The 72,089-nt window shown below is 35.9% G+C and overlaps 4 protein-coding genes and 1 pseudogene across 6 annotated transcripts; 3 read left to right on the forward strand and 2 right to left on the reverse strand.

The window, feature by feature from the left end:
- The first annotated feature begins 22,985 nt into the window (after nt 1-22,985).
- On the forward strand, nt 22,986-26,258 carry LOC136219503 (probable metal-nicotianamine transporter YSL6). The gene is made up of 2 exons (XM_066006923.1): nt 22,986-23,123; nt 24,111-26,258. Exon 2 carries the CDS (start codon nt 24,137-24,139, stop codon nt 26,123-26,125), a length of 1,989 nt encoding a protein of 662 aa, XP_065862995.1. The 5' UTR covers nt 22,986-23,123; nt 24,111-24,136; the 3' UTR covers nt 26,126-26,258.
- A 3,957-nt stretch (nt 26,259-30,215) lies between these two features.
- LOC136219504 (actin-related protein 2/3 complex subunit 2B) lies at nt 30,216-35,112 on the reverse strand. 2 transcript variants are annotated; one of them, XM_066006924.1, is made up of 10 exons: nt 34,980-35,111; nt 33,992-34,058; nt 33,602-33,809; nt 32,476-32,645; nt 31,945-32,022; nt 31,718-31,850; nt 31,341-31,432; nt 31,186-31,242; nt 30,857-30,908; nt 30,216-30,523 (listed from the first exon to the last, which is right to left on the reverse strand). In XM_066006924.1, exons 1-10 carry the CDS (start codon nt 35,057-35,059, stop codon nt 30,324-30,326), a joined length of 1,137 nt encoding a protein of 378 aa, XP_065862996.1. In that variant the 5' UTR covers nt 35,060-35,111; the 3' UTR covers nt 30,216-30,323. The 2 variants fall into 2 exon arrangements, with proteins under 2 accessions (XP_065862996.1, XP_065862997.1); XM_066006925.1 differs by lacking the exon at nt 31,186-31,242 and having other exon boundaries at nt 34,980-35,112.
- Nucleotides 35,113-55,574: 20,462 nt separating this feature from the next.
- LOC136219505 (uncharacterized) lies at nt 55,575-59,321 on the forward strand. Its single transcript, XM_066006926.1, has 2 exons — nt 55,575-56,418; nt 58,850-59,321. The coding sequence occupies exons 1-2, from the start codon at nt 56,183-56,185 to the stop codon at nt 58,905-58,907; spliced, it is 294 nt and encodes a 97-aa protein (XP_065862998.1). The 5' UTR covers nt 55,575-56,182; the 3' UTR covers nt 58,908-59,321.
- A 2,500-nt stretch (nt 59,322-61,821) lies between these two features.
- On the reverse strand, nt 61,822-63,404 carry LOC136216498 (uncharacterized). Of its 2 annotated transcripts, none has more exons than XM_066003020.1 (3): nt 63,123-63,404; nt 62,953-63,041; nt 61,822-62,870 (listed from the first exon to the last, which is right to left on the reverse strand). In XM_066003020.1, the coding sequence occupies exons 1-3, from the start codon at nt 63,204-63,206 to the stop codon at nt 62,171-62,173; spliced, it is 873 nt and encodes a 290-aa protein (XP_065859092.1). In that variant the 5' UTR covers nt 63,207-63,404; the 3' UTR covers nt 61,822-62,170. The 2 variants fall into 2 exon arrangements, with proteins under 2 accessions (XP_065859092.1, XP_065859095.1); XM_066003023.1 differs by having other exon boundaries at nt 62,953-63,038; nt 63,123-63,398.
- A 1,357-nt stretch (nt 63,405-64,761) lies between these two features.
- On the forward strand, nt 64,762-65,529 carry LOC136217378 (uncharacterized; annotated as a pseudogene).
- Nucleotides 65,530-72,089: the final 6,560 nt, after the last annotated feature.

Genomic DNA, 72,089 nt, shown 5'->3' on the forward strand with positions numbered 1-72,089 from the left:
GTTCTGTTTAGGAAGCTAGAACTGATTAAGCATGTGGCTGATTAGGCATACTCTTAAGCTTTGAATGTTCATTGTGATTGGCAATACTCCTATAGTTATACTGCTAGAACTGATTGTGTATGTGTATGAAGTATGTTGGCTTGTTTTATGTTCTATTTAGAAAGCTAGAACTAATTGAGTATGTGTATGAATGTTCATTGTTTGTGTATGAATGTTCATTGTTTGGCATATTTTACAGTATACCTTCCACTTGGCATGTTATCTGATTGAAACCATTCAAAATGGTGATGAGTTTTTGATGCTATCAGCATAAGTTAGGAACTTGTGGTTAGAGCATCGCAACCTTCATCACCGTGCTCACTTTTCAACGAGTACAATCCAAGTGGGAGGAACATTGTAAAGGGTTATGTATGTGCATTGCTATTAACTACTTGCTTGAATACCTTAATCATGCATAAAGTGATTGGTATGAATGTGAGTTATATTGCTAGAACTTATTGGTATGTGCATTGCTATACAACTGTTTAGGAAGCTAGAACTCATGGGAATACTCTTATACCTACGAGCTATACTGCTAGAACTGATTGAGTATGTGTATGTGTATGTGTATGAAGTATATGTTGGCTTGTTTTATGTTCTATTTAGAAAGCTAAACTGATTGAGTATGTGTATGAATGTTCATTAGGCATGTAGCATCATTAGGCATAGTCTAACAATATGAATGTTCAGTGTGATATGAGAATACTCTTACGATGTTCCTTTTCACTTGGCTTGTTATCGTAAACAAAAGCATTCAGCATGGTGATAAGTTTATGATGCATTCAGCACAAAGGGAGTCCCTTGTGGTGACAGCATCATAAACCTCATTACCAAGTTCATTGTCCAACGAGTACAATCCAAGTGGGAGGAACATTGTAAAAGGGTCAATGTACATATACATACGAACTGATGTCTTTTGATATGACTTGAATATACATATACATACGAACTGAATAACAAAGCTCTACGTTATATTACAAAAGGGGGGGATGAGTGTTGCCTTTCGGTTGTCATTGAAGGTCCAAAGCTCCTTAACTATTTTGACTAGAGAAAGGAAATTTGGAATTCGAATGAGAACCACATTTGGAGCTCACATTGCCTTTCGATTCTCCTTTCTCTTAGCCAAGATAGTTTAGGAGATTTGGACACCCTCATATCCACCTTGCATACTGCTCAGTCCATCTCTAGGCGAGCACATCATACACTTCCCTATTGCTGAGGTATTGCTCAGCAACTACTTCTTGCCCAGGATATGACGCCTCAATGTGGGGCTGTAGTAGTAGATCATATATGTGCCACAACAGCTACAAAATGCATAGAATAATTAGATCATAAACATAATTAAGTGTTTATCAAATGAAATAGATAAATGGTGGCATATCTAAACCGTGGCAGTGGGAAAGGGAGGGTGAGTAAGGAGACATGGAAGATGAATCATCCCCTGAGGAGCCACGTTAGGATGATAAACCTTATTCCGGAAGCGAAACTGAGAATAAGAAGAGACATTGATTAGTGTATGTGTATACAATGTTATTTAGGTTCATATATCTTAAGGAGATAAGTTAATATTACTGTTGGAGGTCTGTTTAGGAAATCCGGAGGGTAGCTGATTCTGATTTCAAATACACCCCTTTCATATGGGGTGTATTGTGGGCCTTTTACTCTGACTGACCATTTGAAGAAGTTATAATCCAGAGGACCTGTTATCATCCAAGATAAGAAGAATCATTACAAGTAAATAGAAGAAACCAGGAAGAGTTGAAGAACAACATATGGATTGACATACCATCGATGGCCAGAAGCCACCCTGGGCTCTCAATGTACAGTTTCTCCATCTCAGCAATTATCCGTTGTTGAACAATCGCAAGGTGATCCATTGTATAATGTAAGTTTTATGGGTTGAATGGACACTGAACGATTATGATATGATTGTTATTTATAGTGATATGATAGTGGTGGCTAAGTGAAAGGTCGTGAAAGGGGAAGAGTCTTAATTAGTGCGGTTAGGGTTATGTGTAATGATGCTATGTATTAATGACCTGCATTGGGTTTTATAGATATCAAGACTTTGGGATTATAGGCCTAATAATAACTCCAAGATATGGATACATGAATTGATCGATTTGTTTCAGAATTTGGATATGTATTGGTTGTTTTTTTTTAGTTTAAATTCAGGAATGTATATTAAATGTAAACATATTATGAGTATTGATATCCAATAAAATATCAACTATTGTTATACAGAATTCAATGTTCATATTTGAGTGTGTTAATTATTCAGGTAAAAACCAGAAATCCATACGAAGAAGAAGGCAAAAAGTGACATTTTAATTTTAAAAAATGTCATATAAAGAACAATAAAAAGACATTGAAATAAACGAACCTGTCATCTGAAAATAAATCCTTTGACATGATTGATTAAGACCTATGCCATCTAAAACAAGCTACGACGTTAGAAATTATTATAGAAATATTATCGCAAATTGAATATGCCAATTTTCCACACGTAAACTTGACGGTTTTAATTATTAGTATGTCATGTGATGACATTAAAGGTGACAGTAATAATAAATTAGCTGCATCGTAACAAAATTTAATATGACAGTACGCAGATAGGATAATGTCACGTGTTGCACCGTCACATGACAGAACCTAACCATCGTCTGAAGGGTCAACAGACGGCAGCGAGTCCCGTGACAGATTTATATCTAGCGGGACGACGGTTTTTAACCGTCATCTGAAGGGGGTTTTGGCGTAGTGTTTAAACACTTATCGACCAAGTCTCCTTGTGTTCATTCACGAGTAAACAAGAATAATAAGGAAGCAGATTTATACAAATCACCCATAACATAAGGAATTTATACATGTGCCTAATGGTTTATCCACCTTCTAATCCAAGTCTCATTGCAAGTATTTGGTTGTTATATGAAGTGATCGATTTTATACATTTTGGTTCTCCATTAAACTATCTTTTTAAGATATTATGAACTCAAATAACAAGTAAAACAACTTTTAAACCACGTACTACATTAAAGACAAAGAAAAACTTTTAACCCGCCCCACCCATATGATTCGAACCCATGACCTCAAGGATCATAGATAAGCTCTCAACCAACAGGCTAAGAGCTTCACCACAACACTATCTAACATCCTTTATATAGTGCTGGAAAAGCAAAACTAAATATAAAACTAATAATAAAAAGTAATGATGGCTTAACAAGTGGATTGTGCACCACTTTCTAGCTGAACCAATCTACTTAGAGCAACTCTAGTGGTTGGAGGGTTGCACACCCTCCAACCACTACACCTCACCAATTTCTAACAACTCTAGTGGTTAGTCACAATCATTGATCTCACACGTCATATAATATTTAATTTTCTTTACTTTTAATCAATGAACCTATTTTATAATAATAATAAAATTTATTAATGAATTAATATTACTTAAATAAAAATCTATCACTATTTAATATTAATCGAATAAATATTTATAATTTGAATAATTTATTTAATTGGATTTAAAAATTAATAGGTAAATATAATTTATTTTCTCTCAATTTAAATTGATTTCAGTAATTAACTAAAGTGCACAACATTAAGGAAACATACATTTGAAAAAAACGAACAAGGTAAATGCATTAAATTAAAAGCAAAACATGGTTGAAAGAGTAAAAAATTTCGACGTTCAAGTAGTAAGGTCGGTGATTCTGAAGCATTCCCAAATGTGCTCAACTAGATCCAATTTTAGTTGACTGTGCATGTTTCTATCGCAGATTTGAAGATCCCTTGCGAGATAAGCAGCAAAATCCGGAATAGGCCCATGTTGAATGTCACTAGGAACTATGGGATGAGAAAATTCCTCAGTTGGAAAGTTCCTTGAGCAAGTGTGTCTCTCATTTTCAACAATCATGTTATGTAATATTACACAAGCATCCATAATGTCGTGGAGTTTTTTTATGTCAAGTACGTGCTGGTCCACGTACTATTGCAAATAAAGTACCCCGAATGCTCGTTCAACATCTTTCTGTGCGCTCTCATGCCTTTGTTTGTAACATATTAACATGTGGAAACTTTTCACAAAAGCACCCCATTCTGGATAGATACCATCAGTTAGATAATAGCCCATATTATATGACTTGTTGTTAACAGTAAATTGAACCGTCAGTGCTATTCCTTTTAAATTATCTTGGAACAAATTAGATTTGCTCAAAACATTAAGGTCATTATTGGACCCATCAACACCGAAATATGCGTGCCAAATCAAAAGATCTACTGAAGCGACTACTTCAAGGATGATTGTTGGATATCCATAATCTCCTCGGGTATATTGCTCCTTCCATGCAACTAGACAATTCTTCCATGCCCAAAGCATGTAGTCAAGACTGCCAAGAATTCCCAGAGAACCCATGGTGTTCCTCGTGCATCTGAATTAAACGTTGTACATCGGCAGCATTAGGTCTCCTCAGATACACATGCCCATACACCTCGATAATAGCACAACAAAAAATTTCCACACATCCTAACATTGTTTACTCACTAATTTTTATGTATTCAGCAGAAGCATCACCTGGAGATCCATACGCAAGTATGCGCATAGCTACTGTACATTTTTGGAGTGGAGACAAACCACTGATTTCTGCCGCATCGACCCTTTGTTGGAAATATGTTGTGTGATTTCCAAGTTCTTCCACTATACGTTGGAACAAATTTCGACTCATCCGGAACCGTCTGCAAAAAACTTCAGCTGAATAAACTGGTTCAGCAGCAAAGTAGTCATTATACATACATTCTGCAGGAGCTTCTCGATCACGTCTTACATATTTTCTCTTTCGAGGTTCAGAATTGTGGCTGACTTGTTGTTGTACTTGTTAAAGTAGATAAAGATCAAGTTCATCATCCTCTCGAATCATTTCAATCACACTCTATATCATTAGCTCGTATTCTGCACTACTATCAGAAGACATTTTGGTGAGATACTGATGCTATTTTAGATTATGAGTTTATGTGGTGATATTTTAGATGTATATATAGAAAAGTTTGAAGTCATAAGAATAATGATGAGGAGTTTGAAGTCATAATATTAATGATGGGGAGTTTGAAGTCATAATATCAATGATGGAGAGTTTGAAGTCATACTATGATGATGCAAATATTGAATTCCTGGATGTAATAATAACTTATCCTACATCTATAAAGTATGACTCATTCGAAACTTTTACATTTACATTCACTCTAGTGGTTGGAGGGTTGCACACACTCCAACCACTACTCCTCACCAATTTCTAACAACTCTCTCCACAAAACAACTCTAACAAAAAATCATCTGTAGTGGTTAGTCACAATCACGGGTCTCACACGTCATATATATAATATTTAATTTTCTTTACTTTTAATCAATTAACCTATTTTATAATAATAATAAAATTCATTAATAAATTAATATTAATTAAATAAAAATCTATCAATATTTAATATTAATCGAATAAATATTCATAATTTGAATAATTTATTTAATTGGATTTAAAAATTAATAGGTAAATATAATTTATTTTCTCTCAATTTTAATTGATTTCAGTAATTAACAAAAGTGCACTACATTAAGGAAACATACATTTGAAAAAAATGAACAAGGTAAATGCATTAAATTAAAAGCAAAACATGGTTGAAAGAGTAAAATTTTCCGACGTTCAAGTAGTAAGGTCGGTGATTCCGAAGCATTCCCAAATTTGCTCAAGTAGATCCAATTTTAGTTGACCGTGCATGTTTCTATCGCAGATTTGAAAATCCCTTGCGAAATAAGCAGCAAAATCCGGAACAGGCCCATGTTGAATGTCATCAGGAAAAATGGGATGAGAAAATTCCTCAGTTGGAAAGTTTCTTGAGTAAGTGTGTCTCTCATTTTCAACAATCATGTTATGTAATATTATACAAGCATCCATAATGTCGTGGAGTTTTTTTATGTCAAGTACGTGCTGGTCCACGTACTATTGCAAATAAAGTACCCCGAATGCTCGTTCAACATCTTTCTGTGCGCTCTCATGCCTTTGTTTAATATTAGCATGTGGAAAACTTTTCACAAAAGCACCCCATTCGGGATAGATACCATCAGTTAGATAATAGCCCATATTATATGACTTGTTATTAACAGTAAATTGAACCGCCGGTGCTATTCCTTTTAAATTATCTTGGAACAAATTAGATTTGCTCAAAACATTAAGGTCATTATTGGACCCAGCAACACCGAAATATGCGTGCCAAATCAAAAGATCTACTGAAGCGACTACTTCAAGGATGATTGTTGGATATCCATAATCTCCTCGAGGATATTGCTCCTTCCATGCAATTGGACAATTCTTCCATGCCCAAAGCATGCAGTCGAGACTGCCAAGCATCCCAAAGAACCCATGGTGTTCCTCGTGCATCTGAATTAAACGTTGTACATCGGCAACATTAGGTCTCCTCAGATACACATGCCCATACACCTCGATAATAGCACAATAAAAAAATTCCACACATTCTAAGATTGTGTACTCACTAATTTTTATGTATTCAGTAGAAGCAGCACCTGGAGATCCATACGTAAGTATACGCATAGCTGCTGTACATTTTTGGAGTAGAGACAAACCACTGCTTTCTGCCGTATCGACCCTTTGTTGGAAATATGTTGTGTGATTTCCAAGGTCTTCCACTATACGTTGGAACAAATTTCCACTCATCTGGAACCGTCTGCAAAAAACTTCAGCTGAATAAACTGGTTCAGCAGCAAAGTAGTCATTATACATACATTCTGCAGGAGCTTCTCGATCACATCTTACATATTTTCTCTTTCAAGGTTCAGAATTGTGGCCGACTTGTTGTTGTACTTGTTGAAGTAGATAAAGATCAAGTTCATCATCCTCTTGAATCATTTCAATCGCACTCTATATCATTAGCTCGTATTCTGCACTACTATCAGAATACATTTTGGTGAGATACTGATGATATTTTAGATTATGAGTTTATGTGATGATATTTTAGATGTATATATAGAAAAGTTTGAAGTCATAAGAATAATGATGAGGAGTTTGAAGTCATAATATTAATAATGGGGAGTTTGAAGTCATAATATCAATGATGGAGAGTTTGAAGTCATATTATCGATGATGGAGAGTTTGAAGTCATACTATAATGATGCAAATATTGAATTCCTGGATGTAATAATAACTTATCCTACATCTATAAAGTATGACTAATTCGAACCTTTTACATTTACATTCACTCTAGTGGTTGGAGGGTTGCACACACTCTAACCACTACACCTCACAAATTTCTAACAACTCTAACAAAAAATCATTTGTAGTGGTTAGTCACAATCACGGGTCTCACACGTCATATATATATATTATTTAATTTTTTTACTTTTAATCAATTAACCTATTTTATAATAATAATAAAATTCATTAATAAATTAATATTAATTAAATAAAAATCTATCAATATTTAATATTAATCGAATAAATATTCATAATTTGAATAATTTATTTAATTGGATTTAAAAATTAATAGGTAAATATAATTTATTTTCTCTCAATTTTAATTGATTTCAATAATTAACAAAAGTGCACTACATTAAGGAAACATGCATTTGAAAAAAAACGAACAAGGTAAATGCCTTAAATTAAAAGAAAACATGGTTGAAAGAGTAAAATTTTCCGACGTTCAAGTAGTAAGGTCGGTGATTCCGAAGCATTCCCAAATGTGCTCAACTAGATCCAATTTTAGTTGACCGTGCATGTTTCTATTGCATATTTGTAAATCCCTTGCAAGATAAGTAGCAAAATCTGGAACATGCCCATGTTGAATGTCATCATAAACTATGGGATGAGAAAATTCCTCAGTTGGAAAGTTTCTTGAGTAAGTGTGCCTCTCATTTTCAACAATCATGTTATGTAATATTACACAAGCATCCATAATGTCGTGGAGTTTTTTTTATGCCAAGTACGTGCTGGTCCACGTACTATTGCAAATCAGGCTTTAAGTACTCTGAATGCTCGTTCAACATCTTTCTGTGCGCTCTCATACCTTTGTTTATAACATATTAGCATGTGGAAAGCTTTTCATAAAAGCACCTCATTCAGGATAGATACCATCAGTTAGATAATAGCCCATATTATATGACTTGTTGTTAATACTAAATTGAACCGTCGGTGCTGTTCCTTTTAAATTATCTTGGAACAAAATAGATTTGCTCAAAACATTAAGGTCATTATTGGACCCAGCAACACCGAAATATGCGTGCCAAATCCAAAGATCTACTGAAGCGACTACTTCAAGCATGATTGTTGGATGTCCATAATCTCCTCAGGTATATTGGTCCTTCCATGCAACTTGACAATTCTTCCATGCCCACTGCGTCCCAGAGAACCGATGGTGTTCCTCGTGCATTTGAATTAAACGTCGTAGATCGGCAACATTAGGACTCCTAATATACACATGCCCATACACCTCGATAACAGCACAATAACAAATTTCAACACATTCTAACATTATGTACTTACTAATTTTTATGTATTCATCAGAAGCATCACCTGGAGATCTATACGCAAGTATGCACATAGCTGCTGTACATTTTTGGAGTGGAGACAAACCACTTCTTTTTGCCGCATCGACCCTTTGTTGGAAATATGTTGTGTGATTTCCAAGGTCTTCCACTATACGTTGGAACAAATTTCCACTCATCCGGAACCGTCTGCAAAAAACTTCAGCTGAATAAACTGGTTCAGCAGCAAAGTAGTCATTATACATACATTCTGCACGAGCTTCTCGATCACGTCTTACATATTTTCTCTTTCGAGGTTCAGAATTATGGCAGACTTGTTGTTGTACTTGTTAAAGTAGATAAAGATCAAGTTCATCATCCTCTTGAATCATTTCAATCGCACTCTGTATCATTAGCTCGTATTCTGCACTATTATCAGAAGACATTTTGGTGAGATACTGATAATATTCTAGATTATGAGTTTATGTGATGATATTTTAGATGTATACATAGGAAAGTTTGAACTCATAAGAATAATGATGGGGAGTTTGAAGTCATAATATTAATGATTGGGAGTTTGAAGTCATAATATCAACGATGGAGAGTTTGAAGTCATACTATCAATAATGGGGAGTTTGAAGTCATAATATCAATAATATCAATGATGAGGAGTTTGAAGTCATACTCTAATGATGCAAATATTGAATTCCTAGATGTAATAATAACGTTTCATACATCTATAAAGTATGACTCATTCAAAACTCTTACTTCTACATTCACTCTAGTGGTTGGAGGGTTGCACACACTCCAACAACTACACCTCATCAATTTCTAACAACTCTCTCCAAAAAACAACTCTAACAAAAAAATCATCTGTAGTGGTTAGTCACAATCACGAGTCCTACACGTCATATAATATTTATATTTTCTTTACTTTTAATCAATTAACCTATTTTATAATAATAATAAAATTCATTAATGAATTAATATTAATTAAATAAAAATCTATCAATATTTAATATTAATCGAATAAATATTTATAATTTGAATAATTTATTTAATTGGATTTAAAAATTAATAGGTAAATATAATTTATTTTCTCTGAATTTTAATCGATTTCAGTAATTAACAATAGTGCATTACATTAAGGAAACATACATTTGAAAAAAATGAACAAGGTAAATGCATTAAATTAAAAGGAAAACATGGTTGAAAGAGTAAAATTTTCCGCTGTTCAAGTAGTAAGATCGGTGATTCAGAAACATTCCCAAATGTGCTCAACTAGATCCAATTTTAGTTGACCGTGCATGTTTCTATCGCAGATTTGTAAATCCCTTGCGAGATAAGCAGCAAAATCCGGAACAGACCCATGTTGAATGTCATCAGGAACTATGGGCTGAGAAAATTCCTTAGTTGGAAAGTTTCTTGAGCAAGTGTACCTCTCATTTTCAACAATCATGTTATGTAATATTATACAAGCATCCATAATGTCGTGGAGATTTTTTTATGCCAAGTACGTGGTGGTCCACATACTAATGCAAATCGGGCTTGAAGTATCTCGAATGCTCGTTCAACATCTTTTTATGCGCTCGCATGCCTTTGTTTGTAACATATTCATTGAGGGTCATTAGCATGTGGAAAGGTTTTCAAAAAAGCACCCCATTCAGGATAGATACCATCAGTTAGATAATAGCCCATATTATATGTCTTGTTGTTAACAGTAAATTAAACTGTTGGTGCTGTTCCTTTTAAATTATCTTGGAACAAATTAGATCTGCTCAAAACATTAACGTCATTATTGGACACAGCAACACCGAAATATGCGTGCTAAATACAAAGATCTACTAAAGAGACTACTTCAAGCATGGTTGTTGGATATCCATAATCTCCTCGGGTATATTGTCCTTTCCATGCAACTGGACAATTCTTCCATGCCCAATGCATGCAGTCACGACTGCCAAGCATCCTAAGGAACCCATGGTGTTCCTCATGCATCTGAATTAAATGTTGTACATCGGCAACATTAGGCCTCCTCATATACACAGGCTCATACACCTCGATAATAGCACGACAAAAAATTTATGCACATTCTAACGATGTGCACTCACTAATTTTTATGTATTCATCAGAAGCATCAACTGGAGATCTATACGTAACTATGCACATAGCTATTGTACATTTTTGGAGTAGAGACAAACCACTTCTTTTTGCCGCATTGACTCTTTATTGGAAATATGTAGTGTGATTTCCAAGGTCTTCCATTATATGTTGGAACAAATTTCGACTCATCCGAAACCGTTTGCGAAAAACTTCAGCTGAATAAACTGGTTCAGCAGCAAAGTAGTCATTATACAGACGTTCTGCAACAGCTTCTCGATCATGTCTTACATATTTTCTCTTTCGAGTTTCAGAATTGTGGCTGACTTGTTGCTATACTTGTTGAAGTAGATAAAGACCAAGTTCATCATCCTCTCGAATCATTTCAATCGCACTCTATATCATTAGCTCGTATTCTACACTACTATCAGAAGATATTTTGGTGAGATACTGATGGTATTTTAGATTATGAGGTTATGTGATGCTATTTTAGATGTATATATAGGAAAGTTTGAAGTCATAAGAATAATGATGGGGAGTTTGAAGTCATACTATAATGATGCAAATATTGAATTCCTAGATGTAATAATAACTTATCCTACATCTATAAAGTATGACTCATTCGAAACTTTTACTTCTACATTCACTCTAAAGGTTGGAGGGTTGCACACACTCCAACCACTATACCTCACCAATTTCTAACAACTCTCTCCATAAAACAACTCTAACAAAAAATCATCTGTAGTAGTTAGTCACAATCACGGGTCCCACACATCATATAATATTTAATTTTCTTTACTTTTAATCAATTAACCTATTTTATAATAATAATAAAATTCATTAATGAATTAATATTAATTAAATAAAAATCTACCAATATTTAATACTAATCGAATAAATATTTATAATTTTAATAATTTATTTAATTGGATTTAAAAATTAATAGGTAAATATAATTTATTTTTTCTAAATTTTAATTGATTTCAGTAATTAACAAAAGTGCACTACATTAAGGAAACATACATTTGAAAAAAACGAACAAGGTAAATGCATTAAATTAAAAGCAAAACATGGTTGAAAGAGTAAAATTTTCCGATGTTCAAGTATTAAGGTCAGTGATTCTGAAACATTCCCAAATGTGCTCAACTAGATCCAATTTTAGTTGACCGTGCATGTTTCTATCGCAGATTTGTAAATCCCTTGCGAGATAAGCAGCAAAATCTGGAACAAGCCCATGTTGAATGTCATCAGGAACTATGGGATGAGAAAATTCCTCAGTTGGAAAGTTTCTTGGGTAAGTGTGCCTCTCATTTTTAACAATCATGTTATGTAGTATTACACAAGCATCCATAATGTCGTGGAGTTTTTTTATGCCAAGTACGTGCTGGTCCACGTACTATTGCAAATCGGGTTTGAAGTACCATGAATGCTTGTTCAATATCTTTCCATGTGCTCTCATGCCTTTGTTTGTAACATATTCATTGAGGGTCGTTAGCATATGGAAAGCCTTTCACAAAAGCACCCCATTCGGGATAGATACCATAAGTTAGATAATACCTCATATTATATGTTTTGTTGTTTACACTAAATTGAACCGGCGGTGCTGTTCCTTTTCAATTATCTTGGAACAAATTAGATCTGCTCAAAACATTAAGGTCATTATTGGACCTAGCAACACCGAAATATGCATGCCAAATCCAAAGATCTATTGAAGCGACTACTTCAAGCATGATTGTTGGATATTCATAATCTCCTCGAGTATATTGCCCCTTCCATTCAACTGGACAATTCTTCCATGCCCAATGCATGCAGTCAAGACTGCCAAGCATCCCAAGGAACCCATGGTGTTCCTCGTGCATCTGAATTAAACGTTGTACATCGGCAACATTAGGCCTCCTCATATACACAGGCTCATACACCTCGATAATAGCACGATAAAAATTTTGCACACATTCTAACGTTGTGCACTCACTAATTTTTATGTATTCATCAGAAGCATCAGCTAGAGCTCTATACATAAGTATGCACATAGTTGTCGTACATTGTTGGAGTGGAGACAAACCACTTCTTTTTGCCGCATCGACCTTTTATTGGAAATATGTTGTGGCCGACTTGTTGTTGTACTTGTTGAAGTAAATAAAGATCAAGTTCATCATCCTCTTGAATCATTTCAATCGCACTATGTATCCTTAGCTTGTATTCTGCACTACTATTAGAAGACATTTTGGTGAGATACTGATGATATTTTAGATTATGAGTTTATGTGATGATATTTTAGATGTATATATAGGAAAGTTTGTAGTCATAAGAATAATGATGGGGAGTTTAAAGTCAAAAGAGTAATGATGGGGAGTTTAAAGTCATAATATCAATGATGGGGAGTTTGAAGTCATACTATAATGATGCAAATATTGAATTCCTGGATGTAAAAATAACTTATCCTACATCTATAAATTATAACTCATTCGGAACTCTTACTTCTGCATTCAGTTCATTTTCAACTGAAAAATTCGTAAATGGCTGCATCTCACCCTAATGCTAATACAGATGAAAATTTCCCTAATTTCCCCCTGAACAGAGTTTTGTCCAAACCCTCGACGGATGAGCTTGCACTGAACAAAATTTATCTTATCAATATGATGATGTTTGTTTTCATGGAGATACTTTTGTTACTCCAAGCATGTTTCATCCTTTATTCCCATATATGTTTTGTTTTAAGCTTCCGGTCGATGGCTAATTTCTAGTCTGATCTCTTCACATGTTGTGGTTCCTATGTTATATGCATTACATTCCGTTTGAATTTTGCATGCTAGAATGGTGTAACACTTTCATCGGAGGTAATATTCATGTGAATGTTGAGACATTTCTAAAATGGTTTATGCCTATTGATGCATGGAAACTTATGTTCACCAATTTGTTGGGTGGGAAAATAAGGCAATACCGTGCATTGCGTGCGACGAAAAGGAAAATTCATGCCATCTTCTTTCTAAAATTGTCAAAATCTAATTTATTTCATGAGATTTATGAAGCTTATCCATTCTCTGTTTGTGAAAAATGGGATGAACATCGTTCCATATCCAGACAACTAGAAGAAGCTTGTGCACGGAAAAACAACTACCTCATTGGTCAAAATTGGAATGATGGTTCTTGGCGAAATCTTCCAAACGACTATTCAGAAACAATAGAGGAATATAAAGAGATATATCTTGCAGAGGAATCTGGTGGGGTTTATGCTAATTCATCAAACATGGAATATTATGAAGATGATGACGACGATATTGATTATGAATTTATGAATTTGTCGCCAAGCCATGAGCCCATCAATAGAAGGGATTGGTAATTTCAATGTTATTTTTAGTATTTTCAAGCCATGTATTTCCAGTATTTTTAATGTTATTTTTTTGTATTTTTTATGTAATTTTTAGTATTATCAATGTTATTTTTAATATTTTCAATGTATTTTCAGTATTTTTAATGAAGTACTTATTTATTTAAAAAAAAATTAAAAATTAAAGATCATTAAATAAATACACATAACATAAATTAAAATAAATACATATAGATTCGTAACATAGATTAAAGTAAATACACATAACATAAGATTAATTCTAAATACATTAAAATAACATAACATGCATAAAAATAAATACATAACATAATAAAAATAAATACATAACATAACATGCATTAAAATTCATACTTAGCCCTAATATAGTGGCACATTTTACGGTGATCTACCAGAGCTGTTTCATCCATAGTCGATGTATCTTTACCGAGGATTGCGAGATCTTGTAAACGAATTTCCTAAAGACGATTTTTTCCCGTTGCTGAATTGCACGAGCAATAATATCAAGAGATGATTATCGTTTCTCTCTATCCACTTTTAACTCATCCAAATCTAAGACATTAGGTATATTGGCAGTGTTTTTAGCTTTAGCGGCTTTTTTTACCGCCTATTGACCAATTGGACGTTGTTCGATCGCTTCCTGTGTTCCACCTTCAGTTGCCTCCTGAGCCGAGCCTGAAGAAGTGTAGGCACCTGAAGTAGAATTTTTTGATCTTTTTGAAGAACCTTTTCCTTTGTTTTTATCTGAAAACTCATGCCACTTAGGCTGTCCTTTGAAGGTTTCCAAACAATGCATATAAGTAAATTTTTTTATTACATCTCTGAGTAAATAGCTCATTGGCCTTACTAATTACATGTGCTTCATCGTGACCGCTTGGATGGCTATCCCTAATGGTAGTGTATGCTCCATGGAAACCAGATACATTCTTACTAATTTTGTACCAATGACAGGAAGCTATTTGGTCATTCACATCAGGACCTTCCTTCTTCCACTGATTATAGTAACTTGTAATTTTCTTTCAATAATCCCTCTTTGCTTGATCTGTGCCCACAATTGGATCTGTGGTTATTATTAGCCAACTCTGGCATAAATGCACATATTTAGAGCTTCTGATCAGGCGCTTTGTAGCTTCCATTTTGGGGAGGAAAGGCACGGATTTCATTCTCCCCGTGCCCTAACCCTCAATATTCATGAATTTTCCTAATGTTTCACTGTTGGTTAGTATTATTTCAGTCGAATTGGAACTACATTGCACTTAAGCCTTGATTTAGGGTCAATTTTGATGCGCATTTGAGCCGAATCTTACTAGAAAGAAGTTTTATTCTGGTAGGTAGTAAATGGATGGATGTGTCATGCGTATCATATATGCCTACATTAGAAACGCCAGAATTAGTGAGAAATAAGTTAATGGACTATGGATATAGGATTTTGAACCCCCTGTAGGCTGTAACAATCAAAAGAGAATAAATTACCTTGCAAACTTAATGAAAATGAATAAAAGGGGCACTATGGAGTTGAAGTGTAGAGATTGATGTATAGGTTTTGTTGTTTTCTTGATTATGTGTTCAGCTTTAATTCTCTTATCCATGATATTTTTGGATGCTTCTTTTTAAGGCAACTGGCACTTTAAACTTGTCTACTTGAATTCAGGTCATGTATTTTGCTGCATTCACAAGAGGGAAGTAACCATCGGGATTATAGTACATTGGAGGACTCAAAGCATATGGCATATTATGATCATATTAAAAATTACGTGGAATAGGTCGGATTGGAGAACTTTGAGAATTATAAGTATTTAGGGTCAGGTTTTGGGAATTTGGATTCGTTGCCTTTTGAGAATTTAGAACGTAAGAGTAATATTGACTATATTCATTATTGGAATCCATTTCACAAAAATATATTAAGAGTAAAAGAGGGTTTTTAAATTGAATGTGATTTTTATGGGTTAAATGAGATGTTTTATGGTATAAAAAAAATATTACCGTTGGTTTTATCGTTATTGATATGAAATTAAAAAAAAAATTAAAACACTACACAATTATCTCAAATATTACCGTTGTATACCTTTAAGCATAACAAAAAATATTATAATAAAAAATTGGGTTGATTTCAACCAAACTTTAATTTTAAATTGAAAAGAAGTGCTACTTTTCAGCTTGTCAGTCACTGACTTTACTTTTTCAACAAAGTGGCGCCAAATTGCACAATAAACTCCCACAGTCCTCATCTTTTCAAGACAACATATGCGTGTACTTCAATTCCACTCTTTGAAATTTACCATGTGCTGATCCATTTAATTTCCAAACAAGTCGTTTGGTTTTGGGGAGTCTCCAGTTTTCTCTTATACTGGTTGGAGACTCTTTGAAAATATCAAATTGGTCCTTTTAGAGAATATTAGAGTTGCTCTTATAAAGCACATCTAAAACCACCTTAAAACAACCAATAAGGTCTTAACAAAATACAAGATAATATTAAATTATGTTAATATGGTATCACCTTTTCTAAAATTGTTGACTTTAGACCTCTCAGTTTCTTCATTAGCCTGACCACAACTGTTCTGGAGATCAGTTTCAAGCAACTTGAGCACAACTAAAATGTTTTAAAGAACAACCTGCGAGAAAGCTAAATTTAATAAGAAATAAAGCTTAACCAACTAATGTACTCTAGATCATTATAAATCACATATATTAAAAAGTATAAAATATGACGACGTGACAATTTTGGTCCAATAACTGAAAGAGTATTAATATATGCTTATTTTTATTTCCAATAACTGAAAGTATTAATACTTTCTCAAATTTTGATATTAAAATCATTAAACTTTACCGTTTTTTTTTAATAGAATTGCAACTTTATTAGATAGTAGAACTAGCGTCCTCACGAATAACATCTGCTAGCCATATAGGCAAAACACTGAAAAGACTATCGTTAGCATTGGAATAAGCCCGCCTAGCCATAACATGAGCGGCCTTATTCGATGAACGATGAATAAAACACAAATTAAAACCAGAATGCGAGTTGATGATATCCCTGCAATCTTGAACAATCAAACCGAACTCCGAATTATCTTGTGACAATGATGTCAGGACACTTTCCTTATACCCCGTATCCTCAAGAACCATATACGGTTCTTGAAAATATGAGAAGAGACAGTTTCAGATCGTCCACCATGCCAGACGAATCTCCGAACAAGGTTCTGTTGCCAAGTTTGAAGTTCCAATAGTTCGAGAACAAATGCAAACAATCAAAAATCGGTGAAAATGAAGTGGTCCAATGTACATTGTGGCTACTAAACTTCAATTTTTCATTGTATGGTCATTGAACTTTACACTTTGTTACACCGGTGACCAGCCTTTTTCAAACGTTGACTCTCATTTTAATCGATTGTCTCTCTGTTTTCACCCTTCTAAAATGTAAAATTTCCATTTTACCCTTCCTTCCTTTCTCTTTCTCTCTCTTTCTCGTTCATCCCTTTCTTCATCTCTCTTTCTCTCTCCATCTTTTGCCTCAAATTAGAAATCTGTGCTCCTCACTCACTCATTTTCTCAAACACCTTTTCCCCATCCCTCTTAAATTATGTTCCTATGGTGGTGGTGTTAGCGGTCGTGGGTTAGCGGTGCCGGTTCATCTCTCTAAACCCAGTGTCTCAAAATCCTTATACTTCTTACTTCCCATAAATTTGTTCCCGCACACTTCCCTTAATGTAAATCTAACATTGACTGAAAAATCCATAAAGCCATCAATGGCGGTGGATATGCTCATAACTCCCAACTGGGTTCAAATTGCACCGCTTTTGCTTCTCTCATTCTCTTTAATCGTCAACTTCTACCATCTCCCCTCCATTCCTTCCCTCATTTCCGATCTCTCTCCTGTTCTTGTTCTTGTTCAGAATGAGCTAAAATGATTTCATCTCCATTAGTATTGATCGATTTTGAGACAATATATGAAGAGATAGAGGTGTATATTAGAGAAACACATGCAAAAACAAAGTCTACTGAATTTGCAGAGAAAGAGAGATGAGAAAAGAAGAGAGAAGAATGTGTGTAAGAGAGAGAGATTATTATGTGGGTTTTATTAAATAGCTGAGAATGAAGAAAGAGAGAGACATATCCATGGCTTTCCTAGGAATGAGAGAGTGAAAGAAAGAGACGAAGAGAGAACGAAAGGTAAAATGGTAATTTTAGGTTTTAGAAGGGTGAAAGGAGAGACCATCAATTAAAAGGGGAGTCAAGGGTTGAAAAAGGCTGGTCAACGGTCACAGTGACCACCGGTGTAACAAAGTATAAATTTCGATGGTTATACCGTGAAGAATTGAATACAATGTTGAAATGGGTAAAGTTCGATGTCCATGGGTGTAATTTACCCATCTTCTAGGTCATATAAGAGCATCCATGGTGCAAAGTAACAAAATTTGTTAAGTTAACCCTCACATCATCAAAAATAACACTTTAAAATTACATACAACTAGATCACTTTGTTATTTCAATTTTTAGTAGACCCTACTCGTCATAAAACACTCAATATTTACCCAATCAACATACAATTAATAATTTTTACCTTAAAATATAATTAATTCAATACTAATTATTAATGTAAAAAAATATTTAACTAATATAATAATTAATTCAATATGCATTATTATTTTAATAAAATTAATTAAATAAATAATTATTATGAAATAAATTAAAATTATTATGTGATTAATTATTTATTAAATTAGGTACCAAAATAGTCTTATAGTTTTTAGAAAAGTATTAATTTAGGCTCCACGCATAAAATAGCACTAATATATGCTTAACGTTTAAAAAAAGTACCAATTTAAGCCTCAATAACGAAATGTGACACGTCATTCATATTACTCCGTTAAGTTCTGATTTCTCTCTTTATGTATAATTGATAAAATTTAACGGAATAATATGAATAACATGTCATGTTTCGTTATCGAGACCTAAATTGATACCATTTTTTTTAAACGTTAAGCCTATATTAGTGCTATTTTGTACACGGAAACTAAATTGATACTTCCCCAAAACCATAAACTTATTTTGATACCTTATCCATAGATTTAATAAATTAATATCAAATTCACAAAAAAAGAAATAAAATAAATTAATATCAAATACTCTCAACTGTAATAAATTAGAGAGTTTTTACTTTGGAACAAAAAAACTAAAGGTTGAAACAGAAACTAAAATTTTATTGCAGAAAGAGAAAATCGTTTGCTATCAAAATAAGTTACAAACTAAAACTGGTTACATCCTGACTACTGGTTGGTTACATCCTGACTACTGGTTGGTTGCAACCACTTTGTTGAAAGTAACAACAAAAAGATATACTCTAGGGATGCTCTAATATGTTTAGAACATCTTATTGGATGATGATAGGGTAATAACCGATGTTCAAATGAATAGGTTGAATAGATGAATAATATATCTCTATTTTCCCTTATGAATAGCAGCAATGAATCTTGCTTTAAAAACCATCATATTTTTCTATTCAACATTTTCTATACTTATACTTTCGTGTCCTCACAAGCTCTTTCCTTGCAGATCATACCATTTACTGCGACGGTCGAATCACAAGCTACCTTGTGTAATGTCTCTAAGCTTAAAGACAGAGTAAAAAGGTTGAAAAAGAACTAAAATAGGCAAAAAAAAAATTGATACCAACTAAACCTAGAAGGCTAAAGAGGCAGCGGAGAAAGACAAGATGGATGTAGAGATACAACTCCTAGAGTTATAAAAGAACATGACTAAACTCACTATGAATAACAAAGCTCTTGATGAAGAGTATACAGAATTTGATGATTGAAAAGTATAAGGGCAAGTGCACCTTATCATGATAAGTAATAAAGTGTAAGTCAAGTATCTTTCCACGTAGATTTTATTTATAGGTATCATTTTTCATGAACCTGCTATTATCTAACCAAAAAAATTTGAATTGAGTTACCTATGAATTAAGTAAACTAAAAATAAGTAAAATAAACAAAAGCAAACAATTGAATAATATAAACTTCTTGTTATGGAAGACACTAGAAATGGTTTCACCTAATCCCACTTAAAAATAATATCCAAGTTCTTTAAGTTAATTGAGAGACATGTATCTTGGACAGAGAAAGTATGTATTATTAATGAATTAATTAATTTTTAATAAATTATTAAAAAATTAAATTAATTGGATTATTTAAAATTAAAAAATAATAAATTATACAAAAAAAATTAATTACTCCAATAAAATTCAATGTTAAAAAGAAAATACCATATCTGCCCTTACTTTTTTTTTTGTTTCCCGTAACAACTTCAAAGAGATTGTACCAGTTTGAAGTTTAGAAGTTATTTGATGAAGGTTTTTTTTATAGAAATTGGGACGAGACAGACCTTGAGCGGGGAGAGCACCCATGGCCCAAGAACTGTCAAACCCGCCATATATTAATAAAAGAAAAGATGAGTGTTTGAACAAGAGAAGACGAAGGAGAACAAACAAGAAGAAGGGGGAAGGAGAAAAGTTTAGGAAAGGTCAAGAAAAACGCAAATGAAAAAAATTACAGATGTCATCATTGATAAACCTGTGGCAAAAAACAGGAACTGAAGGCCACCAATTGATCACAGAGGAAGAGACTCCAAACTTTGCAACGCGATTTCCTTCCCTAAAGATGTGAGTACAAATAATGTTCATCCTAGAAAAAATGTCGAGACAGTGCAACCATTCTTGACGAATACTTCAAGGAACATCCATGGATCGAAGTCGAAGCAAATTAACTACGTACATGGAGTCTGACTCAACCCAAAGCTGATGCCAATTTTTCTCCCAAGCAAGTTCAATTGCGAAAATAGCGGCTCTCAATTCAGCCATATAAGCAAAAGAAGGAGGGGTAGAAAAAGCAAAGCAACCTTTGGGAAAGTCGCGATAATTATGAAAGATACCGTCCGTTCCCGCCTCGCCAGGAGTACCAAAACCAGAGCCGTCCACATTGACTTTAACCCAACCCGAGGGAGGTTTAAGCCAATGTACCGGAATAATGTTGGGAGCCGGAGGCTGCCTTGGAGAAGCTAGAAGATGGGATAAGATATCAACATCTCTCCTCGAGGAGCAAAAACCTTTAGAAGAGACAAAAGACTCTCGAATCATTCGAAAAAGGAAATATATTATTCAAATTTATAGTGTATCTTCATATCTTATTATTTATATATGTAATACAAAATTATTGTTAAAATATTATCATGTAACCCTATTTATTATTATGTAATGTATTTCATAATTATATTATTTTAATCTTAAATGCATTAATTAAATTATTTATATATTAATAAATATATATATATAAGATTTATCTTAATAAAAAAATCTTGTTGGAATGTCCCACTATCCGCTTCTCTCTTAATCAAAAAACCTATTATCAAAATAAATTGGATATTCTTTTAATATAACAACAACAACAACAACAAAGCCTTAGTCCCGAAATGATTCGGGGTCGGCTAACATGAACCATTATATAAAACCGTGAAAATCAAGTCGTGTCAGCGACACAGATTCGCTCCCTCCACTCCGTCCTATCCACTACCATATTTTCCTCAATTCCCAATAAACTCATATCACTCTCGATCACCCTCCTCCAAGTTTGCTTAGGTCTTCCCCTACCCCTCACCACTACATCCCTTTGCCACTCTTCGGTTCTCCTAACCGGCGCATCAAGCGCTCTACGTCTCACATGGCCAAACCACCTTAGTCGGTTTTCTCTCATTTTATTCTCAATAGATGTAACCCCTACTTTTGTCCTAATTATTTCATTACGCACCCGGTCCTTTCTCGTGTGACCACACATCCATCTCAACATACGCATCTCCGCCACCGACATCTTATGGATGTGGCAGTGTTTCACTGCCCAACACTCCGTACCATATAACAATGCTGGTCTAATTGCCGTCCGGTAGAATTTTCCCTTCAATCTATTAGGCATGCCGGGATCACAAAGGAAACCCGTAGCACTCTTCCACTTCGACCAACCAGCTTTAATCCTATGGGCAACATCTCCATAAATTAAGCAATTTTGCAATCATATTAGTAAGGATGAAGATGCTCTTATGTGTTTAAAATTTTAGAATATAGATATAAAGGAACTCCAAATTTATTATCTCTCTTACAATTTATTTTCTCTTCAATTGATTTGTATCTCTTAGAGATCGACCCTCCTCGTAACATGAAGGCATATTAAGAAGGCATATTAAGAGATTTAAGTGTTGATTAAAGTGATAACTTCGCTAGAAAGCAAGAATCGAACCCTTTGACCTCTTTTAAAGGATACAAGTGCTTGAATCCTCACACCAGTCACTTATAGCATCTCCAATATAAAGTATTTGGATGAATGTTTGATGAAGTGGAGAGTGTTTGTAGTAATGTCATGTATCAAAAAAGATATGGATTTCTTATTTTATGGTGATGCATTTTTTTTACAACATTATCAACTTTTTTTAATAAAATAAATATAATTTTAAACACTAAAGTAATCATTTATGGATTATAATGATAATTTTTAGAGCTACTTAATATATTCTCTATTTTAAAATTATTGTCAAATACAATTCTTTTGAAATTAATGGAATATTAAAATATTTTTTAAAAAATGACAAAACTATAAAATAAAATATTAGTATATTTTAAGATGATTGATTAAGTTCTGGAACTTCTAAATTATTTGAATTGAAGATGCTATTAACCAACCATTTAGCAATTTGAAATTTATACCATTGACAAGAAAGCAAAATAAATATATAAAAATGGGGAATAAAATAATATGGTCGGTCACTTTATTTTCATACTATATAGTTTTATAAACAGTGTACCGATACTTTTTGTATGGCACAGAAAGACAATTAGGAAAATAACAAAAATGTCAATTTTATTAAATTTAAACAGTCAACTACGAAAATATAATCTTAAACAATACAAAAGCACATAACCACTTTTCTATAGTCAACTTGTATAATAACTAGACAATGCTAGATATTGCCAACCATTTTAAGTCAATTTGGGAATCTGTAACCCCGCCGGCGGACAGTCGCCGAAGCAAAGCACCATTAAAACCACCGCCTTTGCTTCTCCGAATCCAACAAAGCACATACCAGGCAAGCTTCTCTTCCCTTTTTCTTTTCTAAAATTAATTAAATTACTGTATAGTTCTACCTATTAATGGATCTTGGCTTATTCTTATAATCATCTTTATTAATTTCCTTAATCTATTTACTGAAAATTTTAACTTTTTTGGAGTTTTTGCCCTTTTCTGCTGGTTTTCCCAGTTATGGCCACTGTCTTTAAAATTAATGGTTCAAGAGTAAATGTCTTTCTGAGGGCGAGTCTTGGCGCAACGGTAAATGTTGTTGTCGTGTGACCAAGCGGTCACGGGTCCGAGTCTTAGGAGCGTCCTCTTTGCCAAATAAATTGGCAGGAGAAGGCTTGCCCCAGTACACTCTTATGGTGGTACCCCTCCCCGGACCCTCGCTTAACGGGGACGCGTAGTGCGACCGGGCCGCCCTTGAAGAGTAAATGTCTTTTTGCGTGTACAAATGATGGTTTATTTTACACGAAACTCTTCGTCACTAGCGTTTCCGCTCTTCCCTGTTTAGGCTTCTTTTCCATTACATTTGTATAGAAACAACTTTTTGCTGACGTTGGTTTTCGTGTCCATTTTTGTTTCGGTTTCTGTGCAACATAGGTGATTGTAAATACGTAATAAATTGATTAATTAATATCAATAAGCTGTAGTTTAATGATTGTGTTGTCATCTCCCAAATAATTGTGAGTGTAACTCATCCCTATATTGCACGGAAATTAGTATCTGTTTTTCAGTTTCCGTTTCAGTTGCTTGTTTTGTGCAACATATTCCATCTAATACCATGTAGATAGGATCCGCATTTGGAACAAATAGCATTCTATTTTGAACCAAAGAATGATTTTAAAATGTGTCATCATGTATTGAAAACTCTCACCATTTTCGATAATTCATGTCCAATGGTCATCCTTTAGGACTGCTCTGTGCTCAGACCTTCCATCCCGACGCCACCTCCTCATAACCGCGTCACTACAATGAGTTTGACACAAATATATATGTGCAGGTTTTGCAGCCTTGAAGTTAAATGAAATGGCAAGTCATGAAGGCACAACTATATCTGATCCATTACTTCCTGTAATAACTCAGGATCCAAACAACTTTAACTCAAAAGTACTCTCAGAAACCATCCCAAAATGGAAGGATCAGATAACAGTTAGAGGTTTAGTTGTGAGTGCTGTATTGGGGACTTTGTTCTGCATCTTAGTGCACAGGTTAAGCCTAGCAACCGGGATGGTTCCCTCTCTGAACATAGCTGCTGCATTGCTCGGCTTTTCGATTACTAAGATGTGGATCTTTTCCTTGTCCAAGTTCGGCTTTTCATCGTCTCCTCTTACCAGACAAGAAACTACTGTCATCCAAACTTGCATTGTTTCTTGCTATGGTCTAGCTACTAGTGGCGGGTTTGGCACATATTTGCTAGCAATGGATGACAAGATATACAAACTCATCGGTGTTGATGATCACTCCGGAAATAGCACAGATGACGACGTTAAGAATCTATCTCTTGGCTGGATGATTAGTTTCTTATTTGTTGTGAGCTTCCTTGGAATTTTCAGTCTAGTCGCGCTCCGAAAGGTAATGATCATAGATTATAGGCTTACTTATCCGAGCGGGACAGCAACAGCAATGTTGATTAATAGTTTTAGTACAAACACAGGATCAGAAGTTGCAGAGAAACAAGTGAGTTATTTGGGGAAATATCTGAGTTTAAGTTTCTTTTGGAGTTTCTTCAAATGGATTTTCAGTGGTGTTGATAATTCTTGTGGATTTGATCATTTTCCAACCTTAGGATTAACACTCTATAAATACTCATTCTATTTTGATTTCAGTCCTAGTTTTGTTGGATGTGGTCTTATATGTCCTCATAATGTAAATTGCTCAATTCTCCTTGGAGCAATCCTATTTAACGGGTTTCTTTTGCCCGCGATTTCCAAACAATCCGGAGCTTGGTATCCATCTAACATCCATGACAGTGATCTCAAAGGTCTTGGAGGCTACAAAGTTCTCATCTCTGTTTCGCTTATTCTAGGCGACGGTCTCTACAGTTTGATTAAGATAATAGCAATCAGTCTCCGTAACTCTACTAAACCGAAACCAAAACCGAATATACAGCACAAGCAGAAAGATGAAATGTTCCTAAAAGATAGAATACCCTCTTGGTTTGCAGCTTCTGGAGTCATACTTGTGGCTATAGTTTCAGCATTCACAATACCTGTAATTTTCCCCCAAGTTAAATGGCACATAGTCCTCATCTCATACATAATCGCGCCAGTTCTCGCATTCTGCAACTCCTACGGCACAGGCCTAACAGACATGAGTATGTTAACCACATACGGAAAGATAGGCATTTTCGTTATAGCATCATTGGTAGGAAAGAACGGGGGTATAATATCCGGTCTAGTAGCTTGCGGTATTATAATAACTAGTGCTTCAGCTGCATCTGATCTTATGCAAGATTTCAGGACAGGATATTTAACATTAACTTCCCCAAGGGCAATGTTTGTAAGCCAGTTAGCAGGAACAGCAATGGGATGTGTCATTGCACCATTAACCTTCTGGCTATATTGGACTGCTTTCGACATTGGTTCGCCTGATGGACCGTATAAAGCTCCATACGCAGTTTTGTTCAGGCAAATGGCTATCCTTGGAATTGAGGGGTTCTCAGAGCTGCCAAAGTATTCACTAGCCATGTTCTGCAGTTTCTTTATGTTAAGTATAGTTATGAACATGGCGAGGGATGTGATTCCCCGAAAATACTCGATGTATGTACCGATTTCAATGGCGATGGCGATCCCGGTTTTCGTAGGAGCGAACTTTGGTATTGACATGTTTGTTGGGACAGTAATATCATATGTTTGGATGAGGAGAAGTAAGAAAGATGCAGAGGATTATGGAGGTGCAGTTGCTTCAGGTTTGATATGTGGGGATGGATTATGGACAATACCATCTGCTATTCTCTCAATTTCAAGGATCAATCCGCCTATTTGTATGAACTTTAGGCCTTCTTTAAGTAGCTGAAGAGGATTTCTAAATTCTAAGCTCCATTTTCCATCCTATGCAGCTTGCTTAATTAGATGTGTATATATCTACAATTTTGGAAATTCTATGTAATATTCTGTAATCAATATATAGTATACAACCTTCTCATTTATTAAAAAGTTTTCAGAAGTTTGATCTAATAGATTTTTTTTTATTTGATTGATTTGTTTAATCAGTCCGGTTTTAATAACCATGTGATATTTCTCGCGTAAAACATTTAATTCAATCTCATTAAAGAATAAATTGATGATTACCGATAAAATTTTATATTTATTTTATTGTTCCATTCAAGTCTCGTTAGACACCCTTTAAGTGGACTCGTTAAAGTTTTTTTTGTGCATAATAGAATCAGTAATGTTCATATGGACTATCAAATGAATTTGATCATCCACCGTTAGATTTAGATTGATTAAAATCATTAATTAGATATTCAAAACATGCTAAGGCTTAGATTCTCAGTAGAACTCAGAATTCGAAATCTCTTTTTTAACGACGGGGAGTCTTCATCAATCAAATCAACAATTAAGTTACATTTTCTAATATATGAGCAGCATATTGATGTTACTAACTTTAATATTATTAACAAATTAGGGTAAAATTTAAATTTGCACTTATCCTAGAAAAGTGTAAACTTATTAAAAAAATTCTCTCAAAAAAGTATATTCAAAATTTCGCTTGAAAATATTAAAAATAAAATTTCCTTATTTCATATATTACCATAAATTTGGACGTTATTCCCTGATAAATAAATAACGGAAGCTGAAACACATAACAGTACGACATTTTTCTGAATCCTATGAACACAAGAATCCTGTTTGGAATTTAACAAAAATGGCAGCAACAATGGCTGCTCATTTCACTGCCACCGTTTTCCTTCTTCCTATAGGGTTGCGACGCCTCTTTTCCTCCTCCTCTCTCTTCCTCAATAGCACATCCAATTTCAGATCCAAAACATGGTATCTCTCTGATCCCAAATGGAAGAATCTTGATTTATATATCCTCACTGTAGCTCTCCCAATCGCTTCTTTCGCCCAAATTTTCCTTTTCTTCTCTCTTTCTGCTCATGCCGGCTACCGTTTCGCCTTCTTAAATCAATCGCTGCTTCTTTTCCTTTACTGGGTGTTGACCGTCTTATTCCTTTTGCGTGATAGCATTGACCCATTAACCCTCAATGATAGTTTCCTGTTTCTATGCGCTGCGATTCTTTTCCTCTTGGAGTATCCGATCATTGGTAAGGGAATATCTGGCCTTGTCGGGGAAGCAGCTTACGATTGGTGTCGCGATTTGACAGTTGCTTGTGGTTGCTGTTGTTTGTTTTTGGCTGTTAGGCCTAGTGCCTTTTTCATGGAGTTTTGTTTGTGTACTGGATTGGTTTTTAAGGGGACTTGGTTTTTGCAAACTGGTTTGAGCTTATATACTAATATTTTTGCCTTTAAAGGGTGTCAGACGATAATGGTTTCCCCTGACAATGAAAATGCTAAAGCTAATGCTGAGGTGAAATGTGATCTTGATGAGGATGGATTTAGGGGGGTGGCATTGATAAATTTGTTGTTTATTGGGCATGCGATTGGAGTCTTGCTTTTAAGTTTTGGGGTTTTTGCATTGTCGTCGAATAATAGGAAACCAAGGGTTGTGGAAACAGGTGGTACACTTCTGGAAGGCCTTCAATCTGAAGCGCAGAGTTCCTGAGTTTGAGCTGGAATGAAGTCTTCTGCTTTTGCCTTTTATCTCCCTTGTATGTATGATACACAATTTTGCATTAATCAAGTAAAGAGAATTTCTTTTTTTACAAGTATTGGCATCCTATCTCTCTGAATAGGTAGGTTTAGACTTTGATCATGGAGTAATTGTTATGCACTTATTTTTATGCTCGAGTTTTTTAAATAGTTTTACTAGTTATTGAATAATGCCAGCAATTTTGCTGGTTATGTCAGGGTTTTGAGGTGGATACGTTTGCTGTCTTATTTATGTCCTTTAACAAGAGGGTAACTTTATGATCAAATAGCAAAGAATGAAGTCTGGTGCAAGAACTAGTTTCTTAAATTTCTTATATTTATTTTGCTCAACATGTTTATAACAACAGGAAGAAAAAGGAAACGTTGTCATCTTTGTTTAGTGATCACTGATAGGAGAAGTACACTTCATTCTAAAATTCGCTTTCTTTTTATCTGATAAAAAGAAAAAATGGTTCGTGTGATAACTACTGTTTCAATATAAAGCCATTGCCAACCACTAGCAAAGAGGAGCATTCAAGATGGCACAAGTTGAATTTGTATTATTTACATCTTGATAATGTTGTTTGGCATCTCGTTAACCACTAACATTCTCAAACACAGTTTTTCTTGGTCTCTTATCCCATGACCACAAGAAGTACTAAATTGTCAAATTGCATGATGTCTGTCAGCAGCATGTAATTTTGTTCATTTCCAAAGGTAAAGTTAAGAATATGCTTGTCTGCTTGTTTATGTATTTAGATCTTCTGGTTGGTTTGAAAACACTAAGCTGAAACTGTGAAAGATTTGAAGAAGATCTCTTATTTTGTTTGTTGACCATATCAGTTTTTTTTTTTTTAACAGTGGAACTCTTTTGGCAGTAAAATGTCCATATTTTTCAAATTTTTCCAGCTGGCTTTTATTTTATTTGTTGTACACGGTAAACGTTGTTGTCGTGTGACCAAGAGGTCACGGGTTCGAGTCTTAGGAGCGGCCTCTTGCCAAATAAATTGGTAGGGGAAGGTTTGCTCCCAGTACACCCTTGTGGTGGGACCCCTCCCCGGACCCTCGCTCAGCGGGGACGCGTAGTGCACCGGGCCGCCCTTTTACACTGTTATGTGCATTGATTCCCTATTCCATAGTTCTCAGGTTGCTGGTTGATTTTAACAAGATATCTGTTCACTGGCTTGTTTCATCATGTAAAAAGAGAAAAACTATGGGGCGCCTGACATTTAGATGATTTAAGAAGAATTTTCATGGCTATGATGTTGAAAAGATTCAGAGGAAATTTCTAAATTTTTTGCTTTTATTTGCTTTTCTCAAACCGCAGAATGAATACACCAATTAATGGTACAGTCAATCAAGAAAAAGTATACGGTACACTATGTAAGATAACTTGGTGTGTGACATAGACCTTGAGATGCATGGGTGTGGAAGCATGCTGACAAGCAGATGGAAAATAATTTCAGTTGAATTTGTTAAACTTGTGCATGTGCATATAAAGAAATAAGTTTGAAATTTGAAGTTGCTTAAAATTTGTATCTAGATACAACAAAACGGATGTTTATTTAGCCACTTTTGACTATTTCGAGATTTGAAACTAGTTGTAATTGAGTTTAGTTGAACATACTTTCAGGGTCAATTTGGTATCATGTATCCGGTAGATTTAATTTTATTTTCATTCATGTATCCTTTTGGAGCCTCGTGCAGTGCAAATGTTTGAGGTTGTTCAGGATGAGATGTAGCTATCTAAGCTTTGAAACGAACTCCTATAAAGCAGAAACATATTGAAACTCAGGAGTCCATTGCAGCACAACTGTTCATTCCTGATAATTGTCGAAGTTAGTTTATTTGATTACAGATGTTTTGCATGCCAAAGAAAGGGTTCATGTTGGCAGGGAGGAGATAGCTGCTGAAGGTTTGTCGAGAAGTCTTTAAGTTTCATGGACATGCGCACAATATGTGTCAATTATCCACTGGCTATTATGGTTACAAGTTTATCATCATACAAGTAACTCTGGAATTAATTTGTTCTCCTTTCTTGCTGTCTTTAAAGGTTTTTGAAGCAATCCAGATTGATGGGGAGTTTGGCTCTCTGTCTTGCATATTCCACTGGTAAGATCGATTTCTGTATGCTAAAATATCATAGCACTAGAAAAGGCGATCTTTTCTATCTTTGTTTTAGATTCCTTTTGTTCAGCAACTGATATTACTTTAAATCTCTCAGTGTCTTGTAGTTGTCAATATCACAAGTTAATAATTTGATACACTGTCTCATGGCTCCTGAATTGGTTTGGCTGGTGTTGCTTCAAGCTCAATGGACTTAAATATTATGCATTTTTGTGTGTACATATTGCTAAGAGAAAAGGCTTGTGTTAAGTATCATGGAAGATAAAGAAGTCCACAACTAGCATGGAAAGCCATACCTTTTTTCCTTATAAAGATATTACAGATGGCATATAAATTTAATCTAGTTTGGCATATCCCACTGGAGAAGAAAAGCTGGGAAGTGTCAACCACCGTCTCCTGAAACGCTGAAATCCATGGATTTTAATCCGAAAACGGATTCGCTTGATCTTTCTGGCAAATTCACGGCATCTTTTCTTGAGCATTCCAGATTTTGGCAATCTGACCAATTTTCTGACATATGTAAACCTTGAATTTTCTGGAATGTGAAGACCGTTAGAATTTTAAAAAATGTATAATAGAAGTTCATTCTAGTTTTTGAAAAAATTGCTACACTTGTTGTAGATTTCAAACCGTGGAGTTGATAAGAAATTAGTTTATTATATAAAATATCTTGTTTCCAAAACTTCTGTGAGCAGCATGTTGACATTGGAAGTACAGTTTGATCGGCTAAGTATATCTCAGCTTTGCATCCATCGAAATGTAGAAACACCCTTTGGTGCCTCAAGCGGAAAATATAATTTGCCATTTTTTCTTCAAGTTATTGTTCAATATCATTGTCTTTATAAATGTAATTTAGCTGAAACCATACCTTTAACCCTTTTATTGTCTTCATTTTCTTCCTGATTGTCCTTGTGCAAGATCTGCAAGTTGCAACAAGAGAGTTAGTCTAGCCATCTTATTGGATCATGCTCTTTTTATAGATTGCTCAGAAGTTATGTCATGTTTGCTTCTTTTCACATTATCAAGTTGCTAGGTTCAGTCTAAACTTTCCATTTAGCATGTAGCTGAAAAGTAAGGAAACAATGTTTTTTAAGTTGTAGGAAAAAAATTCTGTTTATAAAAAGGAATGTATTTGGGTTCATGAATTGGTTCGCATTTAATTATGATGTATTGTTTTTAAGGTTTTGAGTTCAGCACCTCAGCCAAGCTTTCTAAACGCTTCTGCATCCTTCTCTGTATGAAACCTTTAGTGCACTATTCAATAAATCATGTCAGAGAAAGTGGTTAACAACCCACTGCTAAGACATCCTGATCTCCTCAACAAAGTATACACAGGAAAATAGATATATTACCTTTACATGGTTTTTCACACAGGCGTAGAAGTTTAATAGACTCCATATAGTCTTATCTAGTTTTTTACCCTCAACATGATGTGGTGAAATATCTGAAATATAGAAGTAAATTTGTCAAGTCTGATATGCTCAAAACTTTTCTTGCTTATGGAAAATAACAGATAAGTGGAAGAGAACCAAATGCTGCATCTAAATTTCAGATGAAAAGTGTGTAATCAAATAATCCATGCCTATATTTTGTTTGCAACTATATGATTAGGACTCATGTTTTTTTTTTTTCCTTTTTTCATTCACGAATGATATTTTCCCAAGTGAATTGCAATACTGTTTAACCACGCAATGTGTGGTTGTGTGTTCAGGATAGTTAGATGAGGTACCAAAACAAACAAATCCCCCATTGGTGCTTAAATCTTCTAAAGGCTCTCCTCTCAATTCCGGCGGAGGAATGGGTGACCAGCTGCAAGGTGGTGCTTTAGCCCATTTTTCTGAATTTCCCACATCCACGAGTTCCTATTGAAAAATGAAAAGGTAACAAATACCGTTAATCCCAAGACAATGGAAGACTTGAAGAAAAGATATGAAGAATATCTCCTGTGTTACGAACCTGAAAAAATGCTGTGGCAATTATCACATCTGATGGTTCTTTAAAACGCATTGGAAATACTGCAGTGAATTTTCGTGGCTGTCCAACAGTAATTTACTTTAAATTAGACAATCTTGACTCACAGAAGAAATGTCAAACAATCTTTATATAATCCTGGAAGATGAATGAACATCACTGCTGATGATATGAAGAAAGTGAGTAGGATGGTTTTTGGTGGAAAATCTAAATACTAATGTTTCGTGATGCTTTTTGTTAGTTCTGGACTACAGTTTTTGGAGGTTTACATTGCTTCTCTAAGTGGCTGAATTTAGCACACCATTTGATTTTGCTCGAATATGTTCTAATTGCTTGGAGTTGAAATATACTATTTAGGAAGGAACTATAGATTTATGGCATTTTGGACAGAGTCTAAATACCTAGAAAAGTATAATTAACTCTTGGAATGTGGTTAATTATGATATCTTTCCAAAAAAAATTCTAATATGAATTGGGCTTCAACTGAGAGTTAATTCTTCCTTGAGTGAAAAATACCTGTTTTTTTATAACATAAAAAGGCTCTCTTGGATGATATACAAGTTTGAACGGCTTATACGTGCCCTGACATATATCTTGTGCATTGACATTCTCCAACATTTCTTTCAGCTGGGAACTTAGTATTACAGCTTGCACTGCAGCAATTTGTTGAATGATCTTTTCTGGGTCTGGAACAGAAAAATATGCAGAATCATGAGTATGAAAGTCACTGCTTTATATCATCTAAATATGTATGTGCCTATGCTTTTTATATCAATGAACTGGAATATAGTTACATGATTGGTGTTAGTGTTCTTTACTATTTATTCTACAAATGACTACATGTTTGGAGGAAGAAGTTTATCGTTTTTCAATTATTTAAATTCTTGAAATCACTTCTATCATAATTATTTCTTTAGCAAGAGTAGCCAATCCTAATATTTTGACCTGAATGTTTTGTCTTTCCTTAGCATATATAATATTCTTTTCTTTAAGTAACGTGGCCATATGCGCGAATGCCCTCTCTCTGTGTATACATTACATATTATATTATTATCTATGGATCCATCTATATTCTCTAATGCATTCATGGATTGGATCTTAATTACAGCTGAAACCAACAATTGAAGCTTATTGAATCTGAGTTCTTTGACTTTATTTCAGCACCTTTATCATCCAAATCTTTTCAATTTGTTGTATTCAAGTATGTCAGAATCTGCTCTTGAGATAGTTGTTGATTTGATCAAAATAGCAGGTCTAACCATTTACTACAATTTAATTTTTTTGTGTTATATGTTAAGTTTTGCCTTCAGAGCAGCATACTCTGGTTTCTGTTGCTTGATTTAGTTGATGTCTTGCAAAAGTCTCTCCTTTAACCTATACAGGTCATAGTTTTTTTTTTTTGCCACATTTTGCTTTGATTTGAGATCTATCTGCTACTTTTGAGAAAGTATTCTTATCTTTTTTTCAATATAGCATGTACTACAGTTGAAATCATATTTAGGTTTCATAGAGTAGTTAAATGACCTCTGTGATAGAAATTAACAATGCAAAAACATTAGTTGGCATCACTTGTGAATTTTAAGCCATTCTTAAATATTGAAGGAACTGCATATGATGAGGTTAATTAGGAGTAGCAACAAACCTTTTCCACTTCGAATCTTGTCAAAATTTAGTTTTAGGGTGAGCTGGTATCCTTCTCTTGGGGGTTCAACAATTTCGACGGCATTGAAACATAAATCCTTTATCATTCTCATTGTGTATGCTGAGATCCCATAAGGTTGCAGGGCTCCGTGAGACAGCAGTGTAGTTGATATTGACAGGCATTTATAATTTGGATCTGTTGCTGAAGACTGTTAAACTTATCAGATAGTTCTCAAGTATTTTGTTGGAGTTTAGTATTGAAAAGAGAAGAAAGCTATCTTCATAACTATGCATATAAATACACAAGATATGATTTAATATGTTAGCTAAAACAGGTCCAATCAAAACATAAAGGCAAGTCAAATTATTCTCTGAGTGGTGAAAAATTTACCTGAATGTGGTATTCTACTGATCCAAATTCATGCAAGTGATGATCAATTTCGATCGGTCTTTCAGCACTATAAAAAAAAATATACTTCTATTATCATTTACTTTCGTTATAATAAGTACATGCAACTCGACTGTCTAGCAATTTGCTTGCAGGAAAATGTAAAAGAGAAAAGAGAAACTATGAACTTTTATTGCAGAAATGCTTGATACTTGGGTCTCAGACTTTCTGAGCCCAGCTTTTCTCTTTTCTTTATTATTAAATTTCACATCTATTATCTGTAGGTACATAGAGCTTCTCCAATAATCCCTTATCTGGAAGTTATGTTTTAAGAAATTAATTCAGGTTACTGGTTTTAGCTCACAGTGTTTTTTTTTTTTTTTTGTCTTGAGTAAGTTATATATGGGTGATTTCTTTGTTAATTTTGCCTTTTTGGAGATATGATGTGTTTTACTCAGCTGGAAAGCTGAAGGTATTAAATCTGCCTACATTACACCAGCCAATTAACCCATCAGAGGGAAATTTTCTAGTATGGTCAGGGACCATTCAGATGGTGATGTGTCACCATCTAAGTGGTCCCGGACCACTGTAGAACTTCTCCATCAGAAGGATGTTCACACTTCCTTGTTAATGTGAGTGGGAGAGTAGAAAACAGTAAGAATCCAACAATTGCTAATGTAGTGAACTGTTCAGCTTTTCTCCTACCAACTTCTGGTTAATTGCTTACCTACCTGGAATTCACATCGTGTCCGCCATAAGGGGGAATCTGATTATCTACAGGCTACAGCTTCCAATTATTCCTAATTCTGTATTAATTATTAACATTTTTGTCAACATGATGAAAAGGCGAAAACTTCACGTCAAAGATCAATTATGTGCTTTATAATCTGAGTCAGATTAAGCTGTTACTGCGAAACGTTTTCTGATGCAGCAGACTGTTATTATCATAATTCCTATGAAAAATATATTGAAATGTGGTTACGGGCCTTACCGGTACATCTGGAGCAAGATCTCCTTAAGTGCAGGTGAAGCCCTTTGAAAGCATCCCATGGTGAGCTGCTCCCTTTTCATGTTTTTAAGTTTACATGGTGGCAGAGGTAAAAACTTAGATATATATATATAAATATTATTGAGATTCCATGAATGAATGAAATTAAAATAGTGGTTATGAAGATTGAGTAGAAATGAAGTTGAAGTGTTGCAATCATGATTAGCAATCTTGGAAGCAAGTCGTTATTTATATACACACGTACCTACTCTCTGATCTTCTGCTATGGCACTAACATTTGTTTGCATATCAAGTTAAATTGATGGCCTGTCTGCATCACTCTCTCTTGATCCCCATTTTGCATGAGCCTTTCATGCAATTAGATTTAAGTAGTATATCAATGTTTATGTTATAGTTAATGTGATATGGTGATAATAATATTTCTTCTTAATTTATGAGCTTTTTTGAAGTAGATATTTGATTCTTGAAAAATGAAAAATCAAATGGATGATAGCATCATGCTTTTATTCAAGAAAGACATTGTCAATCTTGATGGTAATGTTGTGTTTGATTTTGTAGAGAATATATATTCAACTCTCAGCTCCGCCATTCATCCAGTTAAGGATTGCAAACGGAGCGAGAATTATCCACCTTTAATACGGAGATTGAGAAAAATATTTCTCTAATGATAGGGATGGGATGGCGATCCCTACTTGTACTCTACAAGGATCTCCTTTTCTATTGTACTTGTAACAATTTGATCCAACAGATTGTAGATATTATTCGTTTTGATCCAAATTCAACACTTTTGGATTCACAATTTTAAAATGCATCTACTTGTATTATTGAAATCTGCTTTATTAATAAGTCTCAGTTACTTTTTTTTTTTTCCAGATATGAGATTCAATTCATTTTTGTAAGAGTGTAAGTCTCTGTGTTTGTTATTGATATGAAGTGTCGTATTTATACAGAATACAGTTCACTCTGTAGTGAACAACTATAGTCAACAACTGAACCTATATTCTAGGCTAGAGATAAATAACAGAATATTACAGATAAATAATAACTAAATACATAGTCTAATACACCCCCGTAATCGAAAGGTTCGGAGGGTGAACATTGAGACTATTGCGAAAATCTTCAAATAGTGTTGACGGGAGACCTTTGGTGAAGATGTCAGCGATTTGATAGCGAGATGACATGTGAAGGACATGGACTTCTCATTTTGCAACGCGTTCTCGGACAAAGTGAATATCCATTTCCACATACTTAGTGCGGTGATGCTGAACTGGGTTGCTTGTGAGATACACGGCGCTGACATTGTCACAGTACACTATTGAAGATTTCTGAATCGGACAGCCAAGTTCTAAAAGCAGATTGCAAATCCAGCATGTCTCAGACACGACGTTGGCAACGCCGCGATATTCGGCCTCTGCGCTGGATCGGGACAGTGTTGGCTGTCGTTTTGCTGACCAAGAGATTAGATTGTCCCCTAGGAATACACAGTAGCCTGATGTTGATCGGCGAGTGTCGGGACAGCCTGCCCAATCGGCATCCGTATAGGAGATCAATTGACTGGGAGAAGATGCTAGAAGTGTGAGGCCAAAGTCAAGAGTGCCCTGAACATACCTGAGGATGCGTTTAAGAGCAGCCATGTGTGTAGTTTTTGGGTTGTGCATGAACAAGCATATCTGTTGAACTGCGTATGAGATATCGGGTCGGGTAAGGGTGAGATATTGAAGACCACCAGCCAATCGTCTGTATTCGGTGGGGTCATGGTAAGCGGAACCAGAAGAGATACTGAGCTTTTATTTGGTGTCAACCGGAGTGGTAGCCGAATTGCACGAGCTGAGTCCGGCTTTTGCAATTATTTCAGAAGCATACTTCCGCTGAGATAGGAAGAGAGAGCCAGGAGAGTGAGTTACTGATATGCCCAAAAAATAGTGCAGAGGGCCCAAATCTTTCATTGCAAATTCGGAGCTCAATTGTGACATTACTGAAGCCTGAAGTGTGTCAGAAGAGGTGATTAGCACTATATCGTCGACATACAGAAGGATGTATGCCGTGCCAGAGCCTTGTCTGTAGATAAATAATGAGCTGTCAGAGATGCTATTGGAGAAACCGATTTGAATGACAAAATTAGCAAACCGCTGATACCAGGCCCGAGGTGCCTGCTTGAGACCGTATAATGATTTCTGTAGCAGACAGACATGATCAGGATACCTGGAATCCCGGAACCCCAGTGGCTGATGCATGTAAACGGTTTCAGTAAGATCCCCATGCAGGAAGGCATTTTTTACGTCTAATTGCCGAATTTTCCAATTTTTAGACAGTTCTATGCTGAGGACAGCACGGATAGTGGCTGGTTTAACCACAGGGCTAAATGTTTCACCACAATCAACTCCTGCCAACTGCCCGGAACCATTCCCAACCAATCTTGCTTTATATCGCTCAAAGGAGCCATCCGACTTTGTTTTGTGCCTGAAAATCCACCAACTACGAATAATATTAGCACATTTTGGACGGGGTACAAGTACCCACGTCTTATTTGCAATAAGAGCCTCAAATTCATTAGTCATGGCTTGTATCCAGTTTGGATCACTTAATGCAAGAGCGGGTGTTTTTGGAAGCGGAGAGATGGTAGGTTTTGTTAAGGCGGATAGATTGAGCATTCGACGAGGTTTATGGATGCCATGTTGAGCTTTCGTGGTCATTTTGTGAGTACCAAGAACTTGTAATTGAGGAGAAGAGGCAGTAGTATCAGAAGGAGTTTGTGATGTATTAGAGGAGGAGATGGAAGACGAGACAGGTTTGGAGGAATGCGTTTGCGTTGTGCACGCAGACGAGGAGTCGGACGGACTGCGATTAGATGACGAGACGGGAGACGACTCGAACGATCTGTTTGGACTGGACGGGACAGAAGACGATACAGACGAACTGACACGACTGGAATTGGGGTTAGGCGATGCGGACGACTCGGGTGGACTGGAGGGAATGACGGGTGACGCGAACGGCTACGCAGACGCAACATAAATGGGGGACGCGACAGACTCGGGATGGAAGGAATTGTGACGGGGAGTGTGAGTTCGAAACTGGACAGCAGGTAGGAAGGTGTTGTCCGACTCGGCAGAAGTTTGTGAGGGAGATGCGCGATTAAGAGGTGCGGTTGAAAACGGAAGGGTCGATTCGTAAAAAATGACATGACGGGATATTATGATCTTATTTCTAGACATGTCCAGACATTTATATCCTCTGTGATTAGATGGATAGCCTAAGAAAACACATGGAGAAGAGCGAGACTCGAGCTTATTTCGTGTTTGGGACGAAATTAGAGGGAAGCAAAGGCATCCGAAGACACGCAAGTGGGAATAGGTGGGTTCCTGTTTATACAGAATTTTGGTAGGTGATTGGTATCCTAGAACTTTGTGTGGATATATATTTAGGAGATAAGTTGCTAATTCGAGAGCATGTTGCCAGAATTTAAGAGGAATAGAGGCATGATGCATGACTGTTCTAATCAGATTATTAATGGTGCGAATGGTGCGTTCTGATTTCCCATTTTGAGGTGAGGTATATGGACATGAGAACCGAAATTGCATTCCGTTTGTTTGACAAAATTGTTTAAAGGAATTGTTATTGAATTCACCCCCATTGTCACACTGAAAAACCTTAATTTCTCTTTCAAATTGAGTTCGAACATATGACCGAAAAATAAGAAAAGCGGAATAGACTTGAGATTTGTGGGCTAACGAAAATGTCCAAAGGAAATTGGTGTATGAATCTAAAAACAGTACATAAAACCGATGGCCACCCGAGCTAAGAACGGGTGAAGTCCAAATATCGCTATGAATTAAATCGAAAGGCATACAAGCAAAATTGTTGGAGGACTGAAAAGGTAATTTTACTTGTTTTCCATTAATGCATGAAGAACAAACAGAAGTATCCTTAACTTTAGAAATAGAAATATTATATAAAAATAACCCCATCTATCAATAACCGAGACGGATCTGGTGTATCATAAGGGATTTACCCGGCAAACGACCGGGATCATTCAATACGACGGTGGCTACTTGGAATGGGGTAGGGAATTGGTCAACTGAAGGGCGGGGTTAACTGGCTTATTTTTTTCATTTTCCCTTCTCTTTGACCCGGTACCTGGTAACCAGCCTTTATAGCCTATCCTTGACGATTACAAGAAATCAACTTTTTATTGAGCAGGGCGTTCAAAACAGGAAGCCCTGGATGTCCTAATCTATTATGCCAAACGGCGGAAGACAAAGCAGTAAAGACTGAATGAGACGACGCGGAATTGTGGGAGCTAGAGGTGACGGGATATAGGGCGCCGGAACTTCTACATCTCATGATAATAGTGCCCGTCCGTAAATCCTTCATAGAAAAACCCAAAGGATCAAATTCCACAGAAACATGGTTATCTTTAGTAAATTGACGGACAGAAATGAGATTTTTGATAAGATGAGGTGCATGCAAAACATTGGTTAACTTTAATCGGTGATGACTAGAATCTAGATATGCATTACCAGATCCACAAACAGGCATACAATGACCATTACCAATAATTATATTTTCATTGAGGTTCGAATTGAAATAAGAGGTGAGTGTACCTTTGTCAGTTGTCATGTGTGAAGTAGCTCCTGTGTCCATGTGCCATTGATCAGGAGGTGGAGCAAGTGTCATGGTGTGCATAGCTTCAGCAATATCAGTAGGCACATATGATGGTGATTCCATATGAAGGTGTGCTTACTACACGTGAGGACGAGGTCCTAAAATACCGGATTGTGACGGCTGCCTGCCTGAAGTAGGGTAAGGGCATGGAGGAGTAGCCCATTGTTGCGGTGGTGCCCAAGGGTAGGTATATCCCCAAGGAGGAAGGGCAGCAGGGCGATAGTGCGGTGGCTGAGACGACCGGTAGTGGTGTCGACCGCCTCTGCCGCGATTGGAACGACCACCGTGTGTGCCTCCGCGGTAAGAGGAGGAGCCGCGATAATGCGCGGGTCGCGGTGAGTGGTGCGACGGCGCAACCATAGCTTCAGTGGACGACACAGTCAATGCAACTGGTTCAGATTGAGGAGGATTCTTGCGGGCATGAGCTGTTTCTTCCAGAATCAGCATGGATCGGGCTCTCTGAAAAGATGAAAGTGGATCCCCATGTCTAATTTGAGTACCAACGATATCATAAGCCTCAGTCAGACCGGATATAAGTTGTAGCACCATCTGATCATTGGTAACCGGACAATCCACATTTGACAATTGATCAGACAAAGATTTGAGATGCTGATAATAGGTTGAGATGTCAGAATAGTCACTAAGTTTGGTTTTGGAGAACTCTTGCTGGAGAAAGAGAGCTCGGGAATTCTTGTTGTCTGAAAAGATTTCCTGTAGACAACTCCAAGCCCTGGCGGCTGTGGAGTCAGCTTCAATAATAGTATGGAGAAGGTCGAGGGAGATGGTGCTATAGATCCATTGAAGAACAACGGCATCAATGCGAGACCAGAGATTGGGGTTGGATTGTTGGAGAGTATTGGCGGAAGGGTTTGTGGGTGATGGAGGAAATATATGGTCCAGGACCTGGAATGCTGTGGCATGGAGCTTGAACACAGCCCAAGTAGGATAATGCCCTTTTTCTACGTCGAGGGTTATTTTGATGAAGGTAGATATATTGGAGACGGTGAGGGACGGATGGTGATTAGGGTTTGTGTCTGTGTTGTCCATGTTTGAATTTGTTTTGGGCGGGGTACCGGTTGAGGAGTTTTCTGTGTTGGTACTCATTATGGTCGACGGGAGGAATAAGGGGGGGTTGCGATTTTGTGCTAAATCGGTAAAGGGAAGGTGGCCGGAATGAAGAACGGCGGCGGCGGCCGTGAGGTTAGAGATGGTGTCGCGGCGGCGGCAACAGTGAAGGAGAAAGAGAGGTGAGGGTTAGGGTTAGGGTCTCTGATACCATGTAAGAGTGTAATTCTCTGTGTTTGTTATTGATATGAAGTGTCGTATTTATACAGAATACAGTTCACTCTATAGTGAACAACTATAGTCAACAACTGAATCTATATTCTAGGCTAGAGATAAATAACAGAATATTACATAGTCTAATAATTTTTACTCTTATCATCATCCCTTATAACAAGGGATAGCTCCAGCATTTTAAAGACTCTAAATAGCCTTTAAACGGATTGACACTATTAATTAAGCAAATTGAATATGGGTGAAAAATATAAGACTTAGTTTGATTCGATTAATCTATTACGACATTTATAGTCAACTAAATAGATTATAAAATCTCTGTCTAATTAATCTATTAACAAATTTATCAATAAAGTAAGATAAAATTACTTATAAACTCACGATAATATATGTTTTTTTTTCTTGAAAGACACGATAATATATGTTATTTACATATTTAAGGTTAAATTTGTTAAATGGATAATATATGTTATCTACATATTTAAGGTTAAATTTGTTAAATGAAAGTTGATATGATCTATCAACTCGTAAATATTATAACGAGTTCGCAAGTCAATTTGTGACACAGTTGATTTATATTTTAAAAGTGTTTTCAACCCAACAAGTGTGACTCTAATTCGTTACTTTTGCTTATGCAAATCATGTTGCCGTATGATGATCCAGAACAAGCTAAAAAAGGAGAGATTCTAGAGAATTACTGCTTAATCTTATTTAAAAGTTGCGAAAAAAGACAACCTTTCTAGACAACATATTGTTGTAACTTGTATATCTGCACAATTCTTACATGACATCCCAAGAAGAAGCTAATGTCAACACTCTAATTGAATCATTGATTGTATATTTGTGTCATAAGCAACTGAAAGCTCCAAGCTTAACTGAAAAAAAAAAAAAAAAAATAGGGTTAATTTTTTTTAAAGAAAAAACCTTGTAGTTACAAGGATTTGTAGGTGCTCCTGTGGTTTTTCTTGTCAAACTTATCATTGTTAACAAATCAAAAGATTTTCGCGGAATATTATTAAAAATTAAAAATGCTGATAAGACCAAGGTGCTGTTTGATAAAACTGGAAATCTATATATAATATAAAACAGTAACGATGGAACTGATGTGTCACTTCCTCCTTTTTTACTGATAAAAAATATAATATAATATATAATATATTAGTTTTTATTTTATTATTATATTTATCTATAAAAATATTATTTAAAGTAAATGTAAAAATCAAATAATAATATTTAATTTATATAACACATTTATGTCATTAATTGTAATTATTAGATTGTATTTTTATTAATATTTATATATTAAGATGAATCCGTGCATCGCACGGGCCAAAAACTAGTTAAGTGCTAAAAAAATAAGTGCTTAATTTTAAATACTGAATATTATAAGTGCCGAAAATATTGAGTGATATAATTGTTATAAAAATATTAGTTGATAATTGTTAATTTAATTTATTACATGGTGAAGAAATAATTGTTATCAAACGCACTTAAATTAAATAAGTGCTTAATATTTTAATTTAAATCATTAAGTGACTTATCAAATAAGGCCTAAAAGTATTTTTGTCAATGCAAAAAAAATCTTTTTTTACTTTGTTAACGTGATATATTTAATTATTATCGTTTGCTTTAGAAAAATCTAACCCATTCTAGCATCTCTATCTATTAAAAAAAAAAAAATAAGAATCTTGACTTAAAAAAAATAAAAAGGGAGAAAAAAACATTAGATAACAATGTCTTACGTGTCATTTTTACAGTGTTATGTGAAAATTATTGAAAAGTGAAAATATTATGCTATTAAGTCCTCGGAATGTTTCCTGCCCTTGAACTTGATTTCGTCTTGGTTGAATTTGTCACTGGCGAAACAAATAAATATAAATCAATTAATTGGCAATAAATATTTGAATTCGTCTTAACATTATTAGGCTTCTATGTATTACTACTACTTTAAGGAAAAAGATAAATAAATGATATTTTTATGTATTTGTAAGATAAATATATTATTCATTTTACATTGTAAAATAGGCTATGTATTTTTTTTAGGAAAAATAGACTATGTATTTTAATTTTAATATTTGACATTGTTCCAAACTTCGTTATATACCTTTTTGATGAAGCGTTTCACGATTAAAGTTTGTTGTATGTATTAGAAGATTTTTAGTTTAAACGACTTGATAAGTCAACCTTAAATAATATTACATATTGTCAAATATCAATATAAAATATATGATTGGAACTTAATTATAAACTTAAATTTTTAGTTCAAACTATTTATCATGATTTTAGAGTATTTTGGACCCTCATAAAACACAACCATCTTATTAATATTATACTTTAACTTTGTTAATGTGATATATTTAATTATTGCTTTATGCTTTAGAAAAGTGTAACCCATTCATGCATCTTTATTCCCTTTCAAATTGAATTGCTTATTCCTATATCAAACAAGCTTGCTTATAATGAAGTAGGAGAGAGACCATTGCTATTTAATAAAATATTGACCGTGGATCTCATTTTATTAATTTCTAATAAATACAAGAGTTAATTACAAATAAATGCATGAGGTTTGTAAAATTTATAGATAGATACTTTTATTTTTCGTTGCAAATACAACTATTTGGTTTGTAAAATTTTCATTTTTTTTTTGTTGATTTTGTCAAAAAGAAAATTTTTTGTTGATCATGTGGAAGCAAAGGACTCGGGTAAGCTGGTTACATGAAGGTGACCATAACACCAAGTTTTTCCATTCAAAAGCAAGCTCACGAAGGAAAACAAACCTCATTACCAAACTCCAAGATAAAGAAGGCGTGTGGAAGGAGACTGAAAGGGATGTTGAATTGATCATCGTCGACTACTTCCAAAGCTTATTCTCTACCTCAAACCCTGGGGCTTCGGAAGTGGTCACAAATGCGGTGGATAGGATGCTCTCGGAGGATCAGATAGCAAACCTAACTCGTCCTTTTCATGTTGAAGAAGTTGAAAAGGCCCTTCAGAATATAGACACTTCAAAAGCCCCGGACCTGGACGGGATGTCAGGTATGTTTTTCAAATCCTATTAGGATATTATAGGTTGTGAGGTCACTAAATTAGCACTAGAGATCCTGAATGGTACCCGAACCTTCCCAGAAAAAATGAATCACACCTATATCACCCTAATCCCAAAAACCAAAAATCCGAGCAGCCTAAAAGACTTGCGCCCAATTAGTCTATGTAATGTGGTATATAAACTGGTGTCAAAATCAATAGCCAATCGGATGAAAGAATCACTTGATTCAATCATTTATCCCACCCAAAGTGCTTTTGTACCCGGCTGTCTTATCACAGATAACGCACTAATAGCCTTTGAACTTTTTCATTCCATGAAACATAGAATAACTGGAAAAAAGGGGTTTGTGCCTTGAAACTTGATATGAGTAAAGCCTATGATAGGGTGGAATGGGGTTTCATAAAAGACATGATGATGGCTATGGGGTTCTGATAGCGCGACGCCTAGTGGTAGAGTTTCTTATGACGATTAAATGTGTATTGCGGTGAATGTGCTATGAATATGGATATGATCTTTTAAATGTTCTTAACTCTACTAGACGCTACGACTACTTAGGGGCAAGTGTACCCCGTCGTATCAAGTAATAATCCGGTTAAGACCGGGTATCGAATCCACGGGATTTATAACTGCAAGTATTAAACGACTCGGTTTTATACGTTATTTAAGCGGCGAATACTTTGGGGTTGATGTGGGACACAACTACAAACTATTCCTAACCTATTGGTGAGACAGATTTATATAACTGAAACTCCACGGATTGATATGGGCGACGATAAGTTATAAATACAAAAGGCAATGACTCCGAATATATTCGATTGACAATTTACTCTTGCAAAGACGACTACGTGCAGTTCGACCGACCCGTGAAGTACTTAGACCACGTGGTTCCTAGTCAAGGCGTGTCTAATGCTGGGGATCAGAAACTAGGGCCCATAAGTTCCGTGGCATGTCAATTCCTACGGTTTCCGGAGCGTCACTTCCGGTAGGGCAACATCTATATGAATCCCTAAAGATAGCCCGAATGGCGTCGGAAATCGCGTTCCCCTACACAATAGTCAATTACGAGTATCAAAACAAGTAATAAACATCAACACGTATATAGAAACGGAAATTGCAAATCATATATTATAAATGTGGAAAGCATAAATGTGGAATACAACCAAGCCTAGTACATAAGAAGAGTGCAAGCTAATTAGCAAGCGAAGAGGGAAGAATCGGCCCTCGGAACTAGCCAACCGGACTCAAGGCCGTCTCTTAGGACTTGGAAGTGGAACTCTCGAGCTTGGTGACGAACGATGGAGCGGAATGTTGATGGAACGCCAGAATAACCGAACAAGCTCTCGAGGTGGAAGAGTTTTATTACATAAACTGAATCTATACTACAAAACTACACAACAACTATCTAAAAGAAGCAAAATGTAGCTATGTACAAGGTGTATATGGTAGAGGGTAGAAGGTGATGTGTGTCTTAATTGAGTGCTAGTCACTCTTATTTATACATCAAGCTAGGGACACAAATGTAACTTCACAAGGTGCAAGTATGGAGCAACATCATTGAGTGCAGAAATCCCATAATACGCCCCGCGTATGGTGATACACGCCCCGCGTATATGCCCATTCCGTCAGAAATCTCCTGCATGTGGACCAATTCCGTGTCTAATTGTCTCAAACACGCCCTGCGTAGCTGAAGTACTCCCCGCGTGTTTGAGTCTCTGAAGTTTTATTGCTTGAATTGGAGCTTTTACGCCGTGCGTAGCTGAAGTATGCCCCGCGTATGGAGAGTTGACTCCGGGAGACAATACAGTCTGACTTTCAGGATTCGGCCAATTATTTCCGACATGTGTCATACGCCCCGCGTAGAATGGCATACGCCCCGCATATGCTGAGTCAATTCCACGTGGTGTCTGCGGATAAGGCAATTATTTCTGACACCGTGTTTTACGCCCCGCGTATGGAGTGGATTTTTGCTCCTTTCTCGTACCTGAAATACAAATCTTGAGAGCCGAGTTAGCTTGACGTTTTTATTTCCTAAACTAATCAAAAACGAGGAAAATTAACTGAAAGTACGAGATTTATTTTTATTTCTTTATTTAATCAAAACACTTTATTTTTATAATTAAACTTATTTATTTTATCCAAAATCAACCCGTAATTCACGCTAAAAGATAGGGGTAAAATACCCCTATCAAACCTCCTCGGACTTTAAAGTTTTACTTGTCCTCAAGTAAAAGAAATCGAAAGACAAGGGATTGAGAAAATTAAGAAACAAACCGAAGGTTGGTTTTACCAAGTGCGTGATTTCAAAGTTATGGTTTTGTGCAAAGGTTTCGGTAAGTACCTACGCAAACAATTGAGTACGAAACTTATTTGAAACCTCCATGATCAAGATTTAATAGGCAATATTAACGAGGGTTGATTATCTTTTGAGAACCCGATAGTACCTCACCAAAGGATTTCGCTCTTACGCTCAATTTTAGGTGGGTCGGTGTTTTAGCACACTTCTTTGCACTTACTCGAGATCATGTCGAATTTGCATTTTCATCCGGGTTTTTCCTCCTAAAATATGGTTAGGCAATATTAAAAATGAACCCGGAGGGGGGTTGTAATGTGGGTGGCTTCTTTAGTGGTTAGTTTAAAGGAACTCGAGTTCAAAAATACCGTTTTGTGATTGCCCCGTATCATTGTTTATTTCGGCCTTGGCGAATTTTACAAAATATACTTTAAAATTGCTCGGGTGGAGCTTGAGAATGCCTTTTTATTTTTATTGTATCCTTTGTTTTGATAGAGGCACAAAAACAATATTTTGAGAACTTACGGTGCTCATTTGCTAAGGCCGTGACTTATTTCGGGTAATTCGGGTGCACTTTGATTATGTCGGTAATTGAACAAGAGGAAAAATGATTAAATGTTAAGAAGGTATTAACAAAAAAATTGGTTAATAGGCTCGAAGGGGTTTCCTAATGTTCAATGAAAACGAGAAAAATAAATTAAGAAAAATTAGCCTAAGTGGGTTCGGTTTATCATCTATTGCCTTTTTACCACAAATAAGTGTACTTAACCCGGTATTGGATGCAAATTCTATGAGTCGAGTGAAGTCAAAGCTCTCGAAAAATTGTGAAAGAATTAGAGTTCTCGTACGAACTCTTTTAGGCTCAAGAATACCTCACAAAGATTCGGGTTTAACTTGTGTACTATCAAGTCTTCGCTAAATTCTCAACTATCCCGTTTTTATTGCCTTTTCAAAGTTCATTATGGAGATAACATTCGGGTTTAAGACTCAATGCCTTAGTTTAGTACTAACTTTTAGCTTTGCACAAATTCCCTAACTTTAAGATCAAGACTAAAATCTCTTAATCGAATCATTCCTTTATGTTCCGTCGCTTTTATTTTTGATGACAAATAACGGAACTTTAATTAATTTCCGAAGGAGGGATGGCGTGTCGGGAAAATTTTAAAGAGTCAATAAATGAGTTTAATTATTTTGTTGTTATTTTTATTTTTGTTTTTGGTAGTGCAAAACAAACGTTAAGTGTGGGGTTGCACGTCCCTCCGCGTTATTTAAAATGACGCCTATTCCAAGGGCGTCGCAAAAAGAAACTAAAACAAAAACAAAAATAAAGCTAATGAAGGGAAAGAAGACCCTTAGTGGCAGGGGCCCTACGCGAGGCGTGCCCAGGGGGGCGCCCCGCGTAGGGTAGCATTTTTAGTGCGTTTTGAGTCAGAGACTCAAATACGCGGGACGCAGGAACAGGGCGCCCCGCGTGTTTGAGTTTCTGAGCTTTGTTAAGCATAAAAAAAGTGGGTACGCGGGGCGTACCATGGGGTACGCCCTGCGTGGTGTTATTCGAAATAATAAAAACGGAAATAACTAAAGCACAAAACACAACGAAACTTAACAATTTTAAATAGAAACAAAGTCGTACATTAAGAACATGAGAACAACATAGGAAATAGCAAAAGAAAATACATAAAGAAAACAGAAAAAAAGAGAGAAAGAAAAACGGAAACTATGGTTGTGGTGGAGGCGGATTTCCGTGGAGGTTGAAGTATGAGGCGAAGGAGTTGGTGAGGGCGTCGAATCGAGCATCGAGATGGACCCGATCCTCCCGTTGTTATGCTTCGATGGAGTCGAAGTGGGTGTTGAGGGTGGCGAATTGGGAGTCATAATGAACCCGGTCGCGGCGTTGGTTATCCTCCAAGATATCCAACCGAGCATAGATGGCATTGAAGTCATGGTTAGGTGGAGGGCTAAAGTTGAGACCCAAATCTGAATCCGAATCCGAACCCCCTTCCTCGTTTGCATGAGCCGCCCCCGAAGTCTCTCCCGAGCCTGAAGTGGGGCGGTTAAGGGACTTAAAAGCATTTTTCTCCACGGGCCGAGGCAAAAGGCTTAGGAGACGAGCAATGGTAGCCTCGCCAAGAGCGAAAGTGGCGAAAAGAGTGACTAGATGGCCCAACCCGATCTTGCCCTGCTTTCGGGTGGAGATGTGGTGGAGTTGGACGGCCACAAGATAGGAGAGGTCATAGGCACGGTTGTTGACACAACAATAGAGTGCCAAAAGTTCGTCCTTGTTGACCTTGGTGGATTCCGACTTCCCCGAAAAGTAGATGGAGATGAAGCGGTGGAGAAGTTGGAGGATTGGATCACGAATGAGAGAGGGGCGGAGGTTGGAGACATCATAATCCTCGGACCCGGTGATGGAGGTCCAAAAATCACGAGCGGAAACATCCTCGGGCCAATGGGAGATACCATTTTCCGCTTGTTTGGTGAAGTGATTGCGGAGCCATTGGGTATCAATGGTGAAGGGGTGGTTGTGAAGGCGGAAATTGAAGAGGGCGGCACCGGGGACGTTGTTAGAGGTGAGGGTGGTGTAGAACTCCAAAACTAAGGAGGGGTAAACGTGGTGCCGTGTAAGAAAGTGATCGTACCAAGAGAGGGCACGGAGGCGCTCCACGAAAGCCCCGCCAAGGCCGAAACGGTCAAGAGTGTTCCGCTCAATGTATGGGAGCTCCATAAAGTGGGCGGCGGAAAGTGTTTGGTAGTGCTCGGTCTCCCCCTCGGTTAGGAGATGAAAAGGAGCCCGGTGTAGGCGGGTAAGTGGTGGTGTCCCCTCCCGCTCGGGTGATGGTGGTGGTTGTTGATTTTGTGCGGAACGGGAAGAACGGGCCCTAGTGGATCGTGGGGGACGCATGTCGGCGGTATGTTTTCGCCTAACCATGGTGGGAAAGATAGGAGAGGAGTGGGTGAGGGGTAGAGGGTGTAGGTAGGTTGTGTGAGTGAGAAAGAGAGGGAGAGGAGGGGTTTAAATAGGGAAAAAGTGGGAAATCCAAGCAAAGCTCGGATTCCCAGAGGGGTACGCGAGGCGTGAAGGGGCCACGCCCCGCGTATCCCTCCCCCTGAGCTTATTTTTCGCAAGAATTGGTGGGGTACGCGGGATGTGAAAGAGGGCACGCCTCGCGTATCGCACCTCCTGCCCCTTTTTGGTGGAAAAACGGGCTAAGACGCGGGACGTATATGGAGATACGCCCCGCGTAAGAGGGGGAGGTGGAAAGATTTTTTCGGTTTTTGATCAGTTTTCTGATTTTTAATTTTAAGTTTTATGAGTTTTTAATGAGTTTTTATGATTTTTATGTTTAATTATTAATTGCTTAATATTTTTATTTATTATTTAAATTGTAATTAAGGAGGTAGTTAAAATTTATTGCGGAGGGAGTTTGAATTTGAAAAGGTGGAAGTTGATTGGATGGAAAGGAAGGTGGAGTGTGGAAGTGGAAAAGGTGTATAAGGAAGATGAGTGATGGAAAGTTTGAGGGAAAGGGAGTATCCATGGGGAGTTGTAATTCACAACTCCCCGAGGATACGCGCGGCGTACCCTAGGGTACGCCCCGCGTGTCTTCTATGTGGCATTTATTAGTATTAATTGTAAGATACGCGGGGCGTATGGGGTTATACGTCTCGCGTACCTGAAAATTTTTGGGTTAACGTGGGATTTGTTTTTCTTTTGGTTTTATAAAAATAAAAGAAAATAGAAGAAAATAAAATAAAGTGAAGATGAAAATAGAATAACAACACTGCAAAATAAAGAAAAGAAATAAAGTTTATAATACATGTAGAAAAGTGGTTCGAGGAATCCAAAACAAGCTCACAAGGATGCCTTGATAATTGATATGGACATTGAAAACTTTTTTGTGGGAAAGATATTTATTAGGGCAAAGTATAAAAAGAATGTCAGTAGTTTGCTTTATTGGCAAAGAGAGATTTATGGTTTAAAAATTTACAAATAGATGTATATGATATGTTTTTTTCACAAAACAAATTTTTTAAAATTACATTGTTAAGTTCTAATGATAGTAAAGAGCATTTTTATTTTCATTTTAAATTATATTTACATATTGATAAAACACAGATTCCAAAATTAAATTACAGCTATGGAAAATGAAGTTAAATATCAATTTAGTTCATAAACTGTCAAATTATTAAAAAACGTAAAATTTCCATCATATGATTTATGACTTCAAGTTAAGGAGTTAGATTTTTTGGAGGGCTGTGTTTTATTAATATGTAAAAATAATTTTTTTAAACTAATAACATTCTTAGCTGTAATTATAACTTAACCATATAATTAAAAATACTTTATTTATAAATAAAACATATTACATACTCTATTTTTTAAAACCACATATCTATATTGCCCTACAAACTCTATCAAATCAAGCCATAAAAAGAAAAGGTAAGTCAAGGAGAACGTTATGCCAGAGAAAGATGTGGCGATGGGACTGGTGAGCAGTCAGAGGAGGATGTTGAGATGTTGTTGCAGGAAGATTGGAAGAGGAGGAGGGAGGAAACACAGAGGAAAGTGTTGGCGGATATATCTAGGGCAAAAGGAAGTGTGGATTTGGCTTGCAATTCAGAGATGTTTTTTTCTAAGAAATTAACGGATAAAAACATTCCCATGAACATCGAAACGGCACAGTCTGCGAGTCAAACTCGCCGATTATTATGATATGTATAAGTTGGAACTGTCGGGGTCTCGACAATCCCCGAGAAGTTCGAAGCCTTTGTGAGTTGGTAAAATCTCACAAGCCGAATGTAGTGTTTCTTATTAAGACATTCGTAGATCAAGCAATAGTTGAGGGGATTAGAAGGAAACTTAGATTTGATTGTTGTTTCACTTTAAATGCAAGGGGACACAGTGGGGGATTAGCAATGATCTGGAAAGAGAATGCAGGCATGTCAATTAATCTATACTCGGAAAGATATATTGAAATGGCAGTGAGGGATGCGGTAAAAGGGGATTGGCGGTTGATCAGATTGTACGGGTATGCTGGCCGGAGCAGGCATAAGGAGTCTTGGGATTTATTGAGCAGAATAGGGGAGTCTTCTATACTTCTGTGGTGCATTATAAGCGACTTCAACTGCATTCTATCACAAGAGGGGAAATGTGGAGGCCCGAGTTATCCAAACTATCTAATAACGCAGTTTTCCGATGCTATACTGATGAATAATTTGAATGAAATTAAAATGAGAGGAAGTCGGTTCACTTGGGAGCGAGGAAAAGCAACACCAGCATGGGTTCAGGAAAAATTGATAGAGCTTTCTGCTGTGCGGCCTGGTCAAATCGATTTCAGGGAGCTCGTTTGTCAAATATCATTGCAACATACTCTGATCATGCACCTTTGCTGCTAGAGTTGGGGGTGGAGGAGAATAGGCCGAAGTTGCATCATTTTTTCTTTGAAAGAGCGTGGATGAAGGAACCTAACATGAAGGAGTTAGTCTTGAGATGCCGGGCGGAAACCGATTCTGATACAGTAATAAACAAGCTCGACGCGTGTTGTAAGGTGCTCGGTGGATGGGGCACGATATTAAGGGGAAAATTCAGACGTTGGCTTGAAGCATGCAAGAAGCATCTGTTGTTTTTGTGAGATAAGCATGATGATGCCTCGGTTCAGCAATGGTTTGAAATCAAAAAACAACTGAATATTTTGCTTGAACAGGAGCAAGTGTATTAGAAGCAGCGCGCCAAGACATTCTGGCTTCGAGAGGGAGATCTGAACTCAAAGTATTTCCACGTATGCGTAAATATCAGACAAAAAGTTAATTCGATTACACTGTTAATTGACGATACTAGCGGGGAAAAGTCTGAAGAACCAAGTATGCGTGGTATTGTTAATCAGTATTTTGTCAACCTGTTTAATAATTCTTCAAATGGTGATTGCTCGTCTGTAAATATGGTTCGAATTTCTGTAACTGAGGAGATGAATGAGGGCATGGTAAGTCCATTTACTAAAGATGAGTTTCAGAGTGTAGTGTTCTAGATGCACCCGGATAAATCTCCTGGACCTGACGGTTTAGGACCGGGTTTTTTCAACTGTTCTGGCCGGATATTGGACCGGATATTGTGAAGGCCTGTGTGGGTTGTCTTGATCGTAAGGAGTTCTCTGCTGACCTAAATGACACGATTATAACCTTAATTCTTAAGTGTGATAATCTGAGGCGTATGACTGAACTAAGGTCCATTTCTCTTTGCAATGTTCGCTATAAGATCATTGCTAAGGTACTTGCCAATCGGTTAAAATCAATACTCCCGGAGGTGGTTTCTAAAAGTCAGTCAGCTTTTGTGTCAAGTCGGTCCTTAATTGACAGTGTGCAGATTTCGTTTGAGGCACTTCACTATATGAAAAGGAAGCAGAGAGGGGAAAAGGGGCATATGGCTTTAAAGATTGATATAAGCAAAGCCTATTACAGAGTTGATTGGGGATTCCTCAAAGAAGTTATGGTGAAGATGGGTTTCCATGAGAAGTGGGTGGAGTGGATAATGTTGTGTGTTAGCTCAGTAAGCTACTCTATGAGGTTGAATTCTGAATTGATAGGGCCAATCACTCTGCAAAGAGGATTAAGGCTAGGTGATCCGTTATCACCATACTTGTTCATTTTGTGTTCGGAGGTGTTATCCATGCTAATTACTACAGCAGAGGAGGAAGGGTTGATCTCAGATTGTAAGGTGTGTCCAGGAGCTCCTAGTATTTAACACTTATTTTTTTTACAGATGACATCTTCTTGTTTTTTTAGGCTTCTGAACAGGAAAGCCGAAGGGTCGCTGAAATTTTGCACCAATACGAAATTGCTTCAGGATAGGCGGTAAATTTTGCAAAATCAGGAATTTTCTTTAGCTCAAATGTGAAATTGGAGTTCAGGGCTTCGATTGAGAATATACTAGGGGTTACCAGTCCGCTCGACACTGGACGTTATCTCGGACTTCCCTCACTAATCGGACGAAGCAAAAAACAGATCTTCAAATTTCTCAAGGAACGATTAACCAAAAAATTCACTACCTGGTCGTTCCGGTTTTTGTCGGCTGCATGTAAAGATGTCCTGCTTCGTTCTGTGGCTCAGGCTTTGCCTATGTTCTGTATGAGCACTTTCCTTCTTCCGCGTTCAACCACCGATGAGATACAGAAAATGATGAATTCCTTTTGGTGGGGAACAAAGGAGAATGGTAAAAAGAACACTCACCGGTACAGCTGGGAGAAATTGAGTAGAAGAAAGGAGAATGGAGGGTTGGGGTTCAGGGATCTTAGAGAATTTAATCTTGATTTGTTGGGAAAGCAAGGATGGAAGTTTATTGAAAGTCCTCATACGTTGGTTAGTCAAATCTTCAAGGCTAAATATTTCACTAATGTTTCTTTCCTTTCCTCTAGATTAGGCAATAATCCTAGTTATATCTGGAGGAGCATATGGAGTTAAGTCAATTTACCGAGGAAGGGTGTGCGTTGGAGAATAGAGGACGAGACAACGCTGAAAATTTGGTCTGATCCGTGGCTAAATTCTGATCTGTCGAGAATACCATCGTCGCAGGCTACAACTGATAACTAGGAAGCTCGAGTTGCAGAATTATTTATCCCTGGTTCGCGGGTCTGGAACGCGATTCGTATCCGAGAATGGTTCTCTCCAACTGATGCGGAGATAATTCTTAATATCGATGTCCCGTTTACGCAACAGGAGGATCGTATTCTTTGGCACTTCAGCAGAGATGGGATGTTCTCAGTAAAATCAGCATATCGACTCCAGTCTGAGGAGCGAGGGGCGGAAGAGGCACGAGAGGGTTGGAGGAGGTTGTGGGAGATTAGTGTTCCACCTAAAATCAAATTATTCGCTTGGAAGCTTGGGGCGAAATTGTTGCCGTTGAGAACACGTTTGCGGAACCGAAGGGCCTGTACCGAGGATAACTGCATTATGTGCGTTACGAACATTGAACACGGGTGACATTTATTCTCGAGATGCGTATATGATGCTGCTTGCTGGGCCGTCGCGGGATTACAAGCCCGAGAGAGGAATGGGAAGTCATTGAAGAGTGGTTCATGTTCTTGTGCTCGACGTGCAGTTTGGAGGAGGTCAGCCGCTATGTTGTTGTGTTGTGGACTATTTGGTCGCAAAGGAACTGTTAGCTATGGCAAGGAAAGTCCAGCTCTCCGGAAGTGGCTATTGCTAATTCGGAACGGCTGATGTCGGAATGGAAAACAGCAAACATGAGACAGAGTGGTTCGACGTTTGCGCAACTGGTAGGCGCTGATGCTAGGCAAAGCCGCTGGTTTCCATCGAGAACAGACGGGCTAAAATGTAATATCGATGCAACCATTTTTGCTGAAGAGAGGCAGAGGGGTGCGGGGGCTGTTCTGCGGGATTCGCTGGGAATATTCAGGGGCGGCAGATGTGCTGTTGTGGCTGGAATTTTTGCACCGAATTTAGCAGAGGCGCTAGCACTGTGGGAAGGCATGAAGCGGATGTTAGAGAAACAGTATACGAAGGTTGTATTCGAGGTGATGCGAATAATGTTGTTGATGCGGTTAATTCAACTAGATGCGATCGGACCGAGTTCGGAGGAGTCATCGAACGAGGATTACTTATTCAAAACCATGAATGGTCTGTGACGTTTTGTCCAAAACTAGCGAATGAGGTGGCTCATATTTTGGCTCGTCATTCTCATTCCTTTACTAGTCCGTTTAGTTTTGCAGTTTGTCCTAAGTTTTTAAGCTCAGCGTTACGTAAAGATCGTTATGATATTTAATGAAGTTTGTTTCATTGTAAAAAAAAAAAAAAAAAATTGAAAGTTTGAGAATTCATGAATGTAATTTACTGTGGAATTAAAGTATAATAATAAATAAGCATTTCATTTTCGGAATAAAGAGAAGGCAAAGAAAAGAAGTGAAAATCGTAAAGGAATAGTCTGTCTCTGTCAATCTCACTCGACAGCTCATAATAACTAAAGTGCCACCCAACCACGATCATACTATACGCGCATAATATATCCACCCAATCTCATCTCGCCACGTTTCATTTACAACCACATTAACTATCATGCGCCGCCTTTGGCTCCTTACGCAACATGCCTTGCCCTTCATTCTTTCCTTTTTCTTTCTCAAGGACTCTAATTTTTATGGACCCTTAATATGTTTTCATTAAATAAAAATAGTCAAGGTAGAATATAAATAAATTGAAGTTTACATAGAGAATGAAATAATGCATTTTGACTAAATTTAAGTGGAAAGCGATTTTATTTTTAATTTGATTAATTAATATTTAATTTAATTAGACGGTATTGAGAAGTAAAACTTAAACTTCAGAATCAGTCATCATTCTCTTCCCTGCCATGCTCTGTTCTGTTTTGTTCTGTCCCTTCTATTTTGTTGTATCTTCTTCTCTGCTTTTTGGGTGGATTTAGATTTTGTTTTCAAATGGTTTCTTTTTCACGCTCATTTCGTTTTCTGTTCGTTACAGTTAATCTAATCTTCTATGCCCTAACGCTCTTCTCCTTTACCATTCATTTCTTCTAAACTAACAACAACTCTATCTTTTACTATCCATTTCCTCTCACTTTTGGGGGAAAGTCGTCTTTTTCGACCTCTTCCCTCCCTCTTTTGCCTTTTCTCCTGTTTATCTTTTCGGGGTTCTTGCTTGATCATGTCCAGAATGAGCGTTGACTTTGTACTTGAGTTTTCGAGATAGGATTTTCTACTTCTTTTTAGGGTTAGGGTTGGTTGTTTCTTTGTGATTTTTTTTAGAAATCTGGGGTTCTGGGATTTTGTTTGAGAACTAAATCGCCCTAATTACCTGTCTGTTAACGTTCTTCTTTGAATTAGTTCATATAGCAGCCGACTTTTCGAGAATTTGGTGTGTGAGCGGATGGATAAGGGTGCTAATGATGCTAACGGATTCACGAATAACTCTATGTTGATTGCGGACTCCGAGAAAGTTGAGAATCATCATACTGACGAAAGAGAAGATGATAGTGAATCGAATACTTTGTTACCTCCTAGGACAGGTGGGATGTCACGGAATCCCAAGAGAGTGAGGAGAAAAGTTCAGTGGAACGATAATAATGGGAATAAGCTTGCAGAGGTTTTAGTATTTGAACCAAGGTAATGAATGTTTCCCTTCTGATAAATTACAATTTTTAATGATTTGGCTTTTTGTTTGTGTCTTGTGCTTGTTTTTCTTTTCTTTCTGTTTTTGGGTTAATTTTGTTCAGATGTAAGTTTTTTGTTTGAAAACTTGTTGGTACTAATTCATATAATTTGTAATGCAACTTGCTGCACAATAATTGGTTGGGAAACTTATTTTATCTCAGTAATCATTTGGAAAGCTTATTTTTCTTTTATTTCCATTAATTGCTAAACTGCTTACATGTAATAGACTTTCCAGTCGTGGTTGGGAAGTTTATGTTATCTCATTAATCGCTTGGAAAGCCTATTTTTCTTTTATTTCCCTTAATTGTTCAACTGGCTACATGTAGCAGACTTTCCAATTGTGCCTTTTTCTATTGATGGACTGTAATTGTTCTTATTCAAATTATCAAATGCAAGGCTGTTTGTAGAAATAAATTTGAACTGTGAAGTTCTTGAATTTGAAGTAGGTTAGCATTATCCAGTAATAAGTTAGGATATTTGATGCAGAACCTCTTGGAACAAAAGATCTGCAAGTAATTTTACAGCTCAATTAAATTTAAGGAAGATCTTGTTGTATCCATTTGTCATGGTATCATTGAAAACATGGACCTAATTTTGCTGAAGTCACAGGGAAAATTATATATTCACTATTCTGAGGGTTCTTGTTGGTCTTTGTATATTTAATATTCACAAATCACAACTCTTAAATTTCAGGATTGAGCATTCCCTTTAACTATGGATTTATTTGTTGTCTTTGCTAAACTAATATTTATTAGTCGAGATTATATATAGCCTAATGAAGGTTTTTGGCCACCTGAGGTTATTTCTTGTTAGCATAACCTTGCTACATTAGCGCAAGTGCTTCTTTACCTTAATCTGATGCTCAAATAAACATATAACTTCTGTATATAAAGGACGACTTGACCCTGCATTTAAGTCCAAGATTATATCGTGTGCACGTGAGGAAGCTCATAGTTTAGTTGCTTGAACAGCTTAATGGATTTTATCTGAAATATTTTCTGCTTCCAATTTGAGACTCGATAGTTGAATATTGAGTTTATTTTTAAATCACTTACATGACTAGGGAAATTGAAACTAGAAACTATAGAACTAGTGATTACATTTTGTGCAAATACTTGTGTGCTCTTTCTTTTAGGATCTGTTGTAAACTCTGGTAATCATGCGATTTTAGCTGTCGTTGCATCTGCTGTCCAGCCCTATCTGTTTGTTTGCCTTCTAAGAGACCTTTCAAATATGAAGTTAAGGAAACTATGTACAAGCAGGAGATCGTGATATAATTTTTATTAAAATCTAGCTGATTATGTTGTTCTGTTTGCTGTCTTACATATCTATCATCAGGTTTTCCTCTTCCCACTCACTATTCATGTGATGTCTCCTTATCTTGACCTGCTTAATCCTGATGTACTGTCACCGGGTTGGCTATTTCGGTTCTGACCTACTATCTTCTCATTTCCAAACCATTTTGTCTTTATCAAGAAATATGGACACAACTTGTCTGTTTTGTCTCATTCGAGTTTTATTCACTTCTGCTGTGAGTATCCAGCGGATATGCCACAACATACCCTGCTCATGTAAAAAAAAACATAGGAAAGCCAATGAATGACTGCTTGGTCATGCTTCTTTTAACTCAGAATGCTGTTGGAATATGAATTTGAATATTGTTGGTTAATAAAGAGGAGCTTGCCAAAGGAGAAACAAAACCATTTATTAGCGGCTGTCATTGTATCCATTCTATTCATTACATTGAGGAGGCTGAGATTAAAAAAGAGAAATGGAAATAGACTGATCTGTTCTCTTCTCCCTTTTTGTTACTAGATACCATTTGTCAAACTTGGACTTGGAATTTTAGAGAAATCCCACTACATATTGAAAACGAGAAAGGGCAATATATTGATCTGTTCTTTATAAGTTTTGTTTCCTAGCCTTGTGCAGTATGTGTTTTAGTATTCTGAAACCTAAGTATGTAGAAAATACTCGCTCATTGTTCATGGTGATGCTGTCAGAGGCCCTTCTGCACTGCACTGCACGTGTGGATATTGGTTACAACTACGACTTTGCATTAATGCAAATGTAGTCATGATAATATTACCGTCTTGTCACTCAGGCATGTCTTCAGATGTTGCCCTGCCCTCTATGTTGATATTAAAAATGCGCAGAAAAAACCTAATAATATGTGTTCCAGTTTTTTTAGCTTAAGTACCTCACCTTCGTGTTTTTTTTCCAGAAGAACTTCAAGTATGATAAATTGCATTGAGAAATAACTATGAGAGTGCAATAACTTATGTGTGGTAGCAGTTACTTCAGCAGCTCATGTATTCATAGGCTTAAAAGTTAGAGTGGCTGTTTTTGTTCTTCCTTCTCTGATTGATGTTTTTGGCTGCAGTGATCATAGTGATTCTGAAGAAGAGGAGGCGGATTCTTGCATCTGTAACATAATGTAGATATATTAGCACAGTTATTTGTAGATATCTGCGGGATAAGTTAACAATTGACAATTAGAAGCAAATGCGCCTGTTTTCAACTTTTCTGTTGCAAGGACCGAAGGTCTCCGAAGCATAAGAAAGCAACTTTATACATTTGCAGCATCTTTATGTTGCTAATCAAAATGGAGTTCTTTTATGTTTGGAAGTTATGGCAATGTTCATCTGAAGCAGCTTTTAACCGAATGGATCTTTTCTCATCTGAGGAATTGAAACAGATAACAGTAAGGAAGATGAGACTTGCACAATGTGTTTAATGTACGAATAATTCTAATCAATTTTTCCACTTATACATATGTTGAGACACAGGAGATGAACATGAGAGATTACTTGTAATGATTGTTTGCTGAAGTTAAATACAAATGTCTTACCCTATTATGTAGCGTTAGATTTTCCATTTATACAAAGATGAAGTATTTCAAAATGAACTGCATCTGGGAGCTATTTGCAGGAGCATGATTGTCTTGAAAGGACTTGTTTTAAATTGATGATTGTTGTGTGATACAGGTTAGTGATAGGCTAGCGCTTTAGAGATCAACATTCTGTTCATGAACTAGTCATATTGTTCGCAAGCTTGTTAATGAGTTTGTTCGCGAGCTCGTGAAAAGCTCATTAATTTAATTTATTTAATTTATGAACTTCGCTCGTGAACAACTCGTAAATTATATTAATTTGAAATTTTTTAACACGATTACATAGTTCCGAAATCTACAAAACAAAGTTTATATAAAACTATATTGTTTTACATTTCCTCTATAGAAATATTATTATTAAAAAAATAATTGAACCACACTTGCTCATGACTATATTTGTGAATATTATAATCGAGAGTTTTCACAAGCTTGTTCATGAACCAATAATCGAACCGTTCGCGAGTTTTCGAATCAAGCTTCGCCGTGCTTAAGCTCAGCTTCTTTATAAATCGAATCGAACACTGTCGAACTTTTATGAAGCCGCTCATGAGCGGCTCGGATCAGTTACAGCATTGGGCCTGACCCAATTGTCGCATGGTCCTAGGAGGGTTGAGGGTTTACACGAAAGTGCCTAAAGGAAGTGAGGGAAAAGAATGATGAGCGGCTAAATTAGTTTTTGCTTAAAGAATAAGGAGAGAGATATATACTTACAGTCTATGTAGTGTAGTGAGGAAGGTGTCAAGAATAAGAATTTTTTCTCAGCTATATGCTTTGAGAGAAGGAAGGAACCTTCTTTAGAAATCTCTTTTTCATTATCTTTCTAATTTATGTTTTAATTATTGTTTCGAATAATCAATAGTAAAAGTCTTTCTCTTCTTTTTTTATTGGTGTTTATATATTTCTTGTTTGGTTTGGTTGAGTTTCTCATTGGTGTAACCTGCCTGATTCAAAAAAATTCCTTCACTCCCGTCTAGAAAGTCATGATGACTAGATTTAACATTGGCAAATGGATGTCAAGGACATCAAGCTGCCTCTCAATAACTTAGAAACAGAGAACCAAAACAAGGGGAATTTCTTACTGAATTAAGCACCAGGGGAACCAATCAGAACCCGAGGTTGGCGACATTTCTGAGTGGCTCCTGAATCCATCGCTTTAGGTTTCCTTCTGTCCAATCCAAACCAATTGTGGAGGTTTATATTACACAAAGAAGCATTAAAAAATTTGTCCGTGAAGTTGTTCGATTGCATGGGATACCTAAATAAATCGTGAGTGATCGTGCTCCATTATTTCTCAGTTACTTCTGGCAGGAAATCTTTTGTTTACAGGGTAAACTTTTGCATATGAGTTCTGCTTATCACCCAAAATTCAATGGACAAATCGAGGTAATTAGTCATTGCTTGGAGACTTACCTTGGTTGTTTTACAATTGATCAGCCTAAACATCGGTCCTTACGGGTTCCATGGGCTAAATTTTGGTACAATACCACCTTTCATACTTCTACTGGATTATCTCCATTAAGGTTGTGTATGGTAGAAAATCACCTACTGTAATTCCGTTTATTCTGGGTTAGATCCTCGTTGAGAGATCGTGATGAAGCCTTAAAACATATGTCAGGAATTGGAATTCGATCTCCAGGATCAGTTTGTGCCTAAGTCGATTCAGGCTACTTGCTCTATCACTCACCATGGTGAGACTTTGTTACAGTGGTATTTAGTGGAAAGATCCGTAGAAAAATGGCTCTCTTTCAAGAATCTCATATTGAAAAAGTGTATATTAGTTGTTCAAAGTCCCACGTTGGAAAGTTAGACTTTTTTGGGGACTTTGGAAGACTATATATTGGGGTTTGGGTTACACCAATGAGATTGTAGAAAAATGGCTCTCTTTCAAGAATCTTATATTGTTAGTCTAAAGGGAAGAAGAGGAGAAAGTGTATATTAGTTGTTCAAAGTCCCATACTTGAACAACTAATATACACTTTCTCCTCTTCTTCCCTTTAGACTAACAATATAAGATTCTTGAAAGAGAGCCATTTTTCTACAAGATCATCCTAACGAAGAAGCCAAAAGATCATTCTATGGAATAAGCCACTTATAAGGATTTGTTATTATTTAGAGCCAAGTTTCTGATTTGTGTCTCGAGGACAAGACACTTAATGCAGACGCGTTTTAAGGCTCGAGATGTTAAGTTTGGGTCAAAGTAGACAATATCTGCACGGTATTGGACCATGATGTTACGATTAGTATCAGAGTTAACTCTCCATGTAAGATGTGGTTTGGAGACCAACTAGGCGGAAGCTGGTGGGCTTATGATGACCCAGTCCGGAGTGGGTTGCGTCGGGGTAGAAGGCCTGAGCAAGGAGCGGCCTAAGGGATGCCTATGGAGGCAGAAATGAACTGAATCTTACATCGGAAATAGACAGAGATTGATTAGAGTTTATTAGTAAGGTGAGAATACATACATGTGCATTTTAAAGCCGTGGGATCAAATTGGAAATTGCTTCAGGATGTTACAATACATGTTGTTGAAATTGACTTCTCATGAATCAAACTAGGAAATTGGAAACAAATACTAATTAGTAGAGAATGAAAACAGTAACATAAAAGAAAACAGAACAAACTCTCATTCAATCTTTCCTCAAACCAATCAGAAATGGATTAAAGAATCACAAACAACACAACAACCCTCCCAAATCGTTTCACACTTGCACAATCCAATGCTACTGGACAACAGCTTATGCACTTCTAATTCAGACTTATCCAAATCCCTAAGGACAATAACTAATTTCATTTCTAATGTCAATGAATTTATTGTCAAGCCTCCAAGCTAGTGAAATCTAAAATAGGCATATCTTCTCTACTTCTCCATGAACATGATGATATGTTTTTATTTGACTCACAACCCAACCAGTTTGAGAGGCTTGCATCAACTGCAATTTCTTCTTGTTCTAATGCTATATTCTCCTTTCTCTGCCGTTTAACTAGTGGCATTGCTTTAGCCTTCACTGCTTTCCATTGACTCAGATTTTCTACTGGTTTTAGAACTGAATGAACATACTCACTCCTATCTTCTCCACCATTCAACTCTGTCAATGAATCTCTATTTACTGATAAAGACTTGAATTTCTCATATACTTGTTCTTGCTGGCTAACTCTCAAACAAGCAGTATCATCATCATAATCATCTTCATCTTCTTCAAGATCATCATAATCCTCATCATCCAAGTCACTTTCCTCAAATGCTATTTCATCTTCTTCATCATAACTATGAATACAGTTCCTATACCTGTAATTAGAGGGATAAGATGCCATTTTTTCTGCTGTTGAATCACCATCAGAAAGAGACTGAGATTCTCTTTCCTTTTCAGTTTCTTTGCTACTCCCTTCATCATCACTGAAACGTTCTGAATCTTCTTCTTTTGGAATTGGTTCATAAGTCTGGACATTCAAGTTAAAGCTAACTTTTTTCCTAATTTTATAATTAAATGGCTCCTTGGGCTTTCTGCTCTCAGCCCTAAACAGGCAAAAGCACCAAGAATTAGCAGAAAATCACTTATATGAAAGAAAGATTAAACAGAAAGCAAAATTAAACTCACTTGAGCTCAGAATCTAAATTCAAGGGCTTCTCTGTTACATCGAGATTTGCAGAAGCTGAATCCAGAGGCTCATAACTACCAAACCTCTGCTGGATGAGAAGAAAGCAGATCATAAGAACATTAAAGAAGTAGTTTTTAGAAGAAAATTCAAAAAAAAAAAAAAGGCTTACTTGTTCTCCAGGTTGAACTCGATTTGCTTGCTTTCTGCGCTTTCTCTTGGAAGAAAAGCCAAAACAGCCAAGAAAGCAACCCATTGGAGATATGGAAGTTGCAGAGAGGAATGTGTGGATAAAATAGAGACAGGGAGGGTGAGAGAGAAAGAGGGGGGAATGTGAAGGTTAGAAAAATGGCTCCAACGGTTTTTGAAAATAGGAACGTTAGAATTGAATAATGATGAAAGAATAGGTGGGTTTAATCAGATGAAAAAGTAGAAGACAGCACCAGAATTTTACAGATTTGTCTTTTCTCTATACTCTACTCTAGTTTTGTAAAAATTGGGGCTTTTCTTTTCCTTTATTATTTTTCATGGGTGGAGCTTTGTCTTTAATTATTTCATTCATATGGGATCATTAATTATGGAGGACAAATCTAACACTACACCTTCATTTAATGTTACCATTTTGTTTATGACACATTTAATATTTAGGATGAGGTTGAAATTTACTTTTATGAAATGGTAAATTTTTTTATTAATATTTTCAAGGAGGAACAATTTTACTGATAATAAATATAAAATTTTAAATAATTATTTGAGTTGTTATTTAATTTTTGTTTTGATAGAAATTGGGATGAGATAGAATTTGGGTGGGGTGAGCATCCGTGGCCCAAGAACTGACAAACCCTCAATATATTGATAAACGAAAAATGAGTGTTTGAACAAGAAAATAGGAAGGAGAACAAACAAAAAGAAGGGGGAGAAGAAAAAATTTAGGAAAGTAAAGAAAAACGCAGGTGAGAAATACTACAAATGTCATCATTGATAAACCTATGGCAAAAAGCAGGAACTGAAGGCCACCAATTGATCACTAAAGAAGAGACTACAAACTATTATATTAGATATTTTACACATTAATTATATCTAAAATGGTAAATGTGTTATAAATACTGTTAAGAATACTTCTAAAATATCAAAAACTATATAACATATAAGTGTCTAAAATATTTATTACGTTATTGATGTTATATACCGGATTTTGATAATTAGACGATTAAATTTTAAGATAGGTCATTATACTTTAATTAAATAAATTAAGACTTTTTTTGGAACATTAAATAAATTCAGACTTTTTTTGAAACATTAAATAAAGGAAAAGTACAAAAATAAACCTTGTGGTTTGGCCCATTTTCGAACTGCACCCATGTAATTTAAAAGTTTGCAAGTTGGTACCATGAACTTCATTCCGTTAGCAAATATATACAAAATTGACTAAAGGTGTTAAAAGTCAAAGGAAAAAGAGTTAATTTGGTCCTTATATTTATTTATTTTATAAATTAACTCCCCTTATTATCTACTTACCACAAACAAACCCTAAAATTAAAAATAAGAATCAAATACACCATCTTCTTCAACTTTTTTTTTTTTTCCTTTCTCTCCTCTCCCAAAATTAAAAATAAGAATCAAATACATTTAGTTAATTAATTAGAATCCACGTTGTTTATCGTCTTCCCCACATGTCTCTCTATTCTCTTCTCTTCTCAACTGAGCTTCATCACTGAAAGAGAAAGAAAGGAAAACATCAGTTAGTTACACTTCCACATTTCTATTCTTTCCTCGTACCATTCTTCACTAAATGCTCTCTTCCCTCACTTATGGCCACCATCTACCACCTCCACCACCACCACCTCCTCTCCTTCTCTCCACTTCCTTCATCTTCCCCCTTTTACCCTTCTCGTCTCCACTTCCCCACCCACCCTAGACCTCGCAAGATCCTATCTTGTTTATCGATTAACCATTCAAACAATACCTAAATCGTCGCCGGAAATACCCAATGTCACCAGGAATCCGATGATATTCTCCGGGTAGTATTAGCTGCCGGCGGGACTGGTGGTCACATAATCCCAGCTTTGGCAATTGCCGACGAGCTCAAAATTGCAATCCCTAATACCCAAATCATCTTCATTGGAACCCCAGATGGTATGGAAAGTACTTCTATTCCTTCAGCTGGTTATCCTTTCTCTCCCATTCCTCCTGTACGGTTATTCCGGCCATTGATTTCACTTCGAAATCTTTCCCTTCCTTTCCATTTGATTCAATCAATAATCCATAGCTTCAAGCTTCTTAAAGATTTTGATCCTCATGTTATTATAGGCACTGGGGAATATGTTTCTTTCCCTACTTGTCTTGCTGCTTTGTTAAGAGGAATCAAAATTGTGATCCAAGAGCAGAATTCTGTTCCAGGCATTGCTAATTACATACTTTCATTATTTACAGAGGTTGTTTTTGTGGCTTATAATTCTACAGTTGAGTGTTTTCCCAGAAAGCATAAATCTGCGGTGAGTGGAAACCCAATTAGGTTGTCGTTGAGGCAATTCGTCTCTAAAGCAGTGGCTAGGAAGCTAAAATCAAAAGAGAGTTGAATAAGATGGTGTATTTGATTCTTATTTTTAATTTTGGGGTTTATTTGGGGTAAGTAGATAATAAGGTGAGTTAATTTATAAAATAAATAAATATAAGGACCAAATTAACTCTTTTCTTTTTGACTTTTAACACCGTTAGTAAATTTGGTATATGTTTGCTAACAGAATGAAGTTCATAGTACCAATTTGCAAACTTTTAAACCACATGAGTACGGTTCGAAAATGGACCAAACCACAAGGTTTATTTTTATACTTTTTCCTTAAATAAATTAAGACTTAGATAAATATTATTCTACGAATATATATAAATAAAAGTCTTATAATAAAATAAATTACTTTTGAGTCTATTATAAAGATTAAAATATTAGTACGCTAAGACATAATTATACATGTATGAAAGTTAATCTTAAAATGTTGTATCCATAATCTATTACTTTCATATACATGTACATGTACATGTCGTCTTTAAAATGAAAATACACTTTATATTATTAACCCAAATTCAAAGAAATAAATGTTACTCCATCCGTTTCAAAAATAATTGTCACTTTTGATTAAATTTCTAGTATCAATAAAATTATTAGTTTGCATTAAATCTATTCAAAATGGATTAAAATATCCTTATTTAAATCTCATACTCTTAGATTGAGAGAATAAGAAATCCATTAATTTCATAAAAACAATAAAAAAGAAGATGACATTTTGGTATTAATTCAGTGGATTCCAAGAGACTTTTTATATTCATTCGATGGAGTAATATACCCAATAAAAATGAATTAACTAAAATTGATTTTCTTTAACAATAAAGCTATCCGGATAGAATGAGAGGAAAAAAAAATTCATACCAAATTACTTTTATTATATTTTATATTTTATATTTTATAGGAAAAAGTACAAAAATAAACCTTGTGGTTACACCCATTTTCGAACAACACCCACGTGGTTTAAAAGTTTGCAAAGTGGTACCATGTACTTCATTCCGTTAGCAAACACATACAAAATTGACTAACGGTGTTAAAAGTCAAAGGAAAAAGAGTTAATTTGGTCCTTATATTTATTTATTTTTATAAATTGACCCCCTTATTATCTAATTATCACAAACAAATCCCAAAATAAAAAATAAAAATCAAATATATCATATTCTTCCTCTCTCTTTAATTTCTTATTTTTTTTCTTATTTCTCTCTCCTCTTTCTTAATTTCTCTCTCTAGAATAAAGCTACCAACATCAACACTTTCAAAATAAAACTCACAGTCCAAACCTTCTGCTATCCCATTCCTGCCATACCTTTGCCCGCATTCCCCCCAAGAACCACAATCCCTCGATTTCCATAGCTGCATTGCTTTTTATCTCTCCGGTTTGCGATTCTTCATCTCATTCATTTACTGCACACTGTTTTATTGTCTATTTCACTTGATTAACCATGGAAATTAACTCCAGCGACGAAGAGGAATTTGGATTCTCCAAGAATTACTTTCTGGCAAAAGAGAGAGGAGAGAATAAACTGTTTTCTGGCAAAATTGTTTTCTTCCACATTTAATGACCTTCCCATGGCTTTGTACAGAATATCCATTACTGACTTCATCTTCACTGCATATTCCTGCAATATGTTGCTGAAATACAAACTCTTTTTCCATTATAAAGATCCCAAAAGCATAATCAATTCCTTGGAATTTGGAATATATACCTGAAATCATTTGGGTATTGTGGCCAAAGATTAATCTTCTTTTATCTTGAGGAAGAACCTTGAGACATAGGCGATGATTCCAGTCAAGAACTTGATTTTCTGAAACTACTCTATCACTTCCATAGCCTTCAATTTCGTTGGCAGCTCGAGCATATTTTTGTTTCTCTTCAATTGGAAGATCAAAAAACTCATATGCAATTCCACGGACCTTATCAAGGAATGAGCTAGAAATGCCATGTCCTACTACCTAAATCTCATCTAATATATATTAGCGAGTACTTAGATAAGGTAAACTTGATCTAAAGTGTTGATGGTGGTAGCTTTATTTTAGAGAGAGAAAGAAAAAAAATAAGAAATTAAAGAGAGATGAAGAAGATGGTATATTTGATTTTTATTTTTTATTTTTGGGTTTGTTTGTGATAATTAGATAATAAGAGGGTCAGCTTATAAAAATAAATAAATATAAGGACCAAATTAACTCTTTTTCCTTTGACTTTTAACACCGTTAGTCAATTTGGTATGTGTTTGCTAACGGAATGAAGTACATGGTACCACTTTGCAAACTTTTAAACCACATGGGTGTTGTTCGAAAATGGGTGTAACCACAAGGTTTATTTTTGTACTTTTCCCTATTTTATATTCATATATTTACATACTCCTTCCATCATGCATATATTTATATATTGATACGTCGTAACATTCCGGTATCAGGCGATCAATACGTGGCCGTTTTAGGCGAATATCTCTTTTGATCCTTTGGATAATATCCCAATGTTATCAATTGGGAATGTCAAAAGTTAGTGGGTTTCGTTTTCATCATCATAGCATTTACTCATGCATATTTTTTTTTTGTAGGAAAAGGAAAAAAAAACAAACAAAAACCAAGAAAAAAACCTAACCCGGGATTAGCCTAGGGAAGCTAACCCCCGCCACATCCTCCAGAAGGAGCGAAGACAGGAAATCAGGAAGAGAAGAGTAGGTTGTAACTCCCAACATCCTCTCATGGCCTTCTGCCGCCAGACGATCTGCCACCCTATTCTGTTCTCTGAAAATATGGCTGAAATTGATGGACTCAAAGGAAGAACACATCCTTCTAATACCTTTGATTAAATTTTGGCTATTTAAACAAATAGCATTATCGTCAGAGATCATTTTGATAGCTTTCAAGTTGTCAGATTTCACAAGCACTTTCTTCAAACCCAGACTCCTAGCCAGTCTAAGACCAGAGAAGATTCCTCAAAACTCTGCAGAAAAGGAGGAACCCATACCCAGGTTCTGCGTGAACCTAGAAATCCACGCACCACCATCGTCTCTCAGAACTCCACCAGCAGCAATTTTACTGTCTTTATGACAAGAGCCATCAGTATTTAATTTTACCATCCCTTCACTAGGCCTACATCAATCCAAGAGATGGACAATCTTGGATATGCATGTATATTGAATATAATTTTTTTTTTCTTTTATAAATAAAAAATAATAATCTTTTTTCTGAAACAGTTTATTAAATATAATATTTACTAATCATTTTTTTTTAATTTTTGGACAAAAAGTATAATTAAGCACCTAAACTTTTAAGATCAAACCTTTGATCAATTATTTTTTCACATTTAGTCTTTTATTATTGATTTTATTATGGATCTGACCCTTATTTAACTTTTTCATCGAATTTGGAAAAAGAGAAGATCGATATGACGATTCTAATGCTGAAAATCGCAAAATGAGAGGAGAAGATCGAGCTTGGAAGAACTTACTGGAAATTGATTTCTGTAATTTCCTTTTTACTTTTTACTCTCTATTTATGATAGTTACTAAATTCTTATTTTTATTTGTCCACGTCAATAGACCGAATCGCCGTAACAATGTGTGCCGTCCAAACTCAACGAAAAAGCTCAATAAGGGTCAAATCCATAACAGAGTCAATGACCAAGGGTTCTGGAAAAATAATTGATCAGGGGCTTGATCTTTAAAACAAATAAAGTTCAGGGGCTTAATTATACTTTTTGCCTAATTTTTAAGTATCAAATTTCACTTTTAATTCTATGAAAATAAATGTGTATAGCAACTCTTATTTAATATTTGCATAACAGGATTTCAAAATTAAAGTCGTTTAAATTATCAAAATCATCAATTTGATCCTTAAATTAGTTAAAAATTATTAATTGAATCCTCATGTTAAGCAAAAAATTATTAATTGAATTCTCATCGAAAATCATTTGGTTGAATAGTTTTAGACCTTTTTTCCCAAATCTATTTTGAGACAACACAAAGATCATCACAGTTAATATCAAATAGTCACAGTTTCTGATTTTAGGATATGACAAAGACTCAATTGATGATTTTTACTGAATTCATGAACCTAATTAAAGATTTTGATAGTTTAAAGTCCTAATTGACTTTGAAATTTTAGTTTAGAGTTAAATGAGTTTTATGACTTTAATATTTTAAGACTATCTATTTTTATAATATTTTATTCTTTATCAAAATTTTATTCATTTAATTATATTTTTTTGACAAAATATAAAAATAAACTTTGTGGTTAGTTGATTGGTAAGATAGTACTTCCCGTTTAAAAGTTTGCAAATAATTATATGTATTTGTATGAATTTTGCAGTTAAATCATATATGAGTCAATTTGAACCAAAAAACACGTGTAGTCTCGTTAATTTATAAAGTTAGACCTTAAATTTCGGATAATTTGCAAAGCCAGTATTTTTTAATTGCCAAAATTTCCCTCGCCTTGCAGTATTTTTTTCTTTAATGACTAAAATGAGGTTTTTAATGTTTATTCATGTAAAATTGTATTATTTCATCTGCTAAATAAGGATCATGCCACTGTGCTTCTTGGATCCTTTCTTTCAAATCTGGTTTTACCCGTAGTGTAGCCATCAAACCTGTTACTTCATTTACTTCTAACTGCACATCCATGGCTCGCATCGCCACTAGTGAATTCAAACTATAACTCTTCATACTAGCCACAATATCAACACTCTTTCTGAACAGGTTTGATGGCTACACTACGGGTAAAACCAGATTTGAAAGAAAGGATCCAAGAAGCGCAGTGGCATGATCCTTATTTACAAAAGATGCGAGATCGTGTACAACAAGGTAAAAGACCTGATATGACGATCTTCTAAGCGAGCCAAGTTGAAACACAAATTTGAGCTCGAAGCTCGACTCGAGCTCGTTAACATTATGATGAGGCGAGCTTGAGCAGGACAAAACTCGGCTTGGATCGGCTCGATTACAGTCCTAGTTGTAATGGAGTCGAGCTTTGGCATACCCATGTTCGGCTCATTAGAATATTGACAAGTTCGAACTCAATATTCTGTTTGTGAGCTGATCACAAACTTTTAACGAGCTTGTTCACGAGCTTTGTTACCACTAACTCGTTAGTTTTCTCATAAGTTTATTCATGACTATGTAATCGAGCTTACTCATGAGTTTTTGAGCTGAGATTCGTCATGCGCAAGCTCGTCTTGTTTAAAAATTAAGTTGAAACTAATCAAACTTTTATCAAATCAATATATATTATCCATCTCCATTAAGATGAATCTTCTAGAGAAAACGATAACATGGAATATCAGCCTCATTGACACTCCTAATTACATCATAGTGCTTAAACCATAATTTCAAATACTTGAACTATGGATGCAAACGAGCCGAACCGAGACCGAATAGGGGTAGGCTCAGCTCGGCTCGGTTCGATAAGTTCGGAGATCGGGCTCAGCTCGAGCTCGAAGCTCATCAAGCCTGGAATTTTGGAGCTTGACTCGAGCTCGGTATAGGTTCGGCTCGAGCTCAATATAGGTTCGGTTCGAGCTCAAAGCTCGTCGAACGACTCGTTTTTTATTTTTTTTTAAGTTTTAAATATACTTAATTGTATTTTATTAACATTTTATTATCTAAAAGCAGCCTTGAAAGAATACAAATTTAAACTCCAAAAAAAATTAATAATATTAATAAAAAAAACTCTCGACCCTACTCACGAGCTTTCGAACTGAACCCAAAGAAGCTCAAACTCGGACTCATTAAAGCTCGAGACGATCTCGAACTCGAACTGAGCCTAATCGATCTGAACTTTGACCGAGCCTAACTTGAATAGTTTGCGAACTAGGCAGGCTTGTTTGCACCCCTAACTTGAACGTTACTCGATAATATAAATATAAGTCATGTACATTTGAATAAATTGCTTTTGAGTCATTTTGTTAGGATGAATTGTCAAAATAGATCAAATAAAATTTAAAATAACATTATTACTTTTTAATCCTTTCATTAATTTATATTTATAATTTTATGTAAATTTTATCTCTTAATTTTATCATCTCATCAATTTTTTATATATTTTTATAATAATTTTAAGGGATAAGGTACCAAAATAGGCCTACGATTTTTGGGAAAGTGTCAATTTAGGTTCGACGTACAAAATAGCACTAAAATAGGCTTATTGTTTAAAAAATGGTACCAATTTATGCCTCAATAACGGAACGAAACATGTCATTGATATTACTCCGTTAAGTTCTATCAATTGTATATGGAGGGAGAAATCAGAACTTAACGAAGTAATAGGAATGATGTGTCCAATCCGTTATTGAGCCCTAAATTGATACCCTTTTATAAACGTTAAGCCTATATTGGTGCTATTTTGTACGTGGAGCCTGAATTGATACTTGCCTAAAAACCATAGACCTATTTTTGTAGTTTATTCCAAAATTAAACGGAAGCAACATCAAACAAATACCTCCCACCGAGTGATTTTCCATAACTCCATGTAGATTTGAATCAACTTCATTTTCATGTTCAGATTCATCACCATAATCTTTATCATTAGTGCCAAAAAAAATTCTATTATTCTTGCTCTATAATTTCTTTCGTC

Source organism: Euphorbia lathyris, chromosome 2 (assembly GCF_963576675.1).
Source record: "Euphorbia lathyris chromosome 2, ddEupLath1.1, whole genome shotgun sequence".
Taxonomy (NCBI): Eukaryota; Viridiplantae; Streptophyta; class Magnoliopsida; order Malpighiales; family Euphorbiaceae; genus Euphorbia; species Euphorbia lathyris.

What these genes read in the sequence shown, in the direction of transcription:
- LOC136219503 (XM_066006923.1), top strand. Translation starts at nt 24,137, where the DNA reads ATGGCAAGTCATGAAGGCACAACTATATCTGATCCATTACTTCCTGTA.
- LOC136219504 (XM_066006924.1), bottom strand. Translation starts at nt 35,059, where the DNA reads ATGAAAAGGGAGCAGCTCACCATGGGATGCTTTCAAAGGGCTTCACCT. An exon ending in CAGTAGAATACCACATTCAG is followed by an intron (nt 33,810 to 33,991) that starts GTAAATTTTTCA and finishes TAAGTTTAACAG; the next exon opens with TCTTCAGCAACAGATCCAAA. An exon ending in TGGGGGATTTGTTTGTTTTG is followed by an intron (nt 31,433 to 31,717) that starts GTACCTCATCTA and finishes TCTATATTTCAG; the next exon opens with ATATTTCACCACATCATGTT.
- LOC136219505 (XM_066006926.1), top strand. Translation starts at nt 56,183, where the DNA reads ATGGATAAGGGTGCTAATGATGCTAACGGATTCACGAATAACTCTATG. An exon ending in GTTTTAGTATTTGAACCAAG is followed by an intron (nt 56,419 to 58,849) that starts GTAATGAATGTT and finishes TTTTGGCTGCAG; the next exon opens with TGATCATAGTGATTCTGAAG.
- LOC136216498 (XM_066003020.1), bottom strand. Translation starts at nt 63,206, where the DNA reads ATGGGTTGCTTTCTTGGCTGTTTTGGCTTTTCTTCCAAGAGAAAGCGC. An exon ending in GAGTTCAACCTGGAGAACAA is followed by an intron (nt 63,042 to 63,122) that starts GTAAGCCTTTTT and finishes CTTCTCATCCAG; the next exon opens with CAGAGGTTTGGTAGTTATGA. An exon ending in AATTTAGATTCTGAGCTCAA is followed by an intron (nt 62,871 to 62,952) that starts GTGAGTTTAATT and finishes TTGCCTGTTTAG; the next exon opens with GGCTGAGAGCAGAAAGCCCA.